At 44.2% G+C, this 72,089-nt stretch overlaps 3 protein-coding genes across 4 annotated transcripts; 2 read left to right on the top strand and 1 right to left on the bottom strand.

Moving 5' to 3' along the window:
* Positions 1-257: 257 nt before the first annotated feature.
* ppl (periplakin) lies at positions 258-17,698 on the top strand. Its single transcript, XM_084038198.1, has 22 exons — positions 258-497; positions 3,939-4,038; positions 5,071-5,225; positions 5,488-5,608; positions 6,277-6,402; positions 6,675-6,716; positions 7,283-7,444; positions 7,552-7,659; positions 7,773-7,868; positions 7,953-8,075; positions 8,175-8,321; positions 9,145-9,296; positions 9,384-9,487; positions 10,027-10,184; positions 10,267-10,445; positions 11,224-11,362; positions 11,901-12,094; positions 12,433-12,583; positions 12,670-12,753; positions 12,858-12,974; positions 14,397-14,489; positions 14,589-17,698. Exons 1-22 carry the CDS (start codon positions 448-450, stop codon positions 17,253-17,255), a joined length of 5,268 nt encoding a protein of 1,755 aa, XP_083894324.1. The 5' UTR covers positions 258-447; the 3' UTR covers positions 17,256-17,698.
* Positions 17,699-18,777: 1,079 nt separating this feature from the next.
* On the top strand, positions 18,778-37,479 carry LOC311031744 (cytokine-like nuclear factor N-PAC). 2 transcript variants are annotated; one of them, XM_084038201.1, is made up of 16 exons: positions 18,778-18,850; positions 20,669-20,705; positions 20,809-20,888; positions 20,973-21,111; positions 23,074-23,184; positions 24,064-24,147; positions 25,803-25,856; positions 28,094-28,144; positions 28,329-28,402; positions 28,547-28,646; positions 28,933-29,043; positions 29,141-29,242; positions 29,910-30,072; positions 33,445-33,624; positions 33,820-33,944; positions 34,570-37,479. In XM_084038201.1, exons 1-16 carry the CDS (start codon positions 18,813-18,815, stop codon positions 34,642-34,644), a joined length of 1,524 nt encoding a protein of 507 aa, XP_083894327.1. In that variant the 5' UTR covers positions 18,778-18,812; the 3' UTR covers positions 34,645-37,479. The 2 variants fall into 2 exon arrangements, with proteins under 2 accessions (XP_083894327.1, XP_083894328.1); XM_084038202.1 differs by lacking the exon at positions 24,064-24,147.
* Positions 37,480-42,767: 5,288 nt separating this feature from the next.
* LOC311031104 (putative nuclease HARBI1) lies at positions 42,768-43,802 on the bottom strand (the record flags this gene model as incomplete). Its single annotated transcript, XM_084037221.1, has 1 exon — positions 42,768-43,802. The coding sequence occupies one exon, from the start codon at positions 43,800-43,802 to the stop codon at positions 42,768-42,770; it is 1,035 nt and encodes a 344-aa protein (XP_083893347.1).
* Between the last annotated feature and the right edge of the window lie 28,287 nt (positions 43,803-72,089).

Raw genomic sequence — 72,089 nt, forward strand, 5'->3', positions numbered from 1 at the left:
ATGGGAACCCTGCTTCCAACATTTTATCACTGACGCAGACACAGTTTCACATGGGTTTCACGATTATTACTTGGGCTGGTTTTTATTGTGTTGGGTGGGTTTTAAGTTGTGATTGGGCTGGAAACCTTTCAATCTCATGTGGTAACATCGCTGAAGAGGCGGGGCCTCGTGCCGCCGCCCCACCTGTCCTCTGCTGGCTGACAGGTCGGCTTCACGTACAGGACGGGCTGGGTGTGAAAACTAAAAGGGAATGCTCCAGGTGGATCAGTCCTGCTAGTCCACTGTGGGAGGGGAAGCTGTGACATTGACAAGGTTGTGTGGACACACACACGCGCGCACACACACACACACCCACTCGGAGCAGCGCAGCGAGGACTCACACCGCCGAGGCTCACCTGTCCTGGGATTGTTTTCTTGTCGGAAGCCGCAGACAGGTGACCCGTCAACATGTTCAGGAGAAAGACCAAGTCCACCGCGATAACGACCCCAACACCAGCGTAAGTAACATGAACTTTGCATCGAGTTGTGACGTCTTCTGGAAAACAATTTAGCTTTAGTTTCTTTCTTGCTAGCTCCTCCACGTACAGTCACCATTGCTGTCAAACTGCTAGTTAAAGTCATATTAATGCGTCCTACAAAGCTTTCAGTCCGTTTCATTATGGAAATAATGTAAACTTTAGTCACTGGTCCTGTGCTGAACAGTATGCACCGTTATTACACCGTACTATGTGTGAAGAATAATGTGAAAAGCATTCAAATCTATACATAAACAAGACATAGCCTAAATAAAATGTATGTTAGGTTGATTACACCTCTGCCGAATTGAACACTATATCGTGTTGATTCACGAAAGAGCTACGTTTTATTTATTTATATTATTTTATTCAGCGTAAATCTATCGTGGTTTTAATTTGTTATTTCCCTGAACGGAGTATGGTGTTTTATGCAGAACACCTGGCTGGAGAAAAATCGTTTTCAATCCACTCAATGGATTTATTTGGATGTCATTTCAACTCCTGTCAGCTATCTGCGTCCATGACCATATGTGAGGGTGTAGATTAGATTGTATGAGGTGTGCTTTAACTCGGTGAGGGTGTGGTGGGTTGATAGGCTGTGCAGTTAAGTCGTAGTAGGCTAACAGGTTTGATAAGTCTTCCTCAGAAAGACAATCAGTGTGAGGAATGGCTTCTAGCCTCTCCCACATTATCGCTGCACCATTCCCTGTCACCTTTAGTCTGCTCACTATAGGTTTGAGTAGTGAAGGTGAAGTCAGTCAGGTTTTTAAATTATTACCTGAGCTGCTCATTTTCATTTCAACCAAATGTCCAGGGGGGCCTCAAAAATAACACCCTCAGGTGTCAAGCACTAAATGATCCACTAATCAGTAACAGTACAGTAATTCTGCAGCGTGACCTGTGTTCCTCCCACCGCCACTCCCACCATCAACAGAGGAGGAATGCTCTACCTCCTGCCATAGTCATTAGTCATTGAAATATTTGGAAGCAGTTTGATTGCCAAGTAGTCCTGCACATGCAATGAATTTGTATTTACAAATAAAAACAGTGCAAAGTTCAAGAAATGCATAAAAGCAACTTTAAACAATTGATTTATTTGCATTTTGTAGGTAGTATTGGTTTCTATTCATCAGGCAATGAGACATTGAGGATACCGTAGTAAAGATAAGTCACTATTGTCAACACTGGTGAGGTACATCTACCCTGATAACCACCACCAGACACGGGAGGAATCCAAATAATGCTGCTCCACCCTCTTCTGTCTCTTCATGCTGCTCTTCTTATGGACTTTGTAGTTGGTGCATGAAAGCTGTGTTTCTCAGGAAACTGGCAAACTGTCAACTAATGACAGCTTCAAGTCTAAACAGGAGATCTTAAGATGGCATTAGTGTTCATCTTTACACCCAAACAATAGTGAGGTGAAATACTAGTTTAGGCCTGTTGCATAGTCTCTCTTTCTAAAATGTTGTGCAAGAGAAATTATAAGAGAGATAGTATAAGATAGGCAGCAAGTAGGCATGTTTTGGAGTATATTTCCTCTTTTTACTATCACTACCAGTCAGTCACTCATTAGTACAGGTAAAATAACCACAGAGACACAAAACAACTTCAAGCAGATAAATAAAAAGATGTAAAACAACCTCAAATAGACAAATTAATCTAGAAAAGATGTAACACAGCCTCAAATAGATATAAAACAACCTCACACAGACATAAGACAATCTCAAATAGATGGAAAAACAACCTTAAACATGTAATACAACCTCAAATAGATATAAAACAACCTCACACAGACATAAGACAGTACCAAATAGATAAAAAAACAACCTCAAACATGTAAAACAATCTCAAATAGATATAAAACAACTGCAAACAGACTCACAACAACCTGAGAGACATGTAAAAGGACCACAAAGAGACGTAGGACAGACACAGTGTGAAGCCCACGGTCTCCTAGTCCGTCCATCCAGACCTGATGGTGCGTTCACTGACAGCAGCAGCCCTCCACACCCTCTTTCTGCTTCCAATTTCCCCGTCTCCCTGTGGGAGCACCAGAGTCCAGAGCCAGTTCCTTCCCAGAACCAAAACATGATGTCAGACACAGGGAGCCTCCCTGGAAACTATTGTCAGCATATTTGGAGTACAGAATATGTAGTAAAGCACGTTGAATTATTGCTGCATTGTTTTCAGATGCTTGAGTTCTAATTGGAAACAGTTCTAGTTATGTAATGTGACTTTTCTCTGCTGCTAAACACCAAAAGGATTTCATCTGTTCTGAATTTAAGAACAACAAAAAAATAAAGAATCCTGCACATGCTCCGTGTAAACCTGTGGTTTGGATCGTTTGAAAACGTGACCGATTCCCCCCTCGGGGTGTTTTTTCATTTTGTTGGGCCTCGTCAGACCAGCAGCTTCGGCTTCAGAACTCTAGTTCAAACTTGTTCCAACATCATTTCATTTTAAAACCAGCAGGAGCTTTTCAATTAAAGTCAGTGTCCAGTCTGCAGGATTGGAACTGAGACAATGACTACTTCCTTACTGATGATAATATGTCCGCCAATATTGATTTCTTTCAACACACAATATATGTTAGAGTTTAAAATGAACGTGCCGGCTCTCTCTGGTGGACAAACTGTGAAATGGAGACCCTGTTTTGAATATGTTTATGACGATGATCTACAGATTAATGTGACAGCTAAACTTAACTTATAAGTGATGTTACTTGTCTGACATATTCAGCGAGTGATCGTTGTCACGGTGATGGGACTAGCTGTGTCTGATGCTGGGCTGATTTCAGTTCCTCTTTTTTCATTTTAGAACTTTTTTGTTTTTTGTTGCTCTAAGCAATTTCCATACATTTCCATATCACCATGGCTGTGTCTGAAATCACTCACTATACAGTGGCTACATAGTGGGTTATGTAGTCAGTAGGCCAGCACGATATGTGGAGAATCTGCAAAGTGCGATAACATTGTTCAATATTGGGATGAGGATACGACAAACAAATATTGAAGTTTGCATATTAGCTTTACAGTTCCACTGCTAACATAGACCAAACACATTGATTAGCCTATGCTCACTGCGTAAAGAAATAAAATAGTTCTTTCTAGCATGCTTTTATGGAAGAAATGGCTCACGAATAGCCAACCAGACAAAACAATCATTTAAATAAGATATAATAGTTATAAATTATAAATGATGAGTAAATAAATGAAATGAATAAATGAAAATTTAATTTCCCCTGCTCCCTTTAGAACATTTTTTCCTAAATTCAACAAAAATATCTCTATTAAAAATAAATAAATACAAATACTAATACATAATATGTATGTATGTTTGTATGTATACATTTTTTTTCTTAGTCTTCTTTTGAAGCTGTCCTTTGAAACTGTATATAACGACAGTGTTGTGTTTGTCTTCCAGCGCTCCATCCACCGAGCTGAGCACTCTGATTGACAAGCTGCAGAGGAATGCTGATAAAGTGGAGAAGTACAGCTATGACGTCGAGCAGAACCTGAACAAGGTACGATCCAGTGACAAAGGCCTCAGAGATCTGTTAAAAGCAATCATCAGCCTCCGGTTCTGAAAAGTGAAGCCAAAACTGAAAGTCCTTAAAGCTGCATTCTGTCTGCTAGCCATCTGGGGGCAACTCTTCTCTGATTGTATAGAAGTCTATGAGAAAATGAGCCTGTTCTCACTTGATTCACAACAACGGATGCTGCCTGGGGTGACGCTCTGCCGCTTGTATTTGTCAGATCCACCCGTCGCTCCTCCACAGTCCAAATATGGTCACTTCCTTCACTGGTTGCAAATATCCAAGATGGTGAACTAGAGGCTTCAAAACCGTAGTCCACAAACTAGTGGCTGACGTCACTATGACTACGTCCAACTTCTTACATACAGTCTTTTGTTAATACTGAATAGACAGTTTTCTACAAAAAAAAGAAATTCAACTATGGTTGGAACTTCAGTGTTTTAGTGTCCCTAATTTGATTTTTTTAGTGTGAGAGTATTACTTTCTTCCTGCACATTTGACATATTGTACAAGGTATAATGGTGATTGTAAATGTATTTTAGTGGAGCAATTAATATTTCCCCTTCTGCATCTAAAAAAAAAATCCAATCCAAAAAACTACAGCAAGCAAACAGTGTAATGGGGATAAACAGTGAGCCACACCTTCCAGCACACGAACAGGAAGCCAGTAGTTTACAGCGTAGTGACAACTCTGGGAAACAACACTTGACCGCAATATCATAGTAGCAGGTGTGTTTTGTTCACATGGTTGAGGTCCAGTGTGACTCAACAACACAGTTGAAGGAGTGTTTAGAGCTCTGTTCCTCTCTACAACTCCCTTCAGGGTTTTGATCTCTCCTAACTAACCCCGGCCCCCATCATCCTTCTCACCTGGAAACGCATCACCTTACCGAAGCGAAAGAAGCTTGAACGTTTATTTCTTAATTCAAGTTGCAACTCACTCTCACTGTAGTCGCCACGAAGACTACGTCCAGTCTATGGACTGCACTTTGTTATGTCCTATCTGTTTTTTTCCTGCAGGATGTGAGTAAGATCAACGAGGGGAAGCAGCCGCTGTACCAGGATGACACCAACAAGAGGATCATCAGCTCTCTGGAGCTGCTCACCAGCCTGGATGAGGACGCCGTTAACGCCAAGCGCCTCCAGCATCCGCAGGCTGAGATGATAGAAAAGGAGTGAGTAGTGCTCAGCACTTTTATGTCATATCTAAACAACAACTGAAAACAATGAATACAGTTCACAAAGCAACATAAATGTGACTATGATGGTGCAGGTTACCCCCCATATCAGCTTTTTTACAACTGGCTGTTTTTGTCAGAAGAAAAGAATCGGAATTATTTCTTTATCTTTATTATTTCTCTTTTATTATCTTGTCATGCTGGATCTAATGAATCGTAAGAAAGTAAAACATGATATGTTGTGTGTGTGTGTTTTCAGCATGAGGCAGCTGCGTGAGAAAGTGATGAAGCTGAGAGAGGACCATGACCGTATCTATCACCTGATCCGCACTGAGGGGAAGCCCAGCATCAACTGGGGCAACATGATGGATGAGAAACTGGTAGGAAGCATTCCTGCACACTTAAACTGCTGTCATACGTTGTTGATGTCAAATTGGAAAGGAATAAACAAAAAACAGATAGAGTCTATTATTGCCATTATGCTTCTGCAATTCATGATGTCAAACTGATAACTAAATTAGATAATAGTGCATCACGTACAGTCTGTTAAGGGCTAGGGGTAAATGTGAAGACTTCAAGGGTAATTATAGGAAATGTCAAAGCAGAAAATAAACAATGATCATTTGCTAATTTACCACAGCTGGATGAACTCCAATAAATAGACAATGAAGCTGTGATTTAATAGCAATAATCAGCGCAATAACTCCATAATGATGGTGATCAGTAAAAATTGTGATGTCATGCTTTGTTAGGTCTGTCTGCAAGACCACAAGCTAACTACTTTTAAAATGCTTGTTTTCTGAATGGAGTCTGGTTGATGGGTGCTAGGCTATGCTAACATTGTAGCTGCTCCATCAACACTCCAAATAAGGTCATCTAGACATAAATACAGCAGAGACCTTGTTGTCTCTGGTTTCTCCACATAGTCTGATCTGGTCTCTGGACTAATGTGAGCTACTATCTAGACCTCTGGGGGACCACAGACACAGGAGACAACATTTGGACTAAACCTGTGGACTAAAGTGTGTTGTTGTGTCTCCCTGCCCAGGACAACCTGAACAACAAGGGCTTTGGCCAGGACCTGCCGTCCGTGGAGAACGAGGTGGAGGAACACAACATCTCCCACAGCGAGGTGGAGGCTCTGGCTCCTCACATCGCCAGTGGCGGAGACAAGGTACGACCAGAAAGGCTTTATGTACATTATTCATCATATTTGTTGAATTTTATATTACATGTAGAGGTTATGACTGATTGATTGGCCGGTATTGGCGTATTGTAGATGGTTTGTATTGTAGCTGCTCATTTAAAAGCATCTCAGTTATACTCAACATGATCAGAATTTGAAACGACCGTGTGTGAACAAGTTGTTTATTCCCAAATAACTCACATGACGTTCTTCTTGTTTGTCTCGTTCCCACTCTCCCTGTTCCCCCTGTTGTCCTCCAGGAGTACGTCAACAGCCTCCAGGCCAAGTACGCCAAACTCCTGGTAATGACCCGCCACACCCACATTCACTCTCTGAGCCCACGGCTGTGTGCTTTATGTGTGTGCGTGTGAATGTGCATAATGTTTGACTGTAGGCCTGGTTTTAAATGAAGATCCGTTCCAGCTCTCATCTCCAGCCTGCCCTGAGCCCTTTGACTAGTTTCTGTGTCTTTAGCAGCATCTTCAAACAAAACACAAAGTACACATCTAATGTGTCTTCACCTGTCAAAAGTTTTACATTTCAATCAAATCAAAATGTTCAAAAGACTTAAAGCTGGTGATGTTAAATACTTTTCTCCTTGTCATCAAATCTCACATATCTATATCTTCCTCTACTTTATTGTGACTCGCATACACCTGCTGACCACAAACACTAACTAGAGCTCCAAATGTGGACAAATCCACTGCTGAAAATAGTCCCTGACAAATGCACTATTTCCCCCTTTTTGACTGACAGAAAAATCGACTTTCCTCCATTTCATTTTGTTAGCTTGGCACTACAGCTCGCAGGGGATCCGAGTGTTTGCGTATGGTGGCTGCAGCTCTAAGACTTGCCTTCCCTCCTTTAGGCCACTTCCAGCGCTCGTCAGCGTAACCTGCTCAGCCTGCGGGACTACATGCAGCGCTGCACCAATGAGCTGTACTGGATGGACCAGCAGGCCGAGGAGAGGATCAACTACGACTGGAGCGACAACAACCTGGACTACCCCACCCGCCAGAAGCAGTACGAGGTAGCTGACCTGTAAAAACAAGCTGCATACTGTAAATACGCAGCAGCGCATGCAAATCAAATATATGTGGCCGCCAGTTTACTCAGCGCATGTGTTTCCCTGAACAGAACTTCATCAGTAAATGTCTGGAGTCCAAGGAGGCCACCGTCACCAAAGTGAATGACGATGGAGAGAAGCTGGTGGCTTCAGATCATCCGGGGAAGAATGTGATTGAGGTACGGACTCATCCATGCACTCGGTTCATGTGGACTCTTCTGTGCAACGTGAAGCATCCAGACTGAACTTTAAAACGTGCCTTGAATATAAAATGAATGGTGTTGTTTGTCAGGCTCACATGGAGGCCGTCCACGCCGACTGGAAGGAGTACCTGAACCTGCTCATCTGTGAGGAAAACCACCTCAAACACATGGATGAGTACCACAAGGTTAGACAATCATAGTGTTTTACATTTTTCACACACACACATTTAAAAGGCAAAGCTCATCAGCATCTGTGCATGTGTGTCCAGTTCAACAAGGAGGCGCGTGACACTCAGGACCTGCTGAATCGTCTGGATACAGAGCTCAACCAAAAGTACAACCCAGAGTTCAAAGACGTGTATCAGATGGAGGGCCTGATCGCCGAGCTGGATGTGAGTGTTGCTTCACGACTGGCAGACTGTGACACTGATTATCCGACAGCACTGTAACATATGCTGCATGTGTGTGTGTGTGTGTGTGTGTGTGTGTAGGACCAAGCCAAGGCCATGGAGCACTTTGATGAACGGGTCAAGAATCTTCAGAAGCGCAGCGTGCAGGTTTTACCTTTGAAGTACCGCCGGGAAACCCCTCCGAAACTGCTTCCTGTTGAGGCTCTGTGCGAGTTTGACACAGATGACGTATGTTGTGTGTCATGTATACTGTATATACTGTGTATACTCCGCAGTATCTTAGCTGTTCTTGGAAGTTGATCCTGGACTCTTCTGGAGCCTCTGTCCCGGTTTGGGGGGTTAGAGCCTGGAGTACTCCAATTACTGGAGTACTCCAATTACCCCCACTGATGCCTTTACTCTCCATATCTTTTTTGCAGCTCCTCTTTCAGCCCTTGGTATTTTTCAAGGTTCTCTTTCATCTCATGGGATAACTACATCTATCAATACTGCTATCATCTGCTGTTTGTCCACCACCACGATGTCTGGTTGGTTAAACTTCAGGGATATCAATCGGTCCATTTAGGAAGCTCGAGTGATTATGAATCGATTTCATCTGCTTTAATGCAAATGATAGTGACAACATATGCAGGACAGGCAAAAGCAAGACAACCCCCCAAAACAGCAGTAGCGATAGATGGAGCTATCCAGCAACATCAGGAAGAAGGAACATGAGAAGCTTGAGAAATATCAAGGGCTGGAGGAGGAGCTAGAAGAGATGTGGAGAGTAAAGGCAACAGTGGTTCTGGTGGTAACTCCGGGCTGTAACCCTCCAGCAGAGTCCAGGATCAACATCAGGGATCTCTGTTTAGAAGAGTGCAGTTCTAGGAACAGTTCAGATACTCCAATATATGTATATATAAATAATATCTGACAGTTTTTTTTTAAACTCTTAAAAATGTATTTGATCCATAATATTCAAATTATTCATGTGTTAACCATGTTCTGATGAAAGCTGTTTTTCTTGACTGTGTCTGAGATGACACTGATTGTAATTGTTGGATGTTTATAGGGGCAGATTCTGCGTGGGGAGAGGTACACTCTGCTCCGAAACAACGGGGCCAAGTGGGACGTGAAGGATGCAGCTGGACGTCAATTCACCGCCCCGGCCGTCTGCTTCATGATCCCCCCCACCTCCCCCGAGTCACTGGCAGTCGCAGACAAGTGAGGACAACATGCACTGGATGACACACTCCATTATTTCTCATTCCAGCACAGCTAATAACTGTATGATATATTATGTGTTTGCAGCCTGGCCAAGCAGCAACAAGCTTTGAAGCAGAAAATGGCAAGCAGCAATGCAAATTTGCAGAAACGTTATGATGAGCTGAAGAAGCAGAGCGGGGCGGGCACAGGTACAGAACACATCCAACCTTTGAGACAATATAGGATTATAACAAAAAAACACTCACGCAATAATTTGATCGTGGTGAATTTCTTTTATCGCGATAATCGTTAATATAGGCACTAATGACTAAAACGCTTAACTTAAGCAAAGTCAACACAAAATTCACAAAAAAGATATTTAGAACACAAAACATTAAACTGGATGAATTCATCCCATCAAAATGTGGTAGCAATGCTCAATGAGTCAGTGGAACTATAAACTATCTGCTTTTTAAGGAAACAAAAGATGGAAACTGAGTCTCTTTCTGAGCTCAGTTCCCTTTTACACTATAGAGACACTGACCTCTGGTGGCGTCTGCAGCTCACAACAACACATCACAACAATACAGCATCATAGAAAGTGCAGCGTCTGGATTTATGGCGGTGTAGAAAATCATACCGTCAGGATTTCTAAAAACTCTGGTATACTGTAATACGGCCCAAGCCTCCTGTCTACCAGTCGTCACTAAAGTAAATAATGAACTCATTTTGTTATGTGTGACCTCAGACAAGCAGGATCAGCAGTGCCGCCAGCTGATGGCCGGTCTGGACAAGGTCGTCAGTGACCTGAACAAACAGGAGAAGGCCATTTACGCTCGAGTTCGCCCCCCACTGGAGCAGAACAGGCCACTGCAGGACAGCGCCGACCGCCTGCAGGACATGAGGGTATGACATCCACTTGATTCTGCTGTTGGATCCAAATGCTGTTACACAAAATGCTTACACCTCATCGTGTCATCGTCTCCAGGACATTGCTTCTGCTGTCGGTAGGATTGAACCAGAGAAGACCTCCAAAGTGCAGGAAGCGAATAGCTTTTTGGCGGAAAATCCAACTTGTGTCAGCTCTCCTCAGCTCCACAGCAAGGTGGACGATGCCAACAGGAAGTACAACAAGATCGAGCAGCTTCTTCAGTGCTCTCAGGAGAAGTACGGGACTTGTTATGTATCTCAGAGTTTTAAGAGTAGTCTTAAGTATTCCTTAAAGGGCAGGTCCATTCGTTTTGGAGGTATTCACATCATTTTGCAGCTTCCCAGTAATGTTCCTCATGTATTCAAATCAGAACATTCGACTTTAACATTAATTCCCCAGTTTATACCCATATACAAAGGATTCCAAACAAACAAAGACGCAGATTAATTAATATACCACGTTTCTTTGGACAGAAACTTCCATGTTCTGCAAAATGAGTGTTTTCCTCAATAGAGTCTAGTGGCTGTGAAAACAGCGGTATACCGGCTTCAGTTCCGGTTTCCTCAGAAAGGGCTGTCTGACGGCAATGTAACATTTTCTAAATGTAGTGTACACTTTCACTGATGTTGATTTCTTAAGGTGACTACAATACTTTTCTGCAGACACTGAAAAGCCACAAGACCCTATTGACAAAACCAGTGATTTTCCTTCACAGAATGAGAAAATCTGAACTAACCCTTTCAGTTATTTCCTAACTGAGCCAAGCTAACGTTGACTCAACTAGTGCTTGCGTTCAAATAATTTAATTAACCGTATGGATTAGCTTAGTGTGGTTACTATAGCTGAGTGGGCAATTTCTTTTGAAAAAAAAAAAAAAATGGAAAAGAATGCAGATGGATCCACCCTTTAAGTTTTTGTTGTTTCTGAATTGCTTTTGAATCTGCTATAAATGGCTTCAAATCAGGTTGAAAATGTGTTGAATTATATTTCTACTTCCCTGCACTTACTTTTTAGACTGAAGAATTCCAACCAGCTGGAGACTTCCCTTCAAAATGGAAAGACTTTACTGTCCACCTATGAAAACAAGCTGGCCAGGGAGGAGATTGCTCCGTCTGACATCGCCTCACTGGAGAAAACACAGCGGGAACTCGGGGTAAGATGGCGCTTCTATTCTTTAGCACAGATTCCAATGATTTCACACTCCATCCTGGTAAATGGAACAATGAAGACGCACCGTGGCGTTGTTGTCACTAGTCGTGCTAAGGAGCGACGCATTGATCAGCAGATGACAATTTTCTCCTTGGGGTACTCAACCTCCGGTTCTAAAAAGTGAAGCCAAACCTGAAGGTCCTTAAACTGTCATTCTTTCCACTGGCCACCAGGGGGTGACAGGGGGGTCAAAAAATCATCTTAAAAGAAATAGATATTTGTTTCGATTGCGGTCCATATTCCTAAATAAAGCTGGGCTTAATCAAATTGCCACACATGTCCCATATGTACTGTACACAAGTAAAAAGATGGTGCTTTTACCCTCAATTATACAGTAAAGGATTAGTGGGATTATTGCATTCATTCAAAGATCTCCAGAAGAAAGGCATTGTCTTATTATATCATTGACTTGACTGTATTATTCTCTCCTGATGATCACATGACTGTGTATATTTAGTTCCTATGCCTTGCTTCTATGGTAGGATATCGCATCAGACTTGAGGTCCAAAAGACCACTCATCGCTGAGTCGGAACAGAACCTGCGTTCGGCCAAAGGCAGCTGTGACAACATGGTCACCGAGTTCCAGGAGCATTGCCCCGACATTGAGAGGCAAGAGGCAGATGTCCAGAAGCTCAACAAACGCTTCAACAACCTCAACAGGCAGACCGACATCAGGTGAGAGGCTCAGGAACAAGGTCTCAAGTGTCCATTCTCAGAGCGCATTAAAGAGCAGCCTTGAAAGAGTATTGAAAATGTTATCTGATCGGCTCCTCTGATCTTCCTTTAGAGAGACCACCGATCAAACTATTTAGAACCAATATTACCTGATCAGAGGCTGCCAATTTTGCATTTTCACCTCATTCGTGTCGCCTTATTGTGCAGCCTGCCGCATTTGCATCCAATCGCGTCTTGGCGTTGACTTTGAATACAAAAATGTGCTAAAATTTGCTCTGCGTTTGCCATGAACAGATACATCAGATGTGTTTAATGACCATTTTTGCTGTGTGTTGCAGGTCTCAAAGCTTGCAGAGAGCCAAGATGTCGTACAACAATTACCGCAATGATTACGACAATTTGAACAGCTGGTTGTCTCGCGTCCCAAATTACGAACCGCGTGAAACCGATGACGCAAGACAATTGGAGACCAAGCTGAAGAATCAGATGGTAATTAATACTCATATATGCACATGTTTTGTTAGTGTTGCTGAAGAAAAGCACTTATGACAACTTCTCTGTTTTCTTCTTTTCAGAACTTGCTCTCTGATATTGCAAGAAAGGAGTCTGACTTGAACAATGTTTCCAAAAATGCCCAGCTTTACCAACAAGCTGTCAATGTAATATATTTTACATTCATTTTTACCAACACATCACTACTATATAAGATTGAAATACAATAAGATGAAGGATTGATTAATAGTTCACTTTTCTTTCTTTCTAGGACTACGAGAGTGAAAGTGAGAAGTTTCGATCCATCCTTGACGTCGAGGATGGACTCGTACCTCAGACATACAAGAGGAACAGGCTCGAATCACCTGCAATGATTGTCAAGGCAGAGGTGAGCTACAACAGCAAAGCTTACACGATATGTCACTGTTGGGTCAGTCAGAAGATTTAAGAAGATTTAAAGTACACAGCTACAACATACAACCTGCCCCGGCATCCACCAACACACAATTAAAGGGATGCTTTACTAAATGTAGCATCCATAATGTTTCAGGGCTTGTGAGAGACACATTACAAAAGAATACTCAAAGCATGCCTTTGTTGTACCAAGTTAGAATCACGCCCCCAGAAACGTAGGATCCTTAGGGTGCTTTACACCCCACACTTGGTATTTATTACCAACAGTGTTTGGAATAACGCCATTTAAAAGAACGGCGTTAGGTAACGCCGTTATTTTTTCAGTAACGGGGTAATCTAACTAATTACTGTTTCCGTCGTTACAACGTCGTTATCGTTACTGAACGTTAAATGCGGTGCGTTACTATCAATTTAATTTGTCGGTTAAAAAAAAAAAGTCAGGATCGTGTTCTGCTTGCACGCCGCTCGTGCCTGGTCTCGGCAGCCTGTTGTCCGTGGAGAAACGTGCAAACTTGCCGCGAGCTGGAGCCGGAGTTGGGGCTGCTGCTGGTCTGAGCGGCGCGCGAGGGCCACGCAGGCCCCGGTGTCCCTCCGTTCTGGTGTTGGACCGGAATCCGGTGCAGCTGTGGAGCGCGGATGGTGAAGACGGTGGTGATGATGATGATGAACGGCGCGGCGGCTCGTGGAGGCACCGGGGTCTCGCCGTCATTATGTCTACTGACCCTGTTTTGTGATATCTCCCACTGTATAATTTCTCCTCAAGTTTTAATTATTCCCGCATGTGAGGTGCGGAGAATGCGATCTCAATTATTATACACAAGACTACACGCTACGCGACTATAGGAGTAGACTACAAGACTACAGTTTGCCATCTCATTACAAGAAAAATCCAAATTCTTTGACATAAAGCAACTTTTTTTTTTACAGTAACGCAAATAGTTACTTTCCCTGGTAACTAGTTACTTTTATTATAAAGTAATTCAGTTACTAACTCAGTACTTTTTGGAACAAGTAGTGAGTAACTATAACTAATTACTTTTTTAAAGTAACGTTGCCAACACTGATTACCAAGAATGCAAAAAACAAGACAATACAAATTTTTTAAGTAATTCGGACTGTTCAGTATCTTCAGTTTTATACTGAAACAGACATGTTCATGTTTACTCAACATGAAGACTGGGCTTCTATTAGAAATTGATAAAACCTATGTCTCACTGTACAATGTTTAACTGTTAGCTAAATAGCTACCTAACTAATAACTAGTTACCTAGATAACTTGTCGATTTATGCAAGCAATCACATGACCACTGAACACTCTACTCTTATTCCATTCCTGTGGTTGTGAAGAACTGCAGTAAATGAAGGATTGAATGTATTGTGCTTTTAATGTTTACAGGAATCTGCTATTGAGGCTAAGTTTACTGAGGTGAATGCTGTGAACGTGCAAAGGCGTCAAAATCTGGAATTTGCCCTAAATCTTCTCAACCAGGTATTGTCACATAATAATAATAATAATAATAATAATAATAATAATAATAATAATAATATAATGATCATAATAATAATAATACCGATTTTCCCTCTATAGCAACCTGAGGCACCTATGATCCAGGCTACAAATGTCAAGTCTGTCAATGCTGCCCCAGGAGAAGAACCTTGGAGGATCAGGAAGCAGCTGGAAAATGAAGTCCAGAGGAGGGAGCAGCTAGAGAGTGAAATTGAGACTATCCAGACTGACATCTATGTCCTTGAAGGACAGAAGCCACAGGACACAATTGTCAAGAAAGAGCTGATCAAAAAGGTTCCCGACCCCCAGCTGGATGAGGAAGTCCATAAGGTTCAGCAGAAACTCTCAGAGGAGCGCCGCGTTACCCATGTCCTTGAGAATGACCTTGAGGTACTGAAGTTCAAGCTGCATGGCCTTGACACGGAGGTCAAAGAAGGCGCACAACAGTACACGGTCAAGGAGGTTCTGCGTATAGAAAGAGATCGTGCTCAGGAGGAGGAGATGCGCAAGCTTCGGGAAGAGCTGGATGAGCTGAGAAGACAAAAGCTGATGAAAGACAACGAGCTGATTCAGATACAAAAGCAGGTGACACTCCTGGCTGAGGAGAAGAACAAGGAACAGGAGGTGATCACTGAAGAGGAGGTGATCAAAGTCCAGAACGATCCCCAACTTGAAAAAGAGTACCGGGTGCTCCTTGACAGGAAGCAGAAGGAAACGGATGGCAGGACGCAGCTGGAGGATGAACTTCATTTTCTCCAAGAGAAGCTCCGAAGGATGGAGAAGGAGAAAGCAATGGCAGAGGAGAAGATTTCAATCAAAGAGGTGCTGAAGGTAGAGAAAGATGTTGCCTTTGAAAGGGAGGTAGAAAACCTCAGAAGGCAGTATGAAGACGAGAAGGCCAAACGAAGATCGTCCCAGCGAGAAAGGGCTGACCTCCAGAGGAAAATTGGTAGCCTAGAGGAGGAGAAGTCCAAGGTTGTTATTCAGGAGAAGGTGAGGGAGATCGTCCGCCCGGACCCCAAGGCTGAGAATGAGGTGGCCAACCTCCGGCTTGAATTTGTAGAGCAACAGAGGCGCTATAAAGATGCAGAGCTGCAGCTTAGATCCCTGCAAGATGAGCACACCATGCTGAGGAACAGAGGACCCCTAGTGGAGGTCAAAGAGATCATCAAAGAAGTCATCAAATACAAGACAGACCCACAGACCGAAAGAGAACTGGAGCGACTTCGCAATGAGATAGTGGATAAAACCCATCAAACTGAGAAATCTGAGATGGAAATCCGCCAACTTCGTGATGAAATTCAAAGATGGAAGGACACCAAACCCCAAGTGCAAACTAGAGAAGTGGTCAATGAAGTGCTGCAGTACAGAGAAGACCCCAAGACTAAGGAGGAAATTGAGACTCTCAAAAGGAAACTTGGAGATGAACAGAAGAAACGCCTGGACCTTGAGAGAGAACGTTCGGACCAAGAAGATAAGATCAGACTGAAGAAAATGGATCTGTCACAGGTCCGCGAAAAGATTGTTCAGCAAGAAGTGGTCAAGATGGAAGAGGACCCTCTCCTCAGATCAGAGTGCGACACCTTCTCGCATAACATCAGCAGTGAGCAGAGACAGAAGGAGAGCCTCAAAACGGAGCTCTACCAACTGCAGAGACAAAAGGCTGACCTGGATCTGCAACTGGAGGAACTGGAGCGCGAGCGCAGGGCAAGGCGTGATGCCGAACTGGAGATCCAAAGGCTTCGGATCAGACTCAATGAGCTGGAGATCCGTGACAAAGAGAACCGTGAGAAGGTGACTGTCAAACAGAAGGTAGTCCTACAAAAGGATCCGCAACAGGAGAAGGAGCACTCCATCCTCAGACTGCAGCTTGACGAAGAGAAGCACAAACGCACACTGCTCGAGAAAGAGCTGAATGCCCTCATCCAGCAGCAGGTCACCCTGGAGAAGATCGACGTGAAGGAAAGAGTTGTCCGCACTGAGAAAGTCCAAGTTGAAAGGGACCCAGAAGCGGAGGCTGAGATCGAGAACCTGGGGAGGACTCTGGAAGAGGAGAAAAGGCGAAGGAGGGAACTTGACCAGGAATTGGCCAGCCTTACTTCCAGGTTCTCAGATATGGAGTTCTCAAACACCAAATCTTCAAAAGAAATGGACTACATACGCGATGAAAGTGGCCGCCTGCAGCAAGAAAATCAAAGGCTGCAGAATGAGATCCGTAAGCTTCGGTCTGAGATCGAGATCACCAGCAAAGAGACTCGGCTCATCACTGAGTCTGCATCGAGGGAGGATGGAAAGAACCAGGAGTTGAGGCTTGATTCACTACAGAATGAACTAGCAGAGCTCAGAGGCATAACCGGCCAGAAGGACGAGGAGATCGAGAGGCTTCAAAAGAACCTTGTGGCGGTGAGAATGAAGAGGGAACAGAGGGAGAGCCATCTCCGTAGGTCCATCGTGGTCATCGACCCGGATACAGGCAAAGAGATGCGACCAGAGGAGGCCTACAAACTGGGGCTGATCGACTGGAAGATGTTCGTCAACCTGCAGAGCCAGGAGTGTGACTGGGAGGAGATCTCGGTCAAGGGCCCCAAAGGAGAGTCCTCGGTTCTTCACGACAGAAAATCCGGGAAAAAGTTCTCCATCGATGATGCGTTGCGTCTCGGGCACATCACAAATCGCCAGCTTCAACAGTACTTAAACAAAGAGATTTCCATCCAGGAGTTTGGTGTAATGGTGTCGGGCAAGAAGTGAACACACACATGCTAAGAAGTTGCATTTTTAATTTGTTTCTACACGATTTCCTCTCTCTTGATTAACATTCTCCTTGTGATTTATTGTACTTCCATTCTGACTTTAATACTATGGTGACTTGGCATTACTGTATCCATGATTCCTAATGCACTATGTATTTATTTTCTTATGCGTGTTCAATTTTGTGGTACTGGCAAAATATATGGATTGATACTTCTATAATGACAGACAACTACTAATGCGCTATGTGGTAGGAAGACTTAACTCAGCTAAGCTTTCATTTCTGACACTGGGTACGAGGGTAGAGAACATATCTTTGATACAGCCATTGAAATTCACATGAGTACTAAAGGTTCCATTTATTTGTGGGTTTTTACCAGGTTTACTATAACTGATGTGTGCTCTGTAAGCTCCAATAAAAGTCAAATCAAACTGGAAAAACTGTATGGATTTTATTGTGCCTTATTATGGTGATACATGATTTTAACAGTATTCCCTGAGGAAAATTAACATTGTACCCTTCTAATACAGAAAACTGAATATCTAAATAGAACCAGACGGCCTTCAAGTGCCTTAAACTGTCATACTAGCCATCAGGAGGTGTTATGGTGCCCCACCCTTGGGCAGCCCTTTTTGGCGATTGGAAATCCAATCACTGACCCAAATTGATTACATAAGACACCGTTTAAAAGAATAAAATCCATAAAGGATTTAATAACGTGAACATGCAACACCACATGACAAAAATCGTGGGGAAGAGCAAGCAAGACTTTTAAGTACTTCCTCCCCAGGCCAGGTGAACCCCGTCGTATGATTCAGCTCCCCTGGGCAGAGCGAAAAAAGAGATGCTTTCTGGTTGTATAGAAGTCTCTGACAAAAATACCCTACCTCTCACTTAAGTTATTAATCTGTGGTAGTGACCTGTCAATTACAAGATAGCCCCGCCCTAAAGCATACACTGCTTTATGGTCTATTTGACTCTAAATAGACCATCATTAACAAAATTATCATCATGCTGGATTGAAGAAGACTTGAAACTAGAGATAAGACCATAAACTCATGTTTTCAATGTTTACTGAGCTAATCAATCAAGAAGTAGGGTCATTTTCTCATAGACTTCTACACAATCAGAGCAGAGTCGCCCCCTGATGGCCAGCAGAGAGAATGACAGTTTAAGGCACTGCAGCCATGGCCTTACTTTTCAGAACTGGAGGTTGGAGCCTGCACAAAACGTATTGTTTAGGGACAAAGAGAAGACAATAGCCAAAATATTGGGATGATCCTCTCTAACCAATAAACTATACAGTAGTGTTTTTATCTGTTTTTATGTTGTTATACAGTCCAGTCATTCCTTCTCTTTTTACTGTATATATATACTTTGAATAATGTAATGTTAAATATATTTACTCTATATATAATGTATAATTTTTGTTGTAAACTAGTTTGCTGAGTAGCGGAAGTTACATAGGGAGGAAGGGCTCGTCCTCGTCACATGTCATTAGTGGGTGTGTGTTGTCTTTCCCCTCATTCAGTGCGACGTTTTATTAAAGTTGTAAGATGGCGACGGTGCATCTGAGGATTGGAGACCTGGTGTGGTGAGATAACCTTTAAACGTTGTCCAGCGCCTTCGGTTCTGTTAAATGGTCTTGTATTGTGTAAAGGTGTGTTTTGTTACTTCTTTGGACGTGAATGCTCCGTGCTGGTGTGAACCAGGCGTATTTAACGGACGTGTTCGCGTGCTAGGTTAGTTGATGGTCAACCCAAACAAATTGCTAGCCAAGCTGACTCGGCCAGCAGCCGTCGTTAGCTGCTAGCTAGCGGACGAGCTACATAACACGTTTACACCGAAACTACCGGATACAAAACAAATATATATTTTTAGATTAATTCTTGCACCAACCCGTGAATGTGTCAAGCGTCGACAAACCGTCTGAATTCACACTGTTGTGTTGTGTGACGAGCTTCGCTAGCAGCGCTCAAGCGGATATCATGCTAACTCCTACGGCAGCGTCACATCTGCTCGGCTGGTAACGTAGTTAACTGTTGCACCGTGTTATCGTTTATTCATAGCATTTACATAAAACGTCAGAATAACGAGGTTGACGTCGAGCTAGTTGTTGCTTGTTGCACTGTAGCGTCAGGTTGTTTCCCATGATGCTGTTATCAATATTGCTAAATGACAGCAACTGTTACATACAAGAGACTGGATCTTGTATATTAGCAACACGCATTACATAATGTAGTAGCACATTTATTACACAAGTCCCCATTAATCGACACATTTATGTAACGTGAAACTAGCAATTCAAGTATCGACTCCTTGTTTCTCTTTTTAAGTCTTTGAGTTGCTTAAAGCTGCTTTTAAACGCTTGATAATGTTGTTTTAACATCGCCATCTGACACACGGCTGCCGAGATACTGAGCTAACATTACGGTAGTGGCTGCCTTAGCTGCTGTTAATCTCTCACAACAGTCATTCCTTGTCGTCTAATCGATTAATATAAAGGCTGGCTCCACTGAGACCGATTTTCTCCACAAATAATCATGCAAAAGCACCAATTAAATCCAGTGTTTACCAGAGATGTGCTTACAAGTTTCCTAGGAATTACTAATCTACCGAATGAAAATGGCATGTACTTCACTAGATTAGGTAGCACTGCACTGCTATTGTATTATGATAAGAGTTGTGCATGGTGTCAGGTTTTTTATTTCAAACTAAAACTATCATCTAAGTACACAATAATAATATTTTGACCAAACATTTGTTGCCAGCAATCTGTGCTTGACAACTTTGATGCTCAGCGATATGGGCATATTTTACTTATATATTAAGTAGTGTAATTGCTAAATTGATATTGAATTAAGAAATACAATGTTGTTTTAAAGATGAAATACTACTACTAATAATAAACATCCACAAATGTATTTATATAGCACCTTTAAAATGCTTCACAAAAGTAATCACAGGACATATCAATAACATTATACTAGTGAAGTAGTAAGACACCAAATGACATAACATAAAACAAAATGTATATAATCACTATATATATGTTATAGCTAAATGTGTATTAGGGCTGAACAATATTGTTTAAGTATCTATGTTGCGATGTGTGCAATAGTCGCATCACAGGACGTGTGATGTCTCAAATTAAGTCAAACGTGTCATAGTAACTATTAGGCTGCTAGATCCAAAGGAAAACTCCCATGATTCTTATGTCTAACCCAGTATTAGTGATATGACATACAATCTAGGTCAGCCCGTCACAGTTTCATGATTACCACTGTTCCCTATCTCGTCGTTGTTGACTGCATCTTGTCATTGTAGACTATATATATCATCTCATCCCTAGTCTATTAGTTCTGTACTACAGAAAGACTTACCAGGGCTAAATATATTGCTCTTCTTTCAGGGGGAAGCTTGGACGTTACCCACCATGGCCAGGAAAGGTAAGGAGCGAAAACAGGCCAATGGCAGCTTCAAGGCAAAACGGGTTTGCACATTTGCATGACACACATAATGCTAATGTTGGACTGTTTATTTATCTTTCAGGTGGTGAGCCCTCCCAAGGACTTGAAAAAGCCCAGGGGCAAAAAATGCCATTTTGTGAAATTCTTCGGAACTGAAGACCAGTAAGTGTTGACGTATATCTTACTGACCATACTTTCCCTTCCCCATCAAATGTGTAACAGCTGTGTTTCTGTGTGCCCTTCCAGTGCTTGGATCAAGGTAGAACAGCTGAAGCCTTACCATGCCCACAAAGAGGAGATGATCAAGATCAATAAAGGAAAGCGCTTCCAGCAGGCGGTCGATGCAGTCGAAGACTTCCTCAAGAAAGCAAAGGGGAAAGAACAGGTGAAAGGCTTGTCCTATAGAGAGGCCAAGTTCCCCTCCTGTGTCCCCCACAGGACCTTATTTTGACAGGAAGGGGCGAGGCTTACCTACTCTATAACAGATTTACCAGCATTGAGATGTACTCAGCACTTCTAGATAGTATGTTTTTACAAAATCGATTTCCCGATTTCCTCGATTTGTTGTATGGAAGATAAGGAGATGTTTAAAGGCACACAAACTTCTTGGAAATAATTATCAGAAGGTTACAGGTTGAGACGTATAACACTTGAACCACAAAATAACTTAAAGGAACAGATCAGGCCAAAATAATCTATGTTCTTAGCTGTAGTGCTATTTATCAATCTATTCCTTTAGGTGTGAGTAGTCAAGTTTGGGAGCCATCTTTCCAGAATAATGGGGTCATATGGCCCTCGGCTAAAGGGCTGGGTATTTCCTGAATCCATTTGATTCTGATTGACAAGACCCTGATTAGATATTTGATTAAATTTGATATTGATTAATTTAGAGAGGTTTCATTTTCAATACCAATTTTTCTTGCTTATGAAAGAGATTTTCACAGAACTAATGCTGCAAATTGTACAAAGACGGAACTCTAACCTGGTGCATTGTTAAAAATATGAATGTTTATGTGACAAATTGACCCCAAAGCATTAATGCACTCTTTTTTTAACCTGAGCCACACACTACAGAAGTCAACAGATCAAAGCTACAGTACAGTCGTAGATAGTCAGAGAGAGAGCAACAAACAAAGGTCCCACAATGAGAGGTGACAGTCGGAGACCAATCTGTTGCTCTGGATGTACAGCTGTCAAAACTAAAGGAAACTCTACCAATTTAATTCCGGCATCAACACCATGTTTCAGTCGTTAATACATGTTATGTCGTCACAATGCTGCCTGGCTGTATATCCTTCATATGAACGTCAACACAGCCTCAGTTCGTTTTTGGACACGTGGAGGATTTGACTGACTGTCTTCTCTAGCGGTTTGATTGGGCTAGGTTTGTGGTTGTTCCCGAACATTCAACCTCTAGTTTTACGTCTTGCATATGGCTTTGTTTTTGTCCAGCTCTCCTCTGTCCTCTGACTTTTAAATCTAAAATGCTGCCAGACATCTGCCTTCAGGCTTCTCGGTCACGCAAGACTAACAGAGGATACAGGAAATGGCATCGATTAAAAGATCCATCTGAGGATATTATGGATTGATATCGGATTTTTCAAATCAAGTGCTCAAGTTTTAAATTTGAGAAACACAACAGCCCCATCTCTTTCCATAAATCAGGACCTGACTCAAGATAACACACAAAAGTTGTTGTGAGCGGTTTCATGTAGGAACTACTTTCTTTCAAACACCGTTCCTACACCACCGTTCCTACACCACTCATTTCGTTAAACATGTCCTCTTTTACATTGAATTTGACCGTATGCCTTAAAGTTGTAACATCTGAATTTGTAATTTAAATGTTACTCATCATAATTGAATGTTATGGTTATGCGGTGCATGCAATGCATACAAACAAACTCACTTGTTTCCAGCACTTTGAATGAAGTGAGAATTTTCTAAATGAGTCGTGCTCTTCCAAGCCTCCTAATGACACTCCCAGTTGTCACGTTTGTTTATTCAGGTGTCTGTGTTGAGGCCATCTGCCCATCAGAAGCATTCAACATCTGAGAAATCAGTTTCCCATTTTGCTCAGTCGATGAAACCTGTTTATTTTAGAACAACTGTTGGACTGCTGGCGGCTGGAACTAGGGGTTGGCAGTATTACGGTATTATGGTATAATGTCATGTCTTAAAAGCTCTTATATACGCGGAAATTAACCGGTACACCAACTTACCGAACTGGACGATAAACGCCCTTGTTAACCTAGTACCACCATCTGCTCTGGAAGGAATGAAAAAACAGATACTGCCCAAGTCTGCTGAGAAATGTCTTGACATGCAAAAATTGTGTTTTTAACAGAACTCTGACAGCAAAGGAGACTCGAAAGGAAAGAAGACCCCCAACAAGCCACTAAAAATCCTGGAAGAGGATGATGAGGATCTTAGTGCCCTGAAGGACCCCTCTGAGAAGGTCAGTACACACTGAGGAGGTAAAACACGGTCCTGCCAAGCTTTAGTTACATAGGGTTTTATTCAAAATTGATGCTTTTCAGAAAAGATAAATAGCCAAATGGGGACTGGAAAAAGAATAAAAACAAACGGTGAGTACAACTTGGTGAGGTTCACCGAGCACCTCTGGATGATGTCATGAAAACAGACAGGGTGTTTGGTTTCCCAGCGTGTCTGGGACTACACAACACGTACAAAGCAGCAATAGTGATTATTTCAGCCATGATGGATGAACCTCGTTGGTGTCTACATGGAGGTAAGCTCCGCCTCCTCTCTGGTGCATCCAGCGAGATGTGAATATACAGTAATGACCCAGAGGTAAAACTCTCTAAACGACTTTAGATGTGCTACATATGAAATGGGTTCTTGGGTGGGGAAAATTACCGCAAAAGTGATTTAATTAGTAGATATTGTGACACACCCCTGTTTTCTAGTGTTCTTTTTATTTTATTTATTATTATTATTATTTTTTTTTTTTTGCAATTTTATTTCTGGGATTTTAATTGTCAAGTAATTCAACACATTTGTAGTAAAATCATTTTCATACAATAATTCATTCATATATTTATTAATATAGTTAGTGTCTCACAAACGGCAGCAGTAGGTGTGCACGTCTGACATCAACTCACCCAAATGACTTACCTCTTACCTCTCGTGATCTATCCACGCAGATCTGTTGGGTTTTATTCATCCAGGTTTTGAAAACCAGTCTGAGATTTCTGGTCCTCAACACTGTCTCCTCCATACAAGACAGAAAAATACTTCCACTACAGCAGACATGGACCTCTACAAATTCACCCTTTGACTTAGAAGGTGAATGTGTCTCTCTCTCCTCCTTAAGGACTTAACTGACTCTGACCCCGAGCCGTCCACTCTTGAGAGGCTGGGGGCTGGACCCGGTTCAGGATTCAAATGGGAAAGCAGTGTAGGTGAACCCCCCCCCTTCCCAACAACCCTGCCTTGCCTTGCTCTTTTTCTACCTGACCTTAAGCTTTGGCCTTAATCACCAGCAACTGCAGACCTTTCCCTTCTGACCTGTTTGGTGCTCACTCTTGACTACTGAACCTGTTTGTTTGGCATGTGCTGGCGAGATGTTCACCAACTCTGTATGTGGAGGCTCAAAAGGAGGCTGAGGTTTCATTTAGTTAATCTATATGTCAGTTGAAACTAACGTTGTCACAATACCAATACTGACTTGGATACCCTGCCTAAATATCTCCATGTGATACCCCGGCAAAAAGCTAAAATGTCAGGAAAAGGAATGGGATAATAGATGAGAGAACATTTAAAATGTTCTTCTATCTGATGCCCCTATACTTGAGTTTACGTGATTTCTTTGATAGTTAACTTTATATTTACAACCAGATATCCCATTAAACCGTGTCAAATAGGATGTTTTTGTAAAACAACCCCCCGCCAGTTCAGGTGGAGAGTATTGTACCTTTAACCGCAGGGTATCGTGATACTTTTCTAGTATCGGTATGTTGTGCAACATGAGTGGAAACATTTTTTACAAAGATAGTAAATAGTGAGTTCCACTCCAAAAATCGACATATGATTTACTGTGAGTTCAAAAGAATGTTGTTCAGCAACGTAGTGTTCGCCATCAGCTGCTGCTGCCCTCAGCCTTCTTTATGCTCGGGTGACTTATAAACAGAACCGGCTCATTTCCTTGTTTCAGTTGTCATTCTCTTCATTTCCTCTACAATGCTGCAACATATTGTGTAATGTATTTGCCCGTTGGAAATTGTATCACGTTTTTCTGCTTTCAGAAACCAACAAAAAACCCTGATGATAGAATTCGTTTTTTTTTTGTTTTTTTTGTATTTCACAATGGAACTGTTAAGGCTACCTCGTTGTATCAAACACAAATCATCAGTTTCCACCAACATGGAGATAATCAGATAGTTGAGCTGTTGATCATATTTATAGAGGTGCATTAAAATAAGAAATAAAAAAAGCCATCTGGTTTCAGAGTAGCTATGAGAAGATATGAACATGTTATACCACTACTATCCTGCCAATTGTGTTTCATGATATTATCCTGATAATCATCAAAATATGCTTACAACTCTTAACATGGCACTGACACATACTGGAATCACTTTACAGTTTAAGTAACAAATACTTACTAAGAGCTTAAGGGCTTTTTTTGTGGAAAAACAGTCAATGTGATGATCATACATCATAAGGTCTACCTTCATGAATTAAGGATAAAACCATTTTTAAAAATGTATTTTGTGTCCTTTAAAAAAATAATAATAATAATCAGGCTCTATTTTTCACTCCTCTACCATGAGTGAACTAAACAACTTTTTCAAGTCACTCATGACGATATTTACGATTATGCACATAATGGAAATCCACCACGATCAACTTATTGTGAGTATTTTTATCTTGATAAAAGCATATATCTTCCAATATGAATTAGCCTTTGGTCATTAAAACTCCATGGCCAAAATAGGTGTGTTAGCCATCGATGAAATGTGTTACCAGCAGATGACGTGTCTGCATGGTGTGGTGTAGAGTAAGTGGTTTCTGTCAGGTCAGTACATATAATGAACTCTTATTCTGTTTCAGCCTGTGAAGGATGACCCACATTTCCATCACTTCCTGCTCAGCCAGTCTGAGAAGGTAAAAGAAAGCTTTGTATTTTGACATCTCCACCCTTTCTTTTCTCTTTTTTCCCAGGTTAATTAATATGTTTGGGTTTGTTCGTTCTCATGTCAACTCTAGACTGTACTCTTTGCTTATCTTCTGAATGGTTCATAGACTGTATATAAGAAGTCATCATGATATCATCGATGTATTGTGTTGTCACGATACCAACATTTTGGTACCGGTACCAACATGTGTTTCGGTACTTTTCGGTACTTCTCGATACTTTTTCAAATAAAAAGTGAATGCAATTACTGACTTTATTTTAATAGAAAATCTTAACAATCTTAAACAATAACATATTAATCAGCAAATAAAATAAAATACCACAAAGACAAGCGTTTCTAATAACACAATTTTAAAAATGTTAAAATATAAATACAATAATATAATATAAAATATAATAATATAAATAAACCAGCTCTATTTTTTTTCTTCCAGAGCTACTTTTGTTAAGAGTGAAGGGCGATGGCGCTTGCTTTTATCACTGAATGTGGCTTTTTTTTCCTGAGTAAATGACCTGTCGTTCCCTGAGCTCAGTGTGCAGGTCTGGGTGCTTGTCCTTTAAGTGTTTGGCTAAGTCGGAGGTGTTTCCGCCGTTAGCCATGCATGTTTTAAACACCGTTTACACAGTGGTGCATCAGCGTTAACTGCCTCGCCTTGCGCATTTGTTCGCCGCGCTGTTGCGGGCGCTGCCGGCGGCGCTGCAAGTACCGGTCCCGTCCAAATGCAATATAGTACCGTTTTAAATGCCTCAGTACCCCGGTACCAAATTAGTACCGGTATACCGTGCAACCCTAATGTATTGGTTTTGAAGCCTCATGATTGGCACTTTGGCTGTCGCCATCTTGGCTTTTTGCCAGTGAGGAAAGTGACCATAAAGTGAGGCACGACTGAAGTGCCTTTAACTTATTCTCTCTGCTGGCCATACGAGTGTGACTCGTCTCTGTTTAGATAGAAGTCTATATAATTGCAGTTAGCTACTAGGATGAGTTTAACACTTAGGCCCCGTACACACGAAGCAAAACAAACTTTTTTTCTCCGTTTTTCCTTGGCGTCGTTTCAAGAAAAAAAAATCTGCGTGTCCAGACGAATCCACTGAAAATGACTCAGTGCGCTGTAGTACATATTCCAGGCCCTTATGCGGCGCTGTTTCTGCTACAAAAATGCAGAAGAAGAGACTGAGCGTGACCGGATGTTTGCCGTTGCTATGGCAACACGTGAGAGTTACGGCTAATCTCCGCCCGACCACCCGATCAATAAACACACATAAGATGACAATTTGGCCCATATAAATAAAACCAACAATAAGCACCAACAGCCGTCACCCTAAGGACCTTGACGAGGCGTTGTCACACGTTGGGATGGATTAATTAGACAAATAAATGCCTACATTCATGGGAAGTTAGCTAGCGGTTGTTTGTTAGCATCGTAATAAAGTAGCATATCTGCGACTTTATCCCCGGAATATCGCCCCCCTCTCTCGGCTCCATTTTTTTTTTTTTTTTTTTTTAAAGTACGTTTTCACGCCACGGAAACGCCGGATCCGTATGGACGGCAGGGTGAAACGCACAAGACTTCTGCGTTTACGCACCAAAAACGTTTTCGTGTGGACAAGCCCCTCGTAAAGCTGGCCTTGGATTAGGAAGCTGACTTTGTTCAAATCCAGATGGATCCAGATCCAGTTAGGGTGCTGCTCAGGGTGCCGCTTTGCTGCTTGTGTTCATCAGATCCACCTGTCGCTCCTCCACAGTCCAAATATGGTCACTTCCTTCACTGGTTGAAAACTATAAGATGGCAATGCCAAAAATCCAAGACAGTGAGCCAAAATGCCGAACTTGAGGCTTCAAAACCAATTGGTGATCACCATGACGACGTCCACTTCTTCAGTCTATGAGCTCAATGCAACGCCCCTGAACTCTCCACCTGCAGCTCCTCACGAGTTCAACACTGATCTGATGTTCACGGTGTATTGGAGACTAATAAGCGTTAAAGCTGATCTTAAGATTGCATTTTTTTTTATTTTATTTTTTTTATCTAGGCTGATTAACGATTGTCAGCTGATCAGACGATACAGTATTTAAAAAAAAAATCTGAGTAATCACTCTTAGTTCGATTGGAAGGCTAAAAAGACTAAATCAGTGAGTCCTATGTGAGTTTGACTTTACCATGTGTTGAGTTTATTGATCACTTCTGATTGTTTCCTCCCACAGCCAGCCTCATCAATGGAACCTATTAGCAAGCGGCTGAAGATCATTGAAGAGGTGAAGTAACCACTCAACATCTTCCAACTTGAATACATATGAAACTATAAAAGTTATAATGAGCATATGAAACTATGGAAGTTATAATGCATATTATATAAAATGCGTGATACATTACATAGCTATGTTGAGGCTTCACTTTCTCAGCAGTGTGAATCTGACAGTGTTGCTTTTGACTGTGCAGGACACAGGGTCAACATCTATCCAAGCAGCCGACAGCACAGCCATCAACGGCAGCATCACACCGACAGACAAAAGGTATTCACACAACCTCACTGCTCCATTATCAAAATGACAAACTCCACACTTAGGATTACTATTGTTGGATTGTATGTGAATGCTTTTTTTTCATAGTAGTATTGGCATGCTCACGTTTGTTCGTTTTGGCCTTTGCCCTTTTAGGATAGGGTTCCTGGGTCTCGGGCTGATGGGTAGCGGGATAGTTTCCAACCTGTTGAAAATGGGTCACGTTGTCACAGTGTGGAACCGCACAGCAGAAAAGGTATTGCAACGCAACACAGTCACTAATCGCACACTTTAAAATCATTACTGGTGTTGTCACTGATTGTATATCCTCCCTATAATGACTGTAGACATCCAGCCATAAGAGCAGCTTTCATTTTCTACTTACTGTGTGGAATATTGATAATTTTTTCAATAAATATGTTGGCAGTCAGAGGTTGCCAGTCTGATTTATATAAGAAGACTGGTTGCATTTGTTGATAAACCATAGAAGAATGCTGCATTAGCATGCTGCTGCTGATTCAGAACTGACTCCTGTGCTCCAGTGTGACCTCTTCATCCAGGAGGGTGCCAGGTTAGGCCGGACTCCTGCAGAGGTGGCTTCCACGTGTGACATCACCTTCTCTTGTGTGTCCGACCCGAAGGCTGCCAGGGATGTGAGTACAAGTACAGTAAACGCCTTCCTGTGGAAGTGTGAATCACGAGCTTATGGGTAAAGAAACAAACTTTGTATTTGTATTTGTTTCTCTCCAGTTGGTGATGGGACCCAGTGGAGTGCTCCAGGGAATCAGGCCAGGAAAATGCTACATTGAAATGTCCACTGTAGATCCCGAGACCATCACAGAACTCTCACAGGTATACACTAACCAGGCGTCAATCTCCGGTTCTGAGAAGTGAAGCCAAAGCTTAAGTGCCTTAACGCTACATTCTCTCTGCTGGCCATCAGGGGGCAACACTTCTCTGATTGCATGGACATCTTTGAGAAAATGACCCAATTCTCACTTGATTTATTATATCAGTAAACATAGAAAACATGATTCTGTGGTCTCAATCCCAAGTTTCAAGTCTTCTTTTATACAGCATGATGTTAATTTAGAAAATTATTGTCCATTTAGTGTCAAATATCCAAATAAGTATTCCTTCTCCAACACAAAGAGTGGGCTTAATTTGGAGATGGGAAAGTAGCTAAACATTAGACACACTGGGCAGGAGAGAACAGAAGGAGAGGAAAGAGAGAAACCATCGCAGCAAAGCTAACTGTTAAGTTAAATTGACTAACTGAGATACAACTGGCAAACGATGAATGATCCGAGTTAGAGAGAAACCCAGCCTGCAGTGACCAACACGGGCGTTGCGCAGTTGTAAAGGATCAGTGAGACACTATTGAAATACTGTTGAAATAAGCATGACTTCAAAGCTGTTTGCCAGCAGGAACGCTCCCAAACCCTCAAAATGATTGTGGCTTATCTTCTCCATCCGAAGAGTCGCTGTATTAAATCACTTTTCATTGTTTGAATGTCAGGTGATCACATCGCGGGGTGGCCGTTTCCTGGAGGCTCCAGTGGCGGGAAGCCAGCAGCTCTCCAATGATGGGATGCTGGTCATCCTGGCAGCCGGAGACAGAACGGTCTACGAGGACTGCAGCAGCTGCTTCCAGGCCATGGGCAAGACCTCGTTCTTCCTGGGTAGGTGCGGTGCACTGATGCAAGTCAACATGGGCATGAACAACTTCTCAGCTATTCATTGGCTCCGGAAGTTACTGATCTCTGCCAAGAATTAGCCTTGCCCATACCCTTCTGTAAAATGGTGAATTATGCTTCACTCAACAAATGTTGAGACAGAGATGCTTGTGGGTGGATGTTGATACGGTGGACCAGAGCTAGGCTAGCTGACTGTTTCCATGTCGTTGTGCTAAGCTAGCTGGCTTCAGATCTACTCATCTAACTTTTCTGCAAGAGAGAAAAAGAAAAAGATTCCTTTTAGGGTAATGTGTGTTGATTTGTAAAACTGCAAGTGGTGTGTATGTGATGATCTCCAGTGTCTCGCAGGAAAGCAATGTTTCCCCTACCATTGTACAGGCGAGAGGAGACCTGCTGCCAGGCCAAAAAAAAATCAATACGCCAAAAATAAGCCACCTATCAATTCATTCATGAATCAATAATCATTTACATGAGGAGCGCCTCCGCGCAGCACAGTAGACTTGCTCCGCAAGACGCGCGGCGAGGATTGTTGTGGCTGCGCGCTCCCGCTACGTTCTTCTTCGTGTACTTTACGCGCTGGACGTTGTTCTAATGCCGCTCTGCCTCGTTAAACCACCACAATGTCGCTTTCTACTTTGAAAACACGGAAGGTTGACACTGTATTTTAAATAAGCTGTTGCACTCTTCGGAACCGGAACCGGACCGGTGCATTTATAAGAAAAATGCCGCTGTGTGTCTCCGTCCAAAATCCGCTTTCCTCGCGCTGCCTGCTCGCACAGATCCACTCGTGCGCACATTCGCTGATGCAGGTCGATTGTTGTCGAGAAATATATGCAGAGACGGCGCTCCTTAAAAACAACATCAAGCCATGCGTGTGCCGAGGCACGCTACTGATCGCGCCCTTAGGCAGCCTATGTTAATAAAATAAGGATTGGTTTTTGATAAGCTGTGGAACTCTGAGTTAACCTATTTCTACCTAAATTTCCATGAACTATTAGGCTGTTGAGCAAACCTATAACTTATATTTTACTTGATAAAATAAGACAATATATGCACTCATATGTCGTTATAGTGTTTTACAGTAGCTATTAATGTTATGCTCCTCATTTTCCAGCCATATTTTTCCGGCCCCTAATTTTGGATCAATTCCATCAACCGGCACCTTAATAAGTCACTCTCTCCTTGAATCCTTGAAAACCTTGAATACACTCTGGTTTAACAAAAATGTTGAATGCAAATATAATAATTGCAGAATTGCAGACTGCTTGCTGTACCACCTGACTTTAAGGGATAGTTCAGAATTTTGGACATAAGACCTATTTTCCAAGTGAGCCGGTGTGTTCGAGACGTCTGGAGACGTTTTCAAGGAATTTCATTCAGTTCTTCTAGTTGCAGAGTTCGCTTATGCTATAGCTAGCGCAAGTCAATGGGTCTTAGCTAGACAAGCATTAAAAACAGTCTTGCCCACTCCACAGTGCACCCGAGGCAAATCCATTAAAACACTAGACTGTCGATGTACATAATATGTGTGTTGATAGAATAATATTTGAAACGAAACTAACGTTGCATCGCATGAATCATCCATTTTTTGAGGAACTAGTTTCTCAGCAGCAGCGGACCATTACTTTGCTCCGTCGGACTCAAAACTCTAAGACGCGCCGCCCGAAATACTGCCCGTAAATAGGCAATGGAACCGGGCCAAACTGTCGGCACTTATACCCCCAAGGCTGTCTGAAAAGCCCTCGGAGCTAGCTCAAACACCGGGCAGCCCACGGCCACGCGAAGCCACAATTACGCACCGCTAACCTGGTCCGTCCGGAGAACCGTAAACCCTCGGACGCGTTGCGGGGATTCCCTCCGGTAAATAGACACATGAACACCGCCGAATATTCGGGCCTCGTGCCCTCAGAGCTGGGTGAAAAGCCCTTGGTCCTCACTCAAACACCGGGCAGCCCACGGCCATGCGAATCCACACATGCAGACTCTCGGACTTAAAACTCGACGCGCCGCTCGCAATCCAGCCGGTAAACACGCGGCTTGACACCGGCGAACTCTCGGCACTTGTGCCCCCAAGGCTGTCTGAAAAGCCCTTGGAGCTCACTCAAACACCGGGCAGCTCACGGCCGCGCAAAGCCACATTTACGCACCGCGAACCCGGACCTCTGCTCCGTTCATAGACCCGTAAACCCTCGGACGCGTTGCGGGGGATTCCCTCCTGGCACCACCAGTCTATCTCGGTCTCCACAGACGCTCGTTCACGTTCTGCCCTTTGAGCATCCCTCTCGCGCAATTCTTCCTCTGTATATTCAGGCTCGTACAGGTACAGTTGGGTTTGGGTGGAAAAAAACTCTTCATCAGAGTCTTCAAAAGTTTCAGTATATTCTCCAAAAGTGTCCATTTCTGTGAGATTGAAGAAACTAGCACTGCAGACTACTCTGCGTCTGTAGCAATGACAGCAGGTAAACAAACTATTATAGAACCGGTAACTTATAATTGCTAGGTGATATCACTCCGCCGCTGCCATAGCCTACTAGGAAGTATGACACGCTGCTGCTGAGACATACATCCTTACAAATGCAAGGTTGGTTTTATTTCAAACATTCTATCAACACATATGTACATCGATAGTCTGCCGTTACAATGGATTTGCCTCGGGTGCACTGTGGAGTGGGCAAGACTGTTTTTAATGCCATGCTAGCTAAGAACGATTGACTTGCGCTAGCCATAGCATAAGCGAACTCGGCAACTAGAAGAACTGAATGAAATTTCTTAAAAACGTCTCCTTACGTCTCGAACACACCGGCTCACTTGGAAAATAGGTCTTGTGTCCAAAATTCTGAACTATCCCTTTAATCCAACTGCACCAATACACCATCCCACGCGTCCCGTCTGTTTAGGGTTTTTTCGGTGGGTACCACCGGGCCTGAAAAAAATTCTAGGGGAAACACTGGAAAGTCTCAACGTAATGATCGGCGATAGCAAATCAGTAAAACTTGGCTTTACATTCCTTACGGCTGCCACTGAACGCCACAGATGTCACATGTGTGTGCCGTGTGTACGCTCTAAGCTAGGCTAACTACTAGCGTTTTGGTGAGGAGGGCTGAGCATGAGCAGGGAAATGGCCCAGAGACTCACTGTATGCAAGTAGTGTTCAAATATATTGGGAACACCATTAACTAGACAGCTTTTTCAACTCACTGTGACTATATTTATGTGATTACCCTGATAATAGAAATTCACCACAATCAACTTATTGGGAGTGTTTTGTTCCAAACAACTTTTATTGCCAAGAATTGGAGCCCTGACTGAACTATCTGAGGTTTATATGCATTTACAAATGTGGGTGTGTGTTTTCAGGTGAAGCAGGTAATGCAGCGAGGATGATGCTGATCCTCAACATGGTGCAGGGCAGCTTCATGGCCACCATTGCAGAGGGGCTAACCTTGGCCCAGGCCACGGGCCAATCACAGCAGACCTTCCTGGACATCCTGTGCCAGGGCCAGATGGCAAGCACCTTTGTGGACCAGAAATGTCAAAGTAAGTCCACACCGAGGACGTTTTCTCCCCCCCCTCTTTCATCTGTATTTATTTGTTCATTTTCTTTCAATCTTACGTGGTAATGTTTTAAAGTTTGTATAGAAAAGTGGTTCCATGGGCAACGTCAGTCAAACACATGGTAAATAATATGATTTAAGTTAGTCTAACAAATGGACTTCTTCCGGCCATGTCCAGATATTTTACAGGGCAACTTTAAGCCAGACTACTATCTGAAACATATCCAGAAGGACCTGAGGCTTGCCATCTCCATGGGTGACATGGCCAACCATCCAACCCCAATGGCTGCAGCTGCCAATGAGGTACGTTTGAGGATTGTTGGTACTTTGAACTGAACAATTAAAATGTGTTGTTGCTATGAACTGGTGGTCTACCTTCCTCATAGTACTCATGGATTATTTAGCTAAAATGAATGGAAATACAATGGATCCATTAGTAAACATGATTGCTTCAGTGACTGTCTAAATCTTGGAGGGCTGGGTATCATTAAACCCAATCATGTCGGTCCGACCAGGGACCAAAAAACGGTAACCTTACGGTAGTTTATTTTGTTGCCTTAGAAGCAGAGAAAACGAGACAAACATTCACCTGCAGGTAACATTGGAAACGTTTCAACATGTGGTCCAAGAACGGACACTGTTTCCTCGATATTCATGGACCACTCATAAAATACACACAGTTATTAGTTATGATCTGCTCTGAAGTGAACAACACACTAACGGTCAGATTCAGTGTTTTAATCTGAGCGAGACCGAAGAATATTCAGTTAAAACATATCACAATAGAAGCCTCTCTCCATTGTGTTTCTTTGTTTTTGTCTTTGGTCGACCTGCAGTAACACCGACTCGTTTGTAACGATGAAAGAATAAATATTCAGTGACTTATGTGCAATAAAACTGAAAGTTTCTTTGTATTGTCCCTTTGCAGGTTTACAAGAGGGCTAAGGCACTGGACCAGTCGGACAACGATATATCTGCGGTGTACAGAGCCTACATCCACTAGAGCGAGGTGTGACCAGTCCTCTGGACCACACAGTCTTTAATCCCATCTGATTTCTCCCCTGTCATGTAATGAGTTTTTTATTTTTTATTTTTTTTTTTAACTTCTTATTTGTTTTATTTCATTTTGCCACAGCGCCGGCCATGTTAGCTGCCTGCGAGTCATGGGATTGTTCTTCCTTTTTGTTAGAGGCAACCTTGAGCATTGCACTGACTGTACTGGGGGATCTATGAGGCTGTACTGCTGCAGCTCGTCTCTTTCGGACAGCTGAGTCGTGGTAACGTAGCGCAGGCGAGCATGTGGGCTCCAGTGCCACTGTGAAGAGCAGGGGGAGGAAACGCTGTCCGGTTTTGTGGATGCATAAACCCTAATTGTGTTGTTGTTCATGTGCAAATGAGGAGTATATTTAATTGAGTATATTTTGCTTTTTTCTTTTAAATGTCCAGAATTCCATGAGAGGAAACACCAAGAACATGCCACTGCATTGCCTTAATATTGTAACCCCTCCAGTCTTTCAATAATAGTATTTATTTATGTTTCTTTCTAGGTCTTCTTGGTGCAGTTTGGCCACGGCTTGTTTCTTTATTTGACAACATGATTTCCGCTTTTACTTTGGTGTTAATGATTTTTCTTGCATACAATAAGGACAGAGCAACAGATGTGTTGAGGCCTTAAAATGCAGTAATAATTGATATTTCTCATCAAGGCATGAGATTTCTACATTTAAAAACCCTGCATTCTTGTGTTTGTTTGGAAGAGTTCTCATTTACACTGTTTTTCCTTTTTTTAATATATTACTCTGAAACTAGATGAATCCACTTTTTTGAGTTCCATTTTAACGTTCTAATTAAGCCTCACTGTCGATCGTGTTTTTATCTGGTAGTTGGAGATGAAGGTTTAGGGTTGAAGGCCAATTTTAGACCGTCATGGGTCACAAGGACATGATTAAAATGAATGAACGGGAAACTTAAAGTACAATAAATACGACATCTTCAGTCACACACAACCCAGTTCAACTGTTTGACTAAGTATGGAAACAGTTTAAACATGGACTGTTTGATTATTTCGTAAAACAGCTGGTCACATGACAGGGACGGGGTCGCTCTTGACTATGTAGTAGAGGTCTTCACAAGTTCAGTGTTCTTGGTAAACAAGACCTGATCGGGGTCTGGAACCTGACCCATTAACCGGCCAAATGGATCGCTATAAGCTCGTGACAGTCATCAGATACTGAAGACCAAAGATGTGTTCGAGGTCATTTAGAAATGGTGTTAATTTTACACCATAAAACGTCCTGCTCTCTACATGCCGAACACAATGCCTCAATAAACACATTTAAAGGACGATTCAAAAATATTTAGTTTGATCTTAAAGTACGTTTTCTAATCACATTTTTAAACTTTGAAATGTTTGTCGGTATCTGGCTCCAAATCCTTCTCAGTCTAATCAGGTCAGACCAGTTCTGTTACTGCAGGTCTCAATATATGGACTCTAATCAGTGAGTTGTGAAGTGGCATGTGTTTAATGCTCTTTGTCCTGGTTCATGCTGGTTCAGGTCTAACTATCATTTTGTTTTTTTAAATTTACACGTTAGGTTTATGTGAAGACCTCTACTAATGGTCGTCTCTGTCACCTCCAGAAATATGCAGATGCAAATGACAATGTCCAACTTATGCAAAAGAATCCTGTGAACCAGGGTCCGGTCCTTTATGAACACTGAACAGAAGTCTGCAGACTTTACCTGAGGGAAGTACACACAAAAGGACGACACCTGGTGTTCAGACTGGTGTATGACATTTACACCCAAACGTTAGTGTTAATGATTTAATATGGAACATAAAACACTTTATTTATCAACCAGTTATTTGACCTTGGGTTATTGAAGCTGTTTGAACTCAATTTGACAATTACGACTGTAAACACAAGAGCCTTGCAGTAAAAACACTTCAAATAAACCCACATTTTAAGGGAAACGCCTCTCACACTACCAGCTGATGTCAGATAAGTCCCTCTGGGTTTCAGGACTCAGGGGGGACGTTGGGACCGGGCCCCTGAACTCCAACCAGTGTTTGAGTTGTGATGGAGGTGGCTTGAATCTGTCGGAGCTCTGCTCCACCGTGAGAAACGGATCCAAAACGATGTGAAATCACAAGTTGAGCAAGCGTATTTGCAGAGTGAAGTCTTGGCTTTGGTCTGTGTCCCTTTTCTGTCCGATGTGACCACTTCCCTAATGTCGCGGTGCAGGAAGGATTATACTGGGACTCTGTCCGTCGCATGGTGACAGGAAGTGAGCAAATATGACAGAGAATCCAGCACATTAAAGTCGACCCCACTGTCTCCGTATGGATTTAGACGAGAGCGTGCTGTAGCAGACTGCAGGATGTTTTTGTTTTCATCAGTTTAAACTGCATGAATTAGTTTCTCATCACACACAATACATTTGGAACATTGTCTGGTTTTGGGTTCGGTGCCCCGTAACCTTTCTCTAGTGTAAAGAAGCGTTTTTAGAAGACAGATGTAAATACCACATTTAACCTGCGTAGGATTTCCTTTCTATCTACAATAACGGGGATAATTGAACAAGACTATGACTTTTGGTTTTGACTCTACAGCGACTAACATCTTTCTGTCTTCATACTGTAGATTGTTCAGTTCAAGTGTAAATGGTTTATTAATATGTGGTTTATATAATCTGGCTTATTGCATTGAAATAATGACTTTGATCCCGTTAGAGGAAGGAGGGTGTAATTTTGGTTTTGGGGGATATTTATGATTTTGTGTACATGTGGAAGTATCGAGCATTTTGTGCTGTTTAATAAACCCTCTCCTGATTACTGACATGAATGCATGTTTCCATCACTCATCCAGTTATCTTCAGTAATAGTAATACCATATTAAGTAGTAGTAGTGATGATATATATTTTTGATAAGGATTTAAAATGGAAACAAAAATGGTAACAATTGTAATTAAGAGGTATTTATGTGTGTGCATATGATCCATGTTCATATAAGAATAGAGATCTTAAAATGGCTGGACACAAAATGTTATAGGTGGGACTGGTGCATTAATTTGGGACTACTTTCAGTCGTGGATGAATCCACATTTGGTGTGAGTATTTGTCTGTGGGATTGAGTCACAATAATCTACAGTGTGTGTGTTCATGGTGATGAAGGAACATGTCAACAGTCATTGATGTGTTTTTAATGGCGCTCGGTGGAGGAAGACGAGATGTCAGACACACGACCCCTTTTTCTTAATTTCATAGGGTTTTTTCACAGAACAAATACGGTTTACTACACTTAAGTGGACGTAGTCATGGTGACATCACCTATTTTGTGGACTACAGTTTTTAAACCACTCAGAGCAGCTCTATTTGACTCTAAATTAATCATTATTTCTTAAATGAACATCATGATGTATTGAAGAATACTTCAAACTAGAGATTGAGACCATAAAGTCATGTTTACAATGTTAATGAGATAATAAATCAAGAGTGAAGTAGGATTATTTTCTCACAGACTTTTATACAATCAGCGAGGAGTCAAGAATGTAAGTTTAAGGTTCTTCAGCGTTGGCTTTGCTTTTAAGAAAAGGAAGTTGCCGCCTGATATAACCATTTATCCTTTGAGGTGTGAGCTCAATGACTGTGAATGCAACAGCCTTGGTCACATCAGGTAAGTAATAATAGCAGCAGTGGGGATGGAGCTGGTCAAGGTTACAGATCTGTCACTCAGAAAATAAGTTTTTTTTTTTAAAACATTCCTCTGATCATATTTGTAATTGTACATATTTATCCAAAATAAGGTCCATTAGGAACGCCGGATGGGGCGTGGCTTTGTCTCTGGATAGTCATCTGTTAATTAATTAGTCAGCTGATCATTTGAGCACTGTGCTCATTAAGATGGGATGAAGGGCTTCTCATCAAGCGTTTTCAGTGAATACATCCTGCATGCATGAGTCTCCTGCAGCACCATGTGGTGATGTGGAGCTGCAGCTCAGACCGGAGTCAGAAACCAGAGACTTGGGGAGAAACATGTGGACTTCCTCTCTGAGGAGCAAACTGAGGGTCTGGAAAGCTGCTGTGTGTTTGGATCTTTGTATACAGATGTTGGTTATCCTGAATAAAACTTTCTCTGGAGTAGTTTTCCTGTAACTTTGTTTGTATTGTTTTGGGAAATACATTTACAACACAAATACGTACATGGAACAAAACACAACACCAGACAGAGTAATCTATTACAATGTGAAATACTGCATATCATTCAAAGTAAAAGTAGAAATAGAAAGGGCTAATGCATTGAGTTGGGTGACAACAATCGCTCGATAGTTTCACCGGCTGTGGCGAGTCGGCGGCGCCGTTGCCTAGCAACCGCGGCAAACCAGCGTTGCTCGGGCAGACGTCGGGTGAGCACGGGAGACAGCGGTGACGTCAGTGGAGCTTTGATGTCGACAGAACGTTCCATCTGGCTTTGATCAACCTGTGACGTCAGGCTTGCCGTGAAAAAGTGTATATATATAGGATCGGCACATTAACACATTAAAGTGTTCTAACTTGTTCTAACAAGTGACAGCGCGAAGAAGAAGGAGGAAAGTCCAAACTTAGCATCGACACACATCAACAATAAACACACATCAACAATAAACACACATCAACAAAGATTCAGAAATGTCTGCAATGGCGGAGCAACAGGACGACACCTTTCTCCCGCTGGTCGAAGGCTTCTTTGAAAGGCTGACACAGCAACAGTACGCAGTGTTGAAATCTGGTGATCCAGATGTCACAACCAAACTCCTGCTGGCAGAGCTGCTGCTGGACATCGTGAGAACGGTGTCATCGATGTTCCTGTCAGCGATGAAGAGCAGGAACGCAACAGAGAGCAGGGAAGGGATTCATACTCCGCAGAGTAGGAATGTCAGTCCCACTGAGGAAGACATCATGGCCAACCTGTGCAGCAAAGTCACACAGACTTTCAAAGATGTCATGGATGTTGATGGCGAACTCAGTTGTGTCAGCAGTCAGAGCTTGGAAGACTTGATTGGGAAAGATGTCGCAGTCAGTGTCAAAACTGCCCTCTCCGAGAATCAAAGCTCTGAATTCATCCTGCACAACACTCCACCTCACCGACTCAACAAAATGGTCAGTCACGCCGGCAACATGATGAAGGCTTTCATGAAGAAAATGAAAAGCTCGTTGACACCACGACCACGTAGGAAGAGTCTCAGTCTGAGAGTCACCGAGTCAAAAGTCACACTTGCAACTGACTCTGAAGAGGATCAGTCCTCTTCAGTGTCATCACGGGAGTCTGACAAAGTGGAATCCCCGCAGGACAAAATTGAGACCGAGATGAGGGATTTCATTCAGCCTCTCTTGGATAACTTGCCAGAGTTTGACTATGAGTCGATGGAATCAGAATCCTCTCTGCAGATTTCAATCGTTGCAGGAGAAATTGCTGAAGAACTGAAGAGTTTAGAGGGGTCAAAACCTGCAAGTCCAGCATCAGAAGCTGCAAGTCCACCATCGAAACCTGCAAGTCCAGCATCGAAACCTGCAAGTCCAGCATCAAGACCTGCAAGTCCAGCACCAAAACCTGCAAGTCCAGCATCAAGACCTGCAAGTCCAGCATCAAGACCTGCAAGTCCAGCGTCCCAAAGGAATAGCGAAGTGTTCACGCAGGAAATCCAGAAAAAAATCAGGAAGTGTTCTGCAAAGATCTTTGCCAAGGTGATGCTAGCTCGGATCCTGGCCCAACTGAGGAAGGTTTTCATGTGCGGTAAAACATGCAAACAGTCAAGCAGCTCCTCAGACATACCTGAGCTCATCAACCAGTTTGTAGAAGAGTCTGCTGAGGGAGCCCAGGCTGTAAATATGCTCTGTGAGATGCCAAGGGGCATGAACGCTCCAGCAGGTAGAACCCTGGTAATCACACAGGACCTGAGTGATTTCCTCTATCATCACTTGAGACCTGGACAGGCACGCAGCATCCTCCCAACACCAAGGACCCAGCGAAATGCCCAACAGTACCATGAGATCTGGAACAGAGTGCTGACTTTTCAGGGACTCATGGCGTACTATTTTAGCACTCTGGTCAACACACGCATTGACAACATGGTGATGGCTATCATGCGCCCTGCAACAATGTCACTGGAGGTTAAAATGCGCCCTGCAACAAAGTCACCAGAGGCAATAATGCGCCCTGCAACAAAGTCACCGGACGCTATAATGCGCCCTGCAACAAAGTCACCGGAGGTCACCAAGGTCAGCATAGCTTCGCCGACTCCTGCCCAACATCAGCAGGAAGCTGCAGCACAGCGGAAAAGGGAGTGTGCTGTGGAGTTGATCGTGGAGATGCTGGTTACGTGGTTATTCCGGAAAGCAAAGCTGCATATGTTCAACTCAGAACAATCCAAGGAGCTCGTCAAGCGCCTGACCGAAAGAACGTTGTTCGAAGTCGAGGGTGTCGATTTCGATGTTGGCCCAAAAACGTTGGACAATCTCACACCACTATTCCAGGAACTGTGCCGGGGGCAGGGCAGTAGGTACACAGTGCTGCTCGACTTTATATCAGGTGACCCAGCACTTGAAGAACGCTTCGCCTGCCTCGTCAAAAATCACCTGACGACACCACCGAAAAAGCGTAACGCCATCTGCAGGTTCTTCTCGTCAGTGGGCAGAGCCTGCTGCAGGCGCTTCAGATCGGTTTCACCGGTCTAAACGCACGGCTAACGTGGAAGGAAAGGGTTTTCTCCGGGCGCTCCGGTTTGTCCCACATTTAATGAACAGCTCCATCTGATTCATTTAAAAAAAAACAAAAAAAACATACAGGTAGAAGGTGAGGGTTCAAGTGCTGGAGGCTTTCTGAGCTTTATAAGTCAGCTGCTCTGTTGGCAGTTTTGGGGTTTTCTCCGGGCGCTCCGGTTTGTCCCACATTTAATGAACAGCTCCATCTGATTCATTTAAAAAAAAAAAAAAAAACATACAGGTAGAAGGTGAGGGTTCAAGTGCTGGAGGCTTTCTGAGCTTTATAAGTCAGCTGCTCTGTTGGCAGTTTTGGGGTTTTCTCCGGGCGCTCCGGTTTGTCCCACATTTAATGAACAGCTCCATCTGATTCATTTAAATGAAAAAAAAACCCATACAGGTAGAAGGTGAGGGTTCAAGTGCTGGACCCAAGGCTTTCTGAGCTTTGTCAGCTGCTCTGGTGGCAGATCTTTCTTTCTTTCCATACCAACTCAGCCACCCATGTACATGACACCTCTCAGATTTAGCTGAAAATATGCCTTATGTAACCAAAGAAAGGAATCTGAAGTTTCAGGTCAATACCTCAAACGGTTTGCCCGTGGCGTCCATTTGAATTTCAAGTGCAACACCCCTTTTTGACACATTGGAATTTCGCATTTCATTTTTAATAGTGATAGAAGGCTAACAATTGGTCTGTTCATTGTAGTTTGTACTGTTTGTCAGCGAAATCTGATAGGTACGATAGACATGGTACCCCGATATTGGCTGTTTTCACATGGAATGACCCTTCTTTCTTTCTTTCTCGTTAAGTTATCTCCCAGGGCCAGTTGTTCAAAGGTAATCTGATCGGATTTTGGTAATCGGATTGGATCAAATCTTGAAAATGGGTTGTTCAAAAGGGAAAGAAGGATTCTGAAATCGGATTGGATCACAGAATCCAATCCTATCCGGATCAAACCTTCAGTTTGTGTTGTTCAAAACATTTCAGTAGGATTTGGATAACTTTGATCCAAAAAAACAGGATTATCCTGATCCCAACAGGGGGTAGGATTTCAAGGTGGATTTCAGGAAGAAAATGTAGTAAAACTTTAAAATTGATCAAATAATACATTTTTATCATTTAGTATATACACTTTTATTTATATTTTGCACTTGACTTGCTTAAGTGTTAGTGATAAAGTAAATAAAGTAGACATAGGCTACTAAATAAGCCTTTCAGTATGGTAAAGTCAAAATGAAATGAAAATAAAAATGATCTTGTGAAAACAATGAAACCGTGAAACAATCCCCCAGATTTCAGATTTAAATAACAAACAAAAATAATATATTAAATGTTTCTGTCATCACTGTACATTCATTTTAAAGAAACAATCATCAGAGATGAAACTATCAAAAATAATGTCTAACAATTGCATCCCTGACTACACGTCCAGTCAGTCCCTCATTCTGACAGAACGCCAGAGGTTGGTCTGGTTCTTCCACAGGCTCCGGTGCATCATAAGCTTCATCACAGAGAGGGACATTGCGCCTGGTAGCGATGTTGTGCAGGACAATACACGCAAGTATGATGTTGCATGCTCCCTGTGGCTCCACTCGCAAGTATTTAAGGCATGCAAAGCGTCTCTTCAGAACTCCATTCAAACGCTCAATTGCACATCTCGTTTTGCAATGAGCAGTGTTGAAGCGTGCCTGCGCAGGTGTGGTTGCTGCAAGAAAAGGAGTCATTAGCCATGGTAGGAGTGGATAGGCACTGTCTCCTAATATTATGCCATCCGGTCGGTTGGTTTGGAGCTCTCTGTATAAAGCACTCTCTCTCAGGATACGTGCATCATGAACAGACCCAGGCCACTTCACAACACAGTTTGTGATGATGAGGTCAGCGTCGCCCACAAGTTGGATGTTGATGGTGCGCCTCCCCTTTCGGTTGATGTACTCCCAATCCCTCTCATGAGGTGCTTGGATATGCACATGAGTGCAGTCAATAACCCCAATAGTATTGGGCATGTTCCCCAAAAGAAAGAATTTGTGCTTGGTCTGGGCAATCTGGTCATCCTTTGGAAGGGAAACAAACTGATTGACCAGGCTGGCCAATGCAATGGACACAGCTTTCACTACATCACTCACAGTTGATTTGTCCACTCCTATATTGTCACCAACAACTTGGTAGAAAGTCCCAGATGCATAGAAGCGCAGACCAATGAGGACCTGTTCTTCCACAGACAGACTGTGACTCCTTCGGGTTCTCCGTTGAAGCTTTGGCCTGACAAGGTCTGCAATGTACCTAATATCAGTATTCCCAAAGCGAAAGCGAGCATACAGTTCTTCATCGGTGTATTGCTCCAGTGGTTTTGCACGCTCAGCATATACCCTTTGACGGTATCCTCTTCCACCAAAATGGTGGTAGCGATGGACAATACCTGCCATGTCAGTGCCTCTCTCTCTCTCTCTCTCTCTGAGAAAGGCTGAATATAAGATGGCTGTCAAATACCCACCCACTCATTAGCTGATGTGCTTTGGCTTGTGTTCAATTAAATCAATCAAGCCCAAGGCCTTTAAATACTATGTTCACTACAACAGATGAGGTGGAACCATGGACTCAAAAGGACCTAATTTCACTGTTGCAGAAACCCATGCACTGCTGGAGGGTGTTAAGTGCCATTATGCCTCAATAGTAGGAAGCTCTGTTGCGAGTGGAATGTTGACTAATAAAAGGAAGAAAGACATTTGGGTTGAAATCACCCAGAATGTCAATGCAATGGGGTCTGGCCAGAAGAGGACCTTGGAGCAGGTGAAATTCAGATGGAAGAATCTGAGGGCCAGAGCAACAAAGGACCTTGCTGAAGCAAAAAACACCCAAACGGGCAACAAACCCTTTAAGAAAGGTGAATACACAGATGTGGTTCTGGACATTATTGGAGGTGAGAACTCTAAAGCTCTGCACGGGATTCAAGGTGTTGTAGGGGATGGTGAGCCTACCATTGTAGAGGAAAGTGAGCCAGTTCCTCCAAATGCAGAGGAAACATTTATTCTGGATCTCAGCACTATTTCTGAAGAACAACCTGGATCCTTACTGGTAGAGCCAGCAGTCACAGGAGCTCAGAAAAGAGGCTTGAAGCGCCAAATAATAATGATGATGCCTATGAATCACTTCTCAAACGAGAAACTGAAAGAGCAGAGGCACAGATACTCCTGGCAGAGGAACAAATCAAGCTGACCAAACTGCAGCAAACCAAAGTGAAACTTCAGATCCGCCTCCTAAAAGCAGGGCTTAAAAATGCTGGTCTCTCCTCAGGTGAAGAAGAACCCTGAGATCATTCTTTATTTAGTAACTGGACATTTACCCTTTTTTAAAAATTATTATTTATTCAAGACGTTTTCAAAATATCCACAATGCATTTGTTAATGTATATTTGTTGTATTTGTTGTGGCTCAGATGAGGGGTCATAAAAGAAATTATGAATAGAAGTGGATATTTGTGATTTTTGTGTTTTGTCTCAAAATAAAAAACACTTACAGTGACCCCATGTTGGCTCTTCTACCTGTTTTTCTTTAGATAGCTGTAGCCCACATTGTGATATGTTGTCCCATTTAGAGCACTGGCAATCCGGATTTGGTAATCTTGAAAACTGTGAATCTGGATCAGGGTGATCCAATCCAATTTTGCTTTGAAAAACCGGCATAAAAGTAAGAAGGATTACCTGATCCCGGATAGCAAAAAATGGGATTTCCAAATCCGGATAATTTTTATCCGGATTAAATGTTTTGAACAACTGGCCCCAAGTGATTACAATTCATCTTGAGGGGAGCGTGCTTCTAGCATGACTCAAAAGAGCTACACGACTGTTAAGATGCTTTTGATGTTAGTGTGTAAGCAGTCGAAAAACGCTGTAATCCACAGAGCAAAAATGTATCAGGAAATACAACTACGGATGCATCCCCCCTTCCTCTCACCATCTCCACACTGACTTCAACTACCAGACCTGCACCTTCAGAAGTCTACTGATGACTCTGTGCTAGTGAAGTATCAGCAAGGGTGAGGTGGCTGAGTACACAGCAGTGTTCTTTCTTTCTTTCTTTCTGCAGCTGTACAGTGTCCTGCTAGTGGGATGTAACAGTAAGGGTATGACAACAAACGAGTATGAATTGTGAAAAATGAGGATGTAAATTACAACAACAAAACAAAATGAAAATATAAAGTGCAAAAGAAGTAAAAGTAGCGCCAATGGAGTGGAATATATATATATATATATATATATATATATATATATATATGTGTGTACTGTGTGTGTGTGTGTGTGTGTGTTCTATATGCACTATTGTTAATCTTAGACACTTTATATTTATTGTAATTTACTGGGTGCCTTTTTATTCACACTTTCGGTCTTTAATTGTGTATACCTGTATTGAGATGGATCACTTGAAATGTAGCCTGTAACTGCTGTCAAGTTCACCCTTTATTTAAAGGAGATCTGTCTTTGTCGTCCTTTTATGTTTCTTTGTGGTCATTTAGAGTCTTGGTTGGTTCGGTTCTCTTTGAGTGACATTTTGCTGTTGAAGGCCAGGGGGCCTCTGACACTTTTGGCCCCTGGGTTTTGGCCCTGTTAGGCCCCCAGTAATCCATGCAAGCTCATAGCTAACTCTGGTAGAGCTAAGAAGCTGTGCACTGTCCCTGTTAAATAAACAACAAATAATAATTTTTTTTATTATAATAGTATCTTTTTAATGTGAGCAGCAGGCTGCTGTTTTCAGAAAAAAAAGCTCTATAAAGCTTGTTACGACCACCTGGCTCATGGCAGACCACAACAAGGAGGAGACTACACAGTTATACCATTTACATATCTTTAATGAAAGTAGGGCCCCAAGCTACAATAGAAACAATGGATCAGTGTAAGTGGCAGCTAACTATGTGTAGGGTGATATGGTCTGTTGCATTGAGAATGTGAAAACTAACCAGAACCTAGAGATGGGACGTTTGACACCAAGACTCCGAAGCCTGCTTCACTCTATTGAAGCAGGCTGGTTCGAAACGCTGTGTCGAGGCTTGTATCAAATCTCCGCGATCACGTGACCGATGACGTTTGACGCTTCATACGTCACAACGAACCACCGGAAATGAGGTGACTGATTCAAAGTTTTGGCGCGCCTTCATTCGTTATAACGAGACGCGAGATGCCCAGTGCTCCCCCCTGCTTCATAGCGTTCTGAGAGACCTTTGACAGCGACTACCCTACTTGAGTGATGGAGAATCCGAGTGGAAGAAAGCGATCCCGTGGATGGGAACACTTCGACCTTGTGTCACCCACCAAGGTAGGTGTTTTATAATATAATATAGCCTAATATAATATACTTTAATATGGTATTGCAAAATATCTTCCCACGACACTTGCAAGGATGTAATTGTCACGCCGGTGTGGTAATGTCTCGTCTTGGGTTTTTGTCTTGTCATTTCCTATTTCATTTTGAAAATAACTCCCTTCTCGTTTCAGGTCACTTGCCCTTCCTCATGTGTTCCCTGGTCTGACGTCATCCCTGATCCCTGATTGTTGTCACCTGTTGCTCGTTATCCCTCTGTGTATTTAAGTCTGCGTCTCCCCTTGTCTTGTGCCAGTTCGTTCTTTGTCACGTCAAGAGCCACAGCCTTACCAAGCCAAGTTTGTATTTTTGCGTTCCTGTTTTTCCATGTGCATTATTTTTCATAGCCTGTTTTTCCTCCCTGTGGAGCGGTCTTTTGTTTGTTCTTTTTATATTAGAAAAAAAAGCCTTTTTTACTGCCGCTGCCCTGCATCTGAGTCCTCCCTCCATGCCCAGGTCTGACAGAACGAACTGGCCAGTTAGGACCCAGCAGAGCAGCAGCTAAGAAATATGGACCTAGCAGCCTTTTTTTTTATGTGGCTCAACGCATGAGCTCCGGGAGGCTACCTATAGACTCCAGTGTCTCCAGGCCGAGCACCGGCATGCTGAGGGAGAGGAGGAGAGGCAGTCGGCCCTGGCGAGGGCCAGGGAGCTGGTTTCCGCCAGCCCGTGGCTCAGGGGCTCATTGCCTGCCTGGGTCAGGGGCTTCCTCCTAACCCCTGAGCTCCAGCCATCCTCAGCCACAGCCAAGCCTCCAGTCCAGGCCTCAGCCACAGCCAAGCCTCCAGCCCAGGCCTTAGCCACAGCCAAGCATCCAGCCCAGGCCTCAGCCACAGCCAAGCCTCCAGCCCAGGCCTTAGCCACAGCCAAGCATCGAGCCCAGGCCTTAGCCACAGCCAAGCATCCAGCCCAGGCCTTAGCCACAGCCAAGCATCCAGCCCACGCCTCGGTCACAGCCCTTGTCTCGGCCTGTGGTCTTCAGTCGGCGTTCCGGTCGACACCTGCCAGTGGTCTTCAGTCGGCGGTCCGGTCGACACCTGCCAGTGGTCTTCAGTCGGCGTTCCGGTCGACACCTGCCAGTGGTCTTCAGACGGCGGTCCGGTCGACACCTGCCAGCGGTCTTCAGTCGGCGGTCCGGTCGACACCTGCCAGCGGTCTTCAGTCGGCGGTCCGGTCGACACCTGCCATTGGTCTTCAGTCGGCGGTCCGGTCGACACCTGCCAGTGGTCTTCAGTCGGCGGTCCGGTCGACACCTGCCAGTGGTCTTCAGTCGGCGTTCCGGTCGACACCTGCCAGTGGTCTTCAGACGGCGGTCCGGTCGACACCTGCCAGCGGTCTTCAGTCGGCGGTCCGGTCGACACCTGCCAGCGGTCTTCAGTCGGCGGTCCGGTCGACACCTGCCATTGGTCTTCAGTCGGCGGTCCGGTCGACACCTGCCAGTGGTCTTCAGTCGGCGGTCCGGTCGACACCTGCCAGTGGTCTTCAGTCGGCGGTCCGGTCGACACCTGCCAGTGGTCTTCAGTCGGCGGTCCGGTCGACACCTGCCATTGGTCTTCAGTCGGCGGTCCGGTCGACACCTGCCATTGGTCTTCAGTCGGCGGTCCGGTCGACACCTGCCAGTGGTCTTCAGTCGGCGGCCCGGTCGACACCTGCCAGTGGTCTTCAGTCGGCGGCCCGGTCGACACCTGCCAGTGGTCTTCAGTCGGCGGCCCGTCCGTCACCAGTCCCGGCGGAGGATCGCCCGGCACCAGCCCAGACAGGGGACCGTCCCACACCTGCTCCTCGCAGCCTATTGGGGGTTCGCCTGTCACCCATTCCTGCTCCGACGGGGGTCCGTCCGACGCCTGCTCCACGCAGCCTTCGGGAGGTCCGCTCGTCACCCGTTCCTGTCAAGACGGGGGGCCGTCCTACGCCTGCTCCACGCAGCCTTCGGGAGGTCCGCTCGTCACCCGTTCCTGTCCAGACGGGGGGCCGTCCTACGCCTGCTCCATGCAGCCTTCGGGAGGTCCGCTCGTCACCCGTTCCTGTCCAGACGGGGGGCCGTCCGACGCCTGCTCCACGCAGTCTTCGGGAGATCCGCTCGTCACCCGTTCCGGTTCCGACGGGGGGCCGTCCGACGCCTGCTCCACACAGCCTTCGGGAGGTCCGCTCATCACCCGTTCCTGTCCAGACGGGGGGCCGTCCGACGCCTGCTCCACGCAGCCTTCGGGAGGTCCGCTCGTCACCCGTTCCTGTCCAGACGGGGGGCCGTCCGACGCCTGCTCCACGCAGTCTTCGGGAGATCCGCTCGTCACCCGTTCCGGTTCCGACGGGGGGCCGTCCGACGCCTGCTCCACGCAGCCTTCGGGAGGTCCGCTCGTCACCCGTTCCTGTCCAGACGGGGGGCCGTCCGACGCCTGCTCCACGCAGCCTTCGGGAGGTCCGCTCGTCACCCGTTCCTGTCCAGACGGGGGGCCGTCCGACGCCTGCTCCACGCAGCCTTCGGGAGGTCCGCTCGTCACCCGTTCCTGTCCAGACGGGGGGCCGTCCGACGCCTGCTCCACGCAGCCTTCGGGAGGTCCGCTCGTCACCCGTTCCTGTCCAGACGGGGGGCCGTCCGACGCCTGCTCCACGCAGCCTTCGGGAGGTCCGCTCGTCACCCGTTCCTGTCCAGACGGGGGGCCGTCCGACGCCTGCTCCACGCAGCCTTCGGGAGGTCCGCTCGTCACCCGTTCCTGTCCAGACGGGGGGCCGTCCGACGCCTGCTCCACGCAGCCTTCGGGAGGTCCGCTCGTCACCCGTTCCTGTCCAGACGGGGGGCCGTCCGACGCCTGCTCCACGCAGCCTTCGGGAGGTCCGCTCGTCACCCGTTCCTGTCCAGGCGGGGGGCCGCCCTACGCCTGCTCCACGCAGCCCTCGGGAGGTCCGCTCGTCACCCGTTTCTGTCCAGACGGGGGGCCGTCCGACGCCTGCTCCACGCAGCCTTCGGGAGGTCCGCTCGTCACCCGTTCCTGTCCAGACGGGGGGCCATCCGACGCCTGCTCCACGCAGCCTTCGGGAGGTCCGCTCGTCACCCGTTCCTGTCCAGACGGGGGGCCGTCCGACGCCTGCTCCACGCAGCCTTCGGGAGGTCCGCTCGTCACCCGTTCCTGTCCAGGCGGGGGGCCGCCCTACGCCTGCTCCACGCAGCCCTCGGGAGGTCCGCTCGTCACCCGTTTCTGTCCAGACGGGGGGCCGTCCGACGCCTGCTCCACGCAGCCCTCGGGAGGTCCGCTCGTCACCCGTTCCTGTCCAGACGGGGGGCCGTCCGACGCCTGCTCCACGCAGCCTTCGGGAGGTCCGCTCATCACCCGTTCCTGTCCAGACGGGGGGCCGTCCTACGCCTGCTCCACGCAGCCTTCGGGAGGTCCGCTCGTCACCCGTTCCTGTCCAGACGGGGGGCCGTCCTACGCCTGCTCTACGCAGCCTTCGGGAGGTCCGCTCGTCACCCGTTCCTGTCCAGACGGGGTGCCGTCCTACGCCTGCTCAACGTCGCCTTCCTGAGCGGTCCCGCCCGCTAGGTCGCCCTCACGCCCGGCCTCCTGAGCGGTCCCGCCCGCTAGGTCGCCCTCACGCCCGGCCTCCTGAGCGGTCCCGCCCGCTAGGTCGCCCTCACGCCCGGCCTCCTGAGCGGTCCCGTCCGCTAGGTCGCCCTCATGCCCGGCCTCCTGAGCCCTGCCTCCTGGCCCCCTCCACCCGCCCTATGTATCATGGACCCTAGGGACATCTGGGATCTGTCCCTTAAGGGGGGGGTACTGTCACGCCGGTGTGGTAATGTCTCGTCTTGGGTTTTTGTCTTGTCATTTCCTGTTTTATTTTGAAAATAACTCCCTTCTCGTTTCAGGTCACTTGCCCTTCCTCATGTGTTCCCTGGTCTGACGTCATCCCTGATCCCTGATCCCTGATTGTTGTCACCTGTTGCTCGTTATCCCTCTGTGTATTTAAGTCTGCGTCTCCCCTTGTCTTGTGCCAGTTCGTTCTTTGTCACGTCAAGAGCCACAGCCTTACCAAGCCAAGTTTGTATTTTTGCGTTCCTGTTTTTCCATGTGCATTATTTTTCATAGCCTGTTTTTCCTCCCTGTGGAGCGGTCTTTTGTTTGTTCTTTTTATATTAGAAATAAAAGCCTTTTTTACTGCCGCTGCCCTGCATCTGAGTCCTCCCTCCTTGCCAAACCTGACAGAAATGGTTACAGAAAATGAATGAATGTTATGATATAGCTTGTAATATTTTCAACTTCATATTATCTTGATTGTTTCAATATTGCATTTAAATATATTTATTAATGTATTTTTTTAAATTTAGGTTCAGTGCCTCATATGCTCACGAGAGCTGGTGTATGGAAACAACACTTCCTCTATGTTGCGGCATCTTCGTGCCAAGCATGATCATGCAGCAACTTCTCAGCCGAGCACCTCAGCTGAAGCTCACCCTGCTGACCTTCTGGTATTGTATTGTAACTGTATTGTAACTACTCAATACAACCTATTCTTCAGTTGAATCCAAATAAGATTTAAAAGTTGCACACATGTAACCTAAATTTTTTCTTTCATCAGTGTCCAGGAAGCAACAGCTGGATGAGGCCTTGCTGAACCTTGTAGTTATGGACACACAGCCATTGTCTGTGGTGGAGAATGAAGGCTTTAGGGCCTTTGTCCACCTCCTGGATCCGACATACACGATCCCAGGAAGGAAGGCTCTGAAACAGATGTTGGAGGACAAATATAAGATCACCAAAGACCAGGCCGTAGCAGAAGTTTCGAAGGCATCCACTATCTGTTTAACAGCAGATATGTGGACCTCCATTAACATGGATGCCTACTTGGCAGTGACTGGGCACTTCATCACAGAAGAGGTCCAGCTCAAAACTGTTCTGCTTGGTGTCAAGCAATTCCCCAGGTCCCACACTGCAGCAAATATTGCAGAGGCCAAAGCCACTCTTATGGCAGAATGGGGAATAAGAACCAGAGTGAGGTGTCTGGTCACAGACGCGGCACCAAATATGATTGCTTGTGCCAATGTACTTAATGTGCGTCACATTAAGTGCTTTGCCCACATGTTAAATCTGGTGGTGAAGAAGTCATTGTCACAGACATCTGACCTGGATGACATACGCACCAGGGCACGTAAAATCGTGGGGCATTTCAAGTCGAGCACTACAGCTAAAGAAAAGCTCTGTGAAATACAGCGACAGATGGGCCGACCAGAGCACAAACTTGTGCAAGAGGTGGACACCCGCTGGAACAGCACATTCTCAATGCTCCGGCGGCTGTACGAGCAGAGGGAGCCCCTGGGTGCAGCCCTCAGCAGTCTTAACACCCCCCTCCTGCCATTTTCTGCTGAGGAATATGAAACAATCAATCAGTGCATCTCAGTCCTCTCTCCCTTCCACCAGGCCACTGAAGAGATGTCCACAGAGAGGAGGGTGTCTGGATCAAAGGTGATCCCCATTGTAAAGATGCTGAAGCACCAAGCTTCAAGACAGTGTGCTTCAGTAACACACCACATAGCCAGTAACTTGGTTCACAACATGAACACCAACCTGCAGGAGAAATTTGCCTTGCTTGAAAAGGTAACTTCATTCACACTTGCAACATTATTGGATCCCCGATTCAAAGAGGTGGGCTTCTGCAGCACAACAAGCTGTCAGGCAGCGGTGGAAAGGCTCACCAGAGAATGTGCCAATGTAATGCCTGCACCGGCTCTGCCACTGGCACCTGCAGAGGGTCCATTCCCTGTCCAGAGCAACAGCCTCTGGGACCTACTGGACAGCCACATGGATGCACAACGTCCATCAAATTGTACCGCCAGTGCAATTGCAGAGGTCCAGAGGTAAACAAAATGTACTTTTACTTTTTCTATTTTGTTTTGTATTCATCTCTTGCTGAAATGATAATGATTTTGCATATATTTTTTCTTTACTTATCCAGATATCTGAAGGACAAACTGCTGCCCAGGACAGAGGACCCATTAAAGAATTGGCTCCTCCAAAAGGCTGCCTACCCACACCTTTTTATAGTAGCAATGCAGTATCTTTGCACACCAGCATCCTCTGTCCCCTGTGAGAGGATCTTTTCGAAGGCTGGCGAGATCGTCAGCCAGAGAAGAAGCCGTTTGAAGCCAAGCACCATTTGAGCAGAATTTGTTTTTAAATAAAAACTTGTAATAAAGTTTTGCACAAGCATAAACATCAACACAACAACACATCCCCCAAGCACATTTCCCTTATGCACGTAATCACTTCATTTTGACACTGTAGCACAAGCACAATCCCACATATTCACAAAAGTACCTCTACAATGTTGCATTTGAATCTTTTCATATTATGTGTTACATCACAATCATGTTCTTAATGATAATCAGTTTATGATCCAAATCCTGGGATGTCCCACCACAAGTGGTTTCCACTGAATTGCATCAAAACTTCTCACAAACTCAGTCACACCTCCAAAACACATGTTTCAAGTAATTACAGGTAGTAACCGGACAACACATTTAACATTTTATTAGTCAATTGACTTTTTATAGTAACACTTTGTTGTGTATGTGTGAACAATGATTCTTAGAATGAAGACACAACTGCTTAATAATGACTTTATTGCTTTTGTGTTGGAACTGGAAGCAATGATGTGTGAATCATTTGGAGGTTCATTGCTGCTATAACTGCAGCTGACCACTAGATGTCACTGGTATGGTCTTTCTGTGAAGCTTTGAAGCTTCGAATCTTTTTTCGGTACAATCAGGAAGAAGCCTCAAAAGCTTCACGAGGCTTCATTTGCCCATCTCTACCAGAACCACAAAGAAGATCTGTTGGCAATTGTCAGCGCAGGCAGGGAGAGAGAGAGCCGGCCCTGGAATCTTCTCCTTAAGTACTCTCCCAGGCAATCAGACCCAACCATGTGCACCTGGACTGGACCTGACCTGGAAGGCAAAAATGGGCAAGGCACTAGGGAAACAGCGCCTCCCCCACCACACAGAAGAAGGACACCCATCCCCAGGAACACAGATACATAACACCCTCCCCCTTAAAACAGAGCCCCAACACCGTGGCCTCTGTAAGTAAAGCTTACGGTACTGCAAATACACCAAACTCAAACCCCTCTGGTGCACGTGACAACACATCGGCTATGACGTTGTCCACACCGCGTATGTGCCGGATGCTCAGGTTATAAGGCTGTAGAAAGAGTGTCCATCTCATCAGCCGCTGGCTCGGACTCTGCAAGGAGTGAAGGAAAGTTAGGGGATTGTGGTCTGAATACACGACTACTGGATGGACTCCCCCTCCCACATACACATCAAAATGTTGCAGAGCCCACACCAGTGCTAATGCTTCCTTCTCTATCGTTGAATACTTTAGCTGGTGGCGGTTAAACTTCCTCGAAAAGTAGCTGACTGGCCGATCCACCCCATCACTATCAGTCTGCATCAGGACACCCCCAGCCCCAACCTGACTAGCATCTACCTGTAACTTGAATGGCTGATCTAGTCTAGGCGCAGCCAGGACAGGAGCTGTACTCAGCAGCATCTTAACTCGGTCAAAAGCCTGCTGGCAGGCAGAAGAACACACAAACTTAACCTTCTGCTGTAGTAGGCCGGTCAGTGGAGCAACCACCGTGGAGAAGTTCGGACAGAAACTTCTATAATAGCCGACCACACCTTGGCTAAGTTAACCGTGAGGTTGGCTTCCTGGAGTCGTACCAACAGCGCGTGTATACGATCCAGGTGCTTCTCCCAAGTATTGCTGTAAACTACGACATCGTCTAGGTGAAAAGTTGCTGGGGCATTCCGTAACCCAAAACTCATAACCTTGTAGGAGTAAAGGCCGGATGGTGTGATGAATGCAGAGATCTCTTGGGCACAGGGAGTCAGTGGGACCTGCCAGCCTTTTATCAGATCAAATTTACTCACAAATCTGGCGGATCCCACTGCATCCACGCAATCCTCCATCTTAGGTAAGGGAAAGGAGTCAGGTTTGGTCACAGCATTCACTTTTCGGTAATCTGTGCAAAATCTGTCAGTCTTGTCTGGTTTTCCTACCAGTACACATGGAGAGACCCAACTGGAGTTAGAAGGCACCGCCAACCCATTGTCGATCATATACTGAACCTCAGCGTCCAGGCGGCGCCGCTTCTCCAGTGGGACTCTGTAGAACCTTTGGCAAATTGGCTCCGCCTCTCCAACATCGATATCATGCTGCACTAAATGGGTACAAGAAGGAGTATCAGAAAACAGGGAGGGGAAAGCAGCTAACAGCTCTGACAACTCCCTGCCTTGTTTCTCTGGTAAATGACCAACTAGACCACTTAGATCAGCTAGTATCTCTGAGTTCTTGAATCGAGGACGCAGCACGCCGTCGCAAACACACTCGCATCCTCCTTCTCCTCTTCTGCCGCTACTAAAACAGGGGAAGAAAGCATGTGGGCGGTAGTAAATAACATAGCAGGCTTAACCTCCTGAGCTGTACCTGCTCCTGAGTTGGATACATGGGCATAGTAAGCCTTTAGCAAGTTCACATGACACAGTTGAGTTGACTTTTTTCGGTCAGGAGTATTTATCAGATAGTTCTGGTCAGAGATCTGTCGGACCACTGTGTATGGTCCAGTGAACCTGGCCTGGAATGGTGAAGTGGGGATAGACAGTAACGCCAACACCTGGTCTCCAGGACAGAACACTCGAGGCTCTGCTCTGTGGTCATAATACTGCTTCATCTTATTCTGGACGGTGGTCAGATGTTCACCTGCCATCTTAACTGCCAGATGTAACCTACGGTGAAAACCATTCACATAATCAATTAGATTTACAGGTGGCTCTGCAGGCTTTAGGCCATCCTGCAAAACGACCAAAGGACCCTTCACTTTATGTCCAAACACCAACTCACTGGGGCTAAATCCTGTACTCTCCTGCACCACTTCTCTAGCAGATAACATAAGCCAGGGTAGCCCCTCCTCCCAGTCCCCTTTAAGCTCAGTACAATAAGCACGCAGAAGCGACTTCAGGGTTTGATGGAAGCTTTCAAGAGCTCCCTGGCTCTGAGCATGGTAAGCGCTAGCTTTGTTGTGCTTTACCCTCAACTGGCGTAGAACTTGGGCAAACATTTGAGATGTGAAGTTGGACCCCTGGTCGCTCTGTATGACCCTGGGAATACCAAAGATGGATATAAACTTGGTCATAGCCTTCACAATGCACCTCATTGAGCGTAGTGGATACACCGCCGGGTAACGAGTGGTCTGACACATTACCGTCAACAGGTAGGTGCACCCTGACTTAGATGGAGGGAGTGGTCCCACACAGTCGATTATGAGATGCTGGAATGGCTCGCTCTCTGTGGGAATAGGATAAAGAGGTAGAGGTTTAATGATCTGGTTAGGCTTACCAGTAATCTGGCAGGTGTGGCAAGTCTGGATAAACCTAGTAACCTCCTTCCTCAACCCTGGCCAGAAGAAATAACGTAGCAATCTATCACAGGTCTTTTTAACCCCCATATGTCCTGCTACATCACCATGGGCTGTCTCCAAAACCACATCCCTGAACTTTGTAGGAATGACTACCTGGAACACTGGATCATTTAGAGAACAGGCATCATAAGGAAGCCATTTACGAACCAGCACTTAATCCAATAAAAAGTACCCATGTGCCAAACTCTCCATCTCTTCTGTCAACTTGACCTCACCGAATAAGGACTTCATCTCAGAGTCTAGAATGAAAGATACTGACCCCCCCGTGTCACGCAGTATCCTCACAGGTACTTTCTGTGGACTACCCTCCAATGAAACAAAACCTGTTGTGATGAAGTGACTATAGTCAGGAGGTACCTTATCTGGAAGTATGAAGTCGGTGCCCTGTGATGCCCTTGGAAGTTTTCTGCTCACAGGAGGATTTGGTAGAGCAGTCGCCATCGACAGTTTTACCTTACACACATCGTCATCTGGGTCCACGGCCCCCTGTCCCCGACCGACGTATACAGACATGGCTTGAGGTCGAACAGTAGATAGCCCCTTACCATTATATCTTCTACCTTTAAGCACAGGGCAATCTTTCTTCCTATGTCCCTTTCCCAGGCAATAGTTGCATGCAGAATCAGAACCAACCTTACTTGGACTAGCATGTTCATACTTTGTACGAGGAGCTGAACATCCAGAGCTCCCACTAGGGAACTTAGCAAGGTAAGGAGGCTGGTGGCCTCCACTCTGATCAGTTCTATAACCGTAACCTCCACCATGGCCACGGAACTCCCTAGCTTGACCCTTAGTCAACACAAATTCATCTGCCCGCTTAGCAGCCTCAAGGGCAGTTTTTGGTTTACGCTCATTGAGGTGATTTGAGGTGAACGCAACCGGTATGCTTCAGCACACAGTTCATAGGACAAAAGTATAGCGGCCTTTACTTTTTCATAAGACGTCCTATCTGTGGGGTCAAGTGCTAAATAGGCCTCTTGGGCTTTAAGTGGAAGTACACTCTGAACCAACGCTGTGCGATCTGCATCAGACCAACTTCTCTCATCGGCCAGACTTTCAAATAACGAAAAGAACACGTCAGGATCTCTTTCATTAAACTTTGGTAAGAGTCGAACCATATCTCCTAAATTGTCCCTACGCCTACGATCAGACCCATCATCAGCAGTAGATCTAGACTGGCGCACTCTCTCCAACTCAAGACGTACCTCTCCCTCTCGATGGCGCCCTCGGTTCCTAAGCTCCTGCAGCTGTAACTGCATTGCTAACAGCTCCCTTTGCTCTGCAAATGATAAACCCATACCTACTCCACCCACTGCACCTCCAAGAGGAGAAGGGGGCGGAGACATTTCATCATCTTCCAGTATGCCCTGGGTCGCCAACTCCCCCTGTATGGCAACAATCACTTCCTAGGGGCAAAGCTATTCATCACCAACATGTCTTACTGCCTGCGTCATCCATCTGTCGCCAAGGACAAGAGACGAGAGGAACCAACAAAGAGGGAAGACGACACACAGATTATCAGAAACGTCGAAGAGGGACTGAATGTGGATCCCCCCCCCCCAAATCTCCATCCAGGTCTTCGTCATTCTCCCTCCCTCCAATAAACCTTTCTCTCCCCTCCTCCCCCTTGGAGTTCCAAGAGCTACCCCCCGCCCTTCTCAGATTATCAACAACGTCGAAGGAGGACTGAATGTGGATCCCTCCCCCACCCCCACCAAATCCCAATGCAGGTCTTCGTCATTCTCCCTCCCTCCAAAAACCTTTCTCTCCCCTCCTCCCCCTTGGAATTCCAGGAGCTACCCCCACCTACCCCCCGCCCTACTCAGACCCCCTCTCCCAAGGCTGCAACTAAGTCACCAAAACCCAAGACCCCCTCTTCCAAGACTGCAACTAAGTCACTAAAACCCAAGACCCCCTCTTCCAAGGCTGCAACTAAGTCACTTAAACCCAAGACCCCCTCTTTCAAGACTGCAACTAAGTCACTAAAACCCAGGACCCCCTCTTCCAAGACTCTTCTTTTATGGCCACCCCCTCCCCACCCTTACAGTAGCCCTGAATATTACTGAGACAGAAAAGGGTTCAGCAGTAGACCGCATTATCAGCTGGACCCAAGGTCGCCTACATCAAAACATGGCACCTTCTGCATTCCTGTTGTGACTACTAAGAGAGTAAACATTGGGAAACTTGAACACACAGCTAACCTAGCAATCTCATTCCTGTTCTCTCAAAATCAAAGTCAACCTCAAAGCCTGTTAATAACACCATCAGGATGGGTCTGCTAAATGTTAGGTCTCTTAATAACAAATCATTTTTAGTCAATGATTTTATTACCACTTCTAAACTTGATTTTATGTTTTTAACTGAAACATGGCTAGAACAAAATAACAGTGCAAGCATTCTGATCGAGACAGCACCCCCCAACTATAATTTTATTGATGTTTGTAGATCTGGGAAAAGAGGTGGAGGGGTTTGTTAAAAGAATTTTTCCGTAAACGAATAAATTCACCAAAGGAGGAGATCGGAGACATGAGTAAAGTCGACGTCTGACTTTAATCTTGTACAAGAGGAGCAGTTACAATGCAACAACAGCTGCTACAGCTGTAACAAATGCTACAGAGGAAGTGCTCAAATCCCTGTTGTGACTTGAGTCTTTAAAAGGCACAGGAGATAATACGTCATTGACAGTTAACCTTCATGCAGAACTAGACATCATGACTACCAGGCCTCTGATAACATTTAGGTCAGCCATGGGGATACTAAAGTAATAAACAGTTCAACACATAAAGCTGTAACCTGAACAAAGAAAACTTTAAGACATGAGGTTATACAAAATTCTTATAACATTCCCTCCTGTTTATGCTTATCTCAAGCATAATCATTAGTTAAATTTTGTGGAGGGTGAGAGCGAAAACCCTGTCAGGCAGTTTCATAGCAACTTCCAGTGACCATCTTTACATTCAGGCAGGGAAATTCTCTCACGGCCCCTCTGCCTACAGGCGACTGCCTTGTGGTCCTCCAGTCCAATCGGGAAAATACAATGATTCAATTCAAACAAGGTTATACATAAAAAAATCTAATCTCTAACAGTCTAAAGCTTAATAGGAAGGAAGAATAGAAATCAAACAAAATGTCCAACGCAGGCTGGTCAACCCATCGATCCCGTTAGTCGAACCTGACCCTGCCTAAGAAATCTCACCCTGAGCTCGTGGAAAACAATAAAACATTACAGACTTCCTTCCATCATGTGATTAACATACAGTGGAGATAACATCCTTCTCTTAGGCTACACTCGTAATGCTTATCAGTATCTTACATCTTCCTTTTGGGATTTTCTGTAAATACATCATTGTGCTGTGGAATTTATGTTTTTTATTTTTATTTAAACTACTAATCATAGAAATCCTCCAAGTCCCTGCACATGTCCTCAGCTTCCAGATCACCTGGAACTTTCTGCTCACCTAGGAGTCGGGAAGCACACTTCACAGGGGTTATTTCATCGTCACTGTAATCTGATAGATATGATGTTGCATCACCTTTATCCTCGAACAAAGAGTAGACACGGTCGCGTACATCCAGTATAAAAGGTGCTGGCCTCAAAAATTGTAGACAGGAAAAGCAAGAAGAGGAGACCGCACACATCAGCTCCCAGCTGATGTGTGCGGTCTCCTCTTCTTGCATCACCTTTATCCTCCTCATCTGGCACTCTGGTGTACAGGAACATCTTGTTCATGGCAATGTCAATCAGCCTCTGAACTAAGTCTCTCAGGAATGGAACACAACAACAACACAACGTAGTCATAATTATGGTCATTATAATTATGGTTATCAGAACTGATTGTATGAGCCCTGACCACCTCCCAAACATGCTCTCCATCCATGAAAAGTAAGGGTGATCGTCAATACCTGAGTTTTCTGCAAACTCCTCGGATAGCGATGTCAAACCTGCCAGCGCCCTAGTCCCACTGCTGTCAGGGGCGGTGTTATTAGGAATGAAAGTGCAACACATATCCCCAAACATCTTACTCCCTTCTCGGCCAGCAGCATGTCCAGCGCCAGCCGTTTCTGCCATGCCAAGAGACTAGTCCTATCTAATTGCATAGATAATCCCTGATGCTGTCTCTGACATAATTGATGAACCTTTGTTGGTTATAATACAAATAGTTAATCCAATCAATTGTTAATGTTGGTCTAAGTGTCTTACCACCACAGAACCACCAGATGTCCGCACTGGTCACAAGTTGTCTTCTCACCCACGCATCCTGCACACCCCATTCTCCTGCTGATAACTTCAGGGTTAGATTACAGGGAGCCAAAGTTCCTACACTAACCGTACCTTCTTCTCTAGACAGACAGGTGTAGTTGCTGTCATATGGCTCAAACCAGGGTGGCCGCGTGTGAGTTGGCACAGGGGGAAACAATTGGTGTACAGTGGTGGAGTTCCTGTCAGCGGGTAGAGACACAAAGTTATACAATTTGCGGTGCAATTTCTCTTTTAGCTCTTAATTTGGCTGGTGTTAAATTAGCTAGCGTTGTATTGGCTAGTGTCGAATTTACAATCAGTGATTCAGCTGCGGTGCGATTGTTGTTGCCATTCGATTGTTGAGACTGAAGTTCGTGTACCCAGAGTATCGGAACTACCACTATCACTGCTACCAGACTGATTAGACACAATGTTCCTCTCATACCGCATCCCGTCCTTCGAAACAGATGCCACGGTCTGTCGGCCATGGTGTGATGTTTTTACTTATCTGTCTCCCCTGGAATGCTGTATGCTCTCTTACAGTGTGTCAGATGAACCCACGTTCCTCTCTCAGCGATGTGGACTGCTGTCAGTGTAGATAGCAGAACCTGATATGGACCTTCCCAGCGAGGAGATGACCAGTGATACCAATGATAACTGCAATGAAACTTTTAGTTGAATGTTAGACATTTCTGATAATTTAGCCATGACTTGGTCTCTGAAATGTGGACCGTTATCACAATTCATTGTTTCTGGGAATCCGAATCTTAGTGCAATAATAGTAGCAAGGATTTTTGCTACCACTATATATACCACTACCACGTTTGTGGCTGTTGGTGTGATTTCAACCCATTTTGAAAACATATCTCCTATTACCAGACAGTATTTCTTCCCCTCTGATTTGTTTAGTTCGATGAAGTCCATGCATATTGTTTGGAAAGGATATTCAGCTTTCGGGAACGCTACTCTTTTAGGTCTCATTCTTCCTTGTGAATTGTGCTTGGAGCAAATCAAACAGGATGCACAAACATTTTTAGAGTAATTTTGGAATCCATATGTTGTAAAACATTTACTTATCATTGTCACCATCCCTCCTGTTGAGACATGGGTAATTCCATGGCTCAAAATAGCCGCAAATCGATAGAGGGTTTTAGGAAGGATGGGCTTACCCTCAGGTCATCTCCAGATGTCGTCATCTGTTTGTTTTGCTCCTTTGTCGCGCCACAGTGATTTCTCAGTGTCTGGTGTTGTAGCCTGCATGTCCTTCAAGATATCATGGTCAATGTGCTCTGTGTCAGTATCAGCTACAAAAATGTAATCTAAGCCCCGTCCCTCTGTCGCTGCACGTTTAGCTTCTTCGTTTGCTTTGCGGTTTCCCCGTGAAACTGGATCAGTCCCGGTAGTATGTGTTGCGCATTTTCACACTGCTACTGTTTTTGGTAGGAGATTAGCATCCAATAAAGTTAGTATCAAATCTTTGTGTTGAATAGCTTTGCCTGTAGATGTTACCATGCCTCTTTTTTTTTTTTTTTTAAACATTTTATTAAAGAAAATGATGACAAAGTATGATGTACATTCAGAGACAGTTACAAAGGCATTTTCAGTTTTTTTCAGATTATTATTTCTTCTTAACCCCTCCCATACCCACCCCCAGCTTCCTCAACATAAGAAAAACTAAATAAAAAGAAAAATTATATATAAAAGAAAAAGACAGACAAGAGCAAACAGACATGGACAGGATAGGACAAAAGACATGTATGCAAATAATTAAGCAAGTAAATGAATATGATATAAAACAAAACCTTTAACAAAAAAGATACAAAGATGAATTATAATATTAAAGTATCTTTATATGTATATATATATATATATATATATATATATATATATATATATATATATATAAAATAATAATAATAAATAAAAATAAATCTGTCTCAATATTGTGTTATGCAAATAATGGAATTGTTGCAGTACTTATAACACCAGCTATAGAAGGCAGAGTTGTTTTTTAAACATGTTTTAAAACCACAGTGTTCATATATACGTCACTCCTACAGAAGAGGGCAGGGTGGTGGACAGGCAGCAGCGCACAGATAATAAATTAATGCAAAGTAGTGTAGTTTAATGTAAAGTATGTTTTTGGATTCTACTGTGCAATTTCACTCGCAGGCAGACGGTCGAAATAGTTAATCAACGGTTGCCAGTGACAATGGAATTTATCCGAGCAGCCTCTCAAAGCAAATTTAATTTTTTCCAATTTTAGAAAGGACATGATGTCACGAAGCCAAGATTTAAGTGATGGAGGGAGGCGGGATTTCCATAAGAGCAAAATGCTCCTTCGAGCGATCAGAGAGGAGAAAGCAATTACATTGGATTGAGTATTTGTTGCAACATTTTCATCTGGAAGTCTTCCAAAGATAGCTACATGAGGAGATGGTGGGATATGGATCTGCGTTATTTCAGAAATAACCTTAAAGAATGAATCCCAGAAAGTAAACAACTTAGGGCATGTCCAAAACATATGTGTAAGGTCATACGGTGAGAGCGAGCATCTATTACATTTATCTTCAACTGTACCTGGGTAGATTTTAGAAAGCCTGGACATGCTATAACGAATCCTGTGGAGCACTTTAAATTGAATGAGGCTAAGCCGCATACATGAAGAGGAAAGTTTGATATTTGTAAGGGCTTTACTCCAGAACCGATCAGAGAGGGTCACTTGCAGTTCGTCTTCCCAGTTCGATTTGATTTTTTCAATAGTTAATTCATTGGCTGGCAACAGTAGGTCATATAGGTAGGAGACATGTCCTTTAGGGGTGGTGTTAGCTAAGAGAACGTGGTCCATACCAGTTACGGTTGGGATAAGTGGGAATGTAGGTGAATGAGTTCTTGCAAAATCCCGTAGTTGAAAATATCTAAGGAAATCCGAACTGGTTAATCCAAATATGGCTTGTAGCTGGTCGAAACTTGCAACTGATCCTTCCACATACAAATCTTTTAATGAACGCAGACCCCCTCTGCCCAGGAACACAAAGCGCGGATCAATTCTGGCTGGTGCAAAGAGATGGTTTTTGCAGATGGGTGTTGATTGAGGAAGGGAAGACCACTTAAAATGTCCCCTTATTTGAGCCCAGATTTTGAGTGATGCAACGACAAGGGGGTTAGATGTGTACTGTGAGTAAGGTAAGGGCAGGGTGCCGCATGCCAGAGCCTGCGGCGATGAAGATATGCATGAATCAGATTCCAATTGGCACCAGCTGCTCTGTGGGGATGTAAACCAGAGTAATAGTTTGTGCGCGTTTGCCGCCCAGTAATAAGATTGGAAGTTTGGCAAGCCAAGTCCACCTGAAGGTCTACTCCGCTGCATAGCAGCTTTGCAGAATCTAGGATGTTTACCCGCCCATATGAATTGAGAGACAACAGAGTCAATAGATTTGAAAAACGATCAGGGTAAAAAGATGGGAAGGCATTGGAAGAGGTATAGATAGCGAGGTAAAACGTTCATCTTGACTATTTGTACCCTCCCTGCTAGTGAAAGGGGTAAGTGGCTCCACCTTTGGAGGTCAGACTTGATTTTTGAGGTGAGAGCTGCAAAGTTTTGTTCACGTAGGGACCTTATAGATCGTGTAATGACGACACCTAAGTATTTAAACTCTGAGCTGGAAAACTTAAACGGGATAGACAGTGCTGGGATGTCCAAGGCTGGCTGATTAACTGGAAAACATTCACTTTTTTGAACATTTAATTTGTATCCCGAAAAAGTGCTGAAGAAGTTAAGGATTGATAAGATCCGAGGAATACTAGACAACGGGTTCCTTACGTACAAAAGCAGGTCATCTGCGTAGAGGGATACTTTGTGTTCTGTTCCCCATCGCTGGATGCCCAGAAAACCTCTTTCCGTTTTAAGTGCTATCAAGAGTGGCTCTATGGCGATGGCGAATAGAAGAGGGGAAAGCGGGCACCCCTGGCGCGTTCCACGGGAAAGGGGAAAAGTCTTAGAACGAGAAGTATTTGTGCATACCGATGCTTGAGGAGAGGTGTAAAGCAATTGAATCCAGGATATAAAATTGCCTCCAAAGCCAAAATGCCGCGACGCGGTGAACAAGTAGGACCACTCCACCCTATCGAAGGCCTTCTCGGCATCAAGGGACACGATTACTTCTGGGTCAGAAGGGGAATGTGGGGTGTGGATGATGCCGAGAAGCCTTCTAATGTTGGTGAATGAGTGTCGTTGTCTAATGAACCCCGTCTGGTCTTCTGACACAATGGAGGTCATAACAGTCTCCAACCGACGTGAAATGGCCTTCGCAAGTATTTTAACATCAACAGACAGTAACGATATCGGACGAAAAGACGCACAGTTTAAGGGATCTTTGTCCTTCTTTAATATAAGGTAAATTGAGGCCTGGGTGAGGGTGGGTGGCAAGCAGCCCTGCCGGAGCGACTGCGTAAACATCCTTAGTAGTAATGGAGCTAATTTTTCTATAAATTTTTTTAAAAATTCCACCGGAAAACCATCCGGTCCGGGTGATTTATTATTATTCATCAGTTTTATTGCTTCGGTAATCTCGTTAAGTTGTAAAGGGCTGTCCAGCATCTGTCTGTTATCCTCTGAAATCACGGGTACGTCTAGTGCTGTGAAAAATTCAGACATATGAGCTTCATTATTGGAGGACTCCGACGTATAGAGCTGAGAATAGAATGTTTTAAAAACGTTATTTATTTCTACGGGGTCAGACGTAAGCGCACCGGTATTAGTACGGATCTGAGTAATCTGGTTGGAAGCAGTTTTAGTTTTCAGCTGATGGGCTAAAAGCCGACTTGCCTTATCTCCAAATTCATACTTAGTGCCTCTGGAGCGGAGCAGAAGTTGTTCAGCCTCTCTTGTTGTCAAAAGATCAAGTTCAGTCTTAAGTTTCAACCTTTCCTTGTAAAGGTCAGGTGATTGATCAATTGAGTAGCGATGGTCTACAGTGGCAATGGTTTCTTCCAGTTCTTTTTGGCGCGCTCTACGATTTTTATTAATATAGGACGTATATGAAATAATTTTACCGCTAATAAAGGCCTTTAGGGTTTCCCATAATAGCATAGGGCAGATGCCTTCTGTGTTATTGGTTTCCAAAAAGAGGTCAATGGCTTCGGAGATTTGTTTACAGAAATTCCCATCAGCCAGCAACAGGGGATCTAAGCGCCATGTCCTATAATCTTTAGGCTTATGGTCAAAACGAAGGTCAAGGGTTACTGCGGAGTGGTCAGATACGACTATAGGTGAGTATTGTGTGGATATTACCGAGGGAATTAATGTTTTGTCAATGAGAAAGTAATCTATGCGTGAAAAAGTATGATGTACGTGTGAAAAGAAAGAGTACTGCTTAATAGTGGGATGTAGAAGTCTGTAGGGATCAACATAGCCATATTGTTCCATAAAGGCAGAGAGGGTCTGAGACATTTTAGATGGTGTTGAAGTTCTGGAGCTAGACCTATCCAGTAGAGGGTTAATGACACAGTTCATATCACCTCCCGCAATTAGCACATGGGAATTTAAGTTAGGAAGAGAAGACAATAGGTTTTTCATGAAGTTATAGTCATCCCAATTAGGAGCATAGACAGATACGAGGAGAACCGGTTTCTGGTACAATGTACCGGGGACAATCACATAGCGACCATTTGGGTCTGCAATCATTTTGTCTGGAGTGAAATGCACGTTTTTCCTAACAAGTATGGCCACACCTCTTGTTTTCAGGTTAAATTTAGAATGAAAGATTTGTCCTATCCAAGGTCTAGACAATTTCTGGTGATCAATATTAAGTAAGTGTGTCTCTTGGAGAAACATTATGTCAGCTTTAAGGTTTTGAATGTGTGAGAATATCCTAGCACGCTTGACTGTGGCATTGAGTCCACCTACATTTAATGAGAGTATTCTTACCACCTGTCCACCACCCTTCTGTGAATGGGCTACGTTGGCCATAGCACAAAGATCGATATGAAGTGTAACATACCAGCACTGCAGTCTGTGGATTGTTCCAGAGCAAATGAGAAAAAGAAAAGGTAAATAAATGCAACATTGAAAGACACAATGAGACCGATGGGACAAAAAAATAAACTAACAAAATACACAAAAAAGGAAGTTGGCTTACTTACCCCAGCCATGCCCCTCCCCACCTCCCCGAACCCCATAACTTCCCTAACCCTTTGGTTATCATACCTCTTCGCCAATTGCATTGGCGCACACTATTCAACCTTTACTAACCTTCACTCGAATGCTTAGCTTCTCTTCCCAAAATATGTAACAGTATCCCCATTATTAAGGTCAAACGAACAATAGAACAAAGAAATATTCCAAAGAACTTGGTCCGTAGTATAATTAGCTATACGTGTGATTAATAATACTCCATCCTCTTTAACAGCAACAGGCTTAGAGAAGGTGAGTGAATTATGAGCTTCTAGTGCTTGCTTGTCCACACATGAAAAAAAAAAAAAAAAAAAAGGAAGGGGGGGGGGGGGGGTGTGGTGGTGGTGCAGTAGTATAATATATGTATATGAAATAATAATAATAGTAAAAAAAATAAAGTGTATATCTTAGATACACACACACATAAATAACATGAGGATCAAAACAAAATAATGGGAAAAAAAAATATATATATATATATATATAAAATATATATATATATATATATAAACACACACACACACACACACATATATATTTTGGAATAAAATGAAAGATAAGATTAAGTAGCAGATCAGTTAAGTCCACCTGGAACATATCACATAGTGGTACAAATCTATGGAGCGAATTTCAGTGCAGAGGATATCAAGCAGCAAGTGTCCAATTTACATTAGGCTATATTCGGCCTCACAGCACAACATAAGCGAAACATACCTTCTCAGTAACGCAAACTAACGAGGCAGGAGCAATAACACGAGTAACAGCTCAGTTATGGCTAATAACAAGAGTAACAGCACAATCATAACTCCTAAGAGCACAACATTTTCATCAATAGTAACGCAGCCCAACAGTATTGCCGAGAGGACGTAAGCTAAGTTAACATGACAGCTGGGGTCGGCTCACCTGTTTGTTGAAATAGCCCGCAGCGTGAGTGAAGTCTAGTACCCTGAGTGGGTAAAGATTAATTCCGCTCTGCAATGGCAATTATTTAAAAAGTAAATAAAGATCTACGTTGTTACCAGATGAGTTGTTTGTCCCTTTTGTTTCGTTCACGGCACTCCCGATCGGGCCGCAGGCTGCTGGTGGTGGGCTGCGGCAAACACCCGGGCAAACACCCGGGCAAGGAGAAACCTCTCCTGGCCCCATCTTTCAGCACAATCGATAGCCTTGCCGGGAAGAGCAGAGATGGCCTCAGACCCAAGTTGTACAGCTCAGCCATGACTTCTCGATATCTGGTTCGCTGCTCCAGGACTTCTGGTGTATAATCCTCGAAAATCAGTACCGGTTTCCCCCTGTATTGCAGTTTACCTCTCTGTTTGCGGGCCTCTCTGACGACCAATTCTCGCACTTGGTAGCGGTGGAAGCGAATAATAACAACCCGTGGCTTACCCCCCGGGGGTGGTTTGGCGATGAGGGCTCGATGTGCCCGGTCAAGTTCGGGGGGAGTTGGTAGTATTTGGCTGCCGAGTAGTTCCACAAGCATGTCTGAAAAGAAAGTTGTCGGCCGGGGCCCCTCAATCGACTCTGGCAGCCCGATTATCCTGATATTATTCCTCCGGCTCCGGCCCTCCAAGTCCGCTGTTTTAGCTGCTAGCTTAGCGTTGCTATCAGCTAGCGTGGTGCACTTCTCCTCGAGCAAACACATACGCTCTTCCAGCAGGTTAGCGTTTGACTCGACCGAGAAGATGCGCTGGTCGTGATCTTCTACTGTGGCTTGGGTTTGAGTCAGTTTCTCTTCCAGAGATGAAAATGCCATTTTCAACTCAGATGAGATGGCTTCTCTGTGCTCCTCTAGCAGTTCAGCTATGTTAGCAACACAGGAGCCACCACACGTGCCATGGGTTTCTACCTTTTTGGCGTCGTCCTTCTTGGATTGTTTGCCTGGTTTCGATGACATTTTGCCAGTTTCACATAGATACCACGTTAATTGTTCGTTGGTTCGTATTTGAAGAAATTGGGGTAGTTAAAGCTATTATTTTTGAAAAGGTAATGGGAGAGCAAAGCTAATGCGGCCACTACATTCCGATCCCCAACCGGAAGTCTTACCATGCCCCTTGTGTCCAAATAATATTATCTCTGGCTGCCATAGGTTGATCATAGATTACACTCTGCAGAGGTTGTGCTAATTCAGCATAATTAGCAATCCATTGCCTGCAAAAGCCTGTCATGCCTAAGAATGACATCATTTGCTTTGTGACCTTGTTCAGCTAAAAACTTCAGCAGTGCTAAAGTGTCTATCTTACAGTCAGCTTGAGTTTTTGAAGCCATCAGAATATCATCAACATACAATAGAATTTTGGTGGGTTAAGTTTGGCTAAATTTGATGACATCGCCTGTGTGCTGTGTATGTGTGTATGTGTGTGTGTGGGTGTCTCAGCATGACCTGTCCGTTGAGATAGCCACGCAAGTGGTGATTCTCGGCACCGGGGAGATGAGTCTCGATGCCGTCTGAGTCCTCTGCCTCTTGCCCCTCCCCCTCGTCCTCTTCCGGACCTGCAGTCTCTCACCCAATGTCCAGTTTTAGCAAACATCGTTCCTGTCTCTCGATCTGCTCCCCTCCGTGCCCCCTCCTCTCCCTCCTTCTCCTCCTCTCCGCCATCCACCCCGCTTTCTCGGTGCACCCTCTCGGTAAAACACATTGCAATCACTCCTCCAATCATCACCATCATCATCAAAACAAAGTAGTCACTTATCTCCTCCTTTCCCTTGTTTCTGTGTATGTGATGAAATAAGAGGATTGAATGTCTTACCGCTACGGGTTTTACCCCCTTGTTCTGCGTCCCATGGGTGCCCTGGTATTTGCGGAGCGGAGGCTTCTCGCGGTTCGGAGGAGGCCAGAACATGTGCCGGCCTGGGGTGGAGTGGAGGTGGCTACTGAGGCTGATCCGGGTAGGGGGAGGGACAGGCGTCGGACCCAGAGTGACTTCGTCATCATCTCTCCGTTGTTCTCGGCGAGAATAAAGAACAGGATAAAGATTAGAACTTGTCTGTTTGTGTACTTCTTTTTCTTTTCACTCCTGCTCTAATCTAATTTCCTTATCTTCCTGGTCCCAATCTCTTAGTTTCCTCCACATTTAGTCTTCCCCGAAACCCATATTTGGTTTTCCACAGCTTAAGATATTTGACGCTGTCTTTATCTTTTTCCTGCATATACTTTGAATCTCCTGTATATCACCTTCCGTGTTCCGGCCGCAACACGAATGGCTGTTACCCATTTTTATTTTATTTATATCTAGTTCACCCTATTCTATTTTATTTTACACCCCATTCCAAATTATTATGCACATTGGATTTAAGTGTCATAAACATTTAATTTTTAGTTTTTTAATTAAACTCATGGATGGTATTGTGTCTCAGGGCTCTTTGGATCATTGAAATCAATCTCAGACACCTGTGATAATTAGTTTGCCAGGTGAGCCCAATCAAAGAAAAACTACTTAAGAAGGATGTTTCACATTATTAAGCAGGCCACAGGTTTCAAGCAATATGGGAAAGAAAAAAGATCTCTCTGCTGCCGAAAAGCGTGAAATAGTGCAATACCTTGGACAAGGTATGAAAACATTGGATATTTCAAGAAAACTTAAGCGTGATCATCGTACTGTGAAGAGATGTGTGGCTGATTTTAGAGCACAAACGGGTTCGTGCAGATAAAGGAATACTGAGGAAGGTTTCTGCCAGACAAATTCGTAGGATTAGAAGAGCAGCTGCTAAAATGCCATTGAAAAGCAGCAAACAGGTTTTTGAAGCCACTGGTGCCTCTGGAATCCCACGAACCACAAGGTGTAGGATCCTCCAGAAGTTTGCAAGTGCGCATAAACCTATTATTGAGCCACCCCTAAACAACGCTCACAAGCAGAAACGGTTGCAGTGGGCTCAGAAATACATGAAGATTAATTTTCAAACAGTGTTGTTTACTGATGAATGCCGTGCAACCCTGGATGGTCCAGATGGATGGAGTAGTGGATGGTTGGTGAATGGCCACCATGTCCCAACAAGGCTGCGACATCAGCAAGGAGGTGGCGATCTCATGTTTTGGGCTGGAGTCATGGGGAGAGAGCTGGTAGGCCCCTTTAGGGTCCCCGACGGTGTGAAAATAACTTTTGCAAAGTATGTAGAGTTTCTGACTGACCACTTTCTTCCGTGGTACAAAAAGAAGAACCCTGTCTTCCATAGCAAAATTATCTTCATGCATGACAATGCACCATCTCATGCTGCAAAGAATACCTCTGTGTCATTGGCTGCTATGGGCATAAAAGGAGAGAAACTTATGGTGTGGCCCCCATCTTCCCCTGACCTCAACCCTGTTGAGAACCTTTGGAGCATACTAAAGCAAAAGATCTATGAGGGTGGGAGGCAGTTCTGACATCCAGCAAAGATATTCAAGCAGAAACTCTCCAACAACTCACAAGTTCAATGGATGCAAGAATTGTCAAGGTGATATCAAAGAAGGGGTCCTGTGTTAACATGTAACTTGGCCTGTTAAATTTTTTTTAATTGAAATAGCTTTTGATTTTTGTAAATACGATCTCCTGATGCTGCAAATTCAACAAATTACCATTTTAGTTATCTTTACAACCTTTAAATGTTTTGATCTCTGTTGTGCATAATGATTTGGAACAGTGCATTTTGAGTTTATTATTTAAAAAAAAAAATCTGTTATCATTAGGAGATTTGTTCAATAAAATTTGAATTATACTCTTACAGTTGATGACTTGAACATTATACTGACTGTCATTTGCATCGGCTATTTAGGAAAATTTGAGAAAAATATCAATTGCATAGTAATTTGGAATGCGGTGTAAATAGGTTGTATATATATACTCACAAACAAATATAATAATAAGAAAAACATACACGGCAGAAACTCACAAACAAATATAATACGAACGTGCTCAGCAAAAACTAATGTTTGTCTTACCTGAATGATAGCGCTTTTCCTTTTTTGTTAACTCAGGCGGCCTGGTGGATCAAAGTAGTTTACGTCGTTCCAAAGACGTGTTACTGGCCTCAAGACCCAGTACTTTGAGGTAGGGATCAAAGTAGGTCTTGTCGTTCCAAAGACGTACCTTATACTGTTCTCAGACCCAGTACTTCGAGGTGCTTGTTTGACCTCGGGTTTTTTACTGACTTAGCAAGACTCCCTCCTAATCAAAACTACCCGATAGGAGAATCCCTCCTCTCCTTTTTTTTTTGTAACTGGTCTACTGTTGTCAACACAGTTCTCTGTGTCTTGCTAAATGAGTAGAAAACCTTTTCATCCGATCTGGTAAAACCCTTCTCGGCAAGTTGAGAATCCTGGATTGCTTCATTGCTTCTTGGGCCGTAGCCCCCGGACTTTAAACCTGGCTGTCTATTACTGGCACCAGACGCAGTCTTTGAGATCCTAGATCTCGGTCGTTTTACCAAATGGTGAAAACTTTCTCACTCAGGAATTTTGTGTTTGCCCGATTTGTTTTTGATGCCTCAGATACCT

The sequence above is a fragment of the Eutrigla gurnardus genome, assembly GCF_963514095.1.
Source record: "Eutrigla gurnardus genome assembly, chromosome: 20".
Classification (NCBI taxonomy): Eukaryota; Metazoa; Chordata; class Actinopteri; order Perciformes; family Triglidae; genus Eutrigla; species Eutrigla gurnardus.

Coding starts and splice junctions, on each gene's coding strand:
- ppl (XM_084038198.1), top strand. CDS start 448: ATGTTCAGGAGAAAGACCAAGTCCACCGCGATAACGACCCCAACACCA. Junction 6,403..6,674: donor TCGCCAGTGGCGGAGACAAG/GTACGACCAGAA, acceptor GTTGTCCTCCAG/GAGTACGTCAACAGCCTCCA. Junction 10,446..11,223: donor CTTCAGTGCTCTCAGGAGAA/GTACGGGACTTG, acceptor CTTACTTTTTAG/ACTGAAGAATTCCAACCAGC.
- LOC311031744 (XM_084038201.1), top strand. CDS start 18,813: ATGGCGACGGTGCATCTGAGGATTGGAGACCTGGTGTG. Junction 20,706..20,808: donor ACCCACCATGGCCAGGAAAG/GTAAGGAGCGAA, acceptor TTTATCTTTCAG/GTGGTGAGCCCTCCCAAGGA. Junction 28,145..28,328: donor GGCTGAAGATCATTGAAGAG/GTGAAGTAACCA, acceptor TTGACTGTGCAG/GACACAGGGTCAACATCTAT.